At 39.9% G+C, this 60948-nt stretch overlaps 6 protein-coding genes across 6 annotated transcripts in view; all 6 read left to right on the forward strand.

Annotated features, from left to right (window-relative positions):
- The window catches only part of LOC311367585 (myosin heavy chain, fast skeletal muscle-like), a gene marked incomplete at both ends in the record, with an annotated part of 9970 nt that extends 448 nt beyond the window's left edge, over positions 1-9522 (forward strand). Inside the window, 31 exons of the mRNA XM_084486408.1 lie at positions 76-232; positions 330-357; positions 483-591; positions 871-934; positions 1046-1140; positions 1724-1862; positions 1987-2105; positions 2192-2341; positions 2432-2602; positions 2694-2994; positions 3527-3644; positions 3809-3932; positions 4303-4488; positions 4585-4827; positions 4910-5086; positions 5195-5340; positions 5443-5533; positions 5868-6011; positions 6155-6281; positions 6473-6591; positions 6670-6866; positions 6952-7135; positions 7235-7400; positions 7502-7626; positions 7722-7889; positions 8122-8325; positions 8433-8558; positions 8638-8808; positions 8890-8994; positions 9091-9186; positions 9502-9522. Coding sequence (XP_084342534.1) covers positions 76-232; positions 330-357; positions 483-591; positions 871-934; positions 1046-1140; positions 1724-1862; positions 1987-2105; positions 2192-2341; positions 2432-2602; positions 2694-2994; positions 3527-3644; positions 3809-3932; positions 4303-4488; positions 4585-4827; positions 4910-5086; positions 5195-5340; positions 5443-5533; positions 5868-6011; positions 6155-6281; positions 6473-6591; positions 6670-6866; positions 6952-7135; positions 7235-7400; positions 7502-7626; positions 7722-7889; positions 8122-8325; positions 8433-8558; positions 8638-8808; positions 8890-8994; positions 9091-9186; positions 9502-9522 — 4371 coding nt within the window. The remainder of the gene's footprint in view (positions 1-75; positions 233-329; positions 358-482; positions 592-870; positions 935-1045; positions 1141-1723; positions 1863-1986; positions 2106-2191; positions 2342-2431; positions 2603-2693; positions 2995-3526; positions 3645-3808; positions 3933-4302; positions 4489-4584; positions 4828-4909; positions 5087-5194; positions 5341-5442; positions 5534-5867; positions 6012-6154; positions 6282-6472; positions 6592-6669; positions 6867-6951; positions 7136-7234; positions 7401-7501; positions 7627-7721; positions 7890-8121; positions 8326-8432; positions 8559-8637; positions 8809-8889; positions 8995-9090; positions 9187-9501) is intronic.
- Positions 9523-17599: 8077 nt separating this feature from the next.
- LOC311367734 (myosin-1-like) lies at positions 17600-18543 on the forward strand (the record flags this gene model as incomplete). The annotated part of the gene is made up of 5 exons (XM_084486546.1): positions 17600-17636; positions 17730-17948; positions 18029-18172; positions 18263-18419; positions 18512-18543. The coding sequence occupies exons 2-5, from the start codon at positions 17742-17744 to the stop codon at positions 18541-18543; spliced, it is 540 nt and encodes a 179-aa protein (XP_084342672.1). The 5' UTR covers positions 17600-17636; positions 17730-17741.
- A 1474-nt stretch (positions 18544-20017) lies between these two features.
- On the forward strand, positions 20018-28498 carry LOC311367586 (myosin heavy chain, fast skeletal muscle-like; the record flags this gene model as incomplete). Its single annotated transcript, XM_084486409.1, has 30 exons — positions 20018-20117; positions 20242-20360; positions 20447-20596; positions 20687-20857; positions 20949-21249; positions 21390-21460; positions 21594-21681; positions 21784-21901; positions 22024-22147; positions 22225-22361; positions 22446-22701; positions 22811-23053; positions 23136-23312; positions 23403-23548; positions 23651-23741; positions 24386-24775; positions 24876-25002; positions 25166-25284; positions 25392-25588; positions 25674-25857; positions 25953-26118; positions 26220-26344; positions 26440-26748; positions 26840-27043; positions 27149-27274; positions 27415-27528; positions 27612-27716; positions 27813-27908; positions 28044-28124; positions 28478-28498. 30 exons carry the CDS (start codon positions 20018-20020, stop codon positions 28496-28498), a joined length of 4656 nt encoding a protein of 1551 aa, XP_084342535.1.
- Positions 28499-38858: 10360 nt separating this feature from the next.
- LOC311367670 (myosin-1-like) lies at positions 38859-39663 on the forward strand (the record flags this gene model as incomplete). Its single annotated transcript, XM_084486485.1, has 4 exons — positions 38859-39065; positions 39149-39292; positions 39383-39539; positions 39632-39663. The coding sequence occupies 4 exons, from the start codon at positions 38859-38861 to the stop codon at positions 39661-39663; spliced, it is 540 nt and encodes a 179-aa protein (XP_084342611.1).
- A 1474-nt stretch (positions 39664-41137) lies between these two features.
- On the forward strand, positions 41138-51161 carry LOC311367587 (myosin heavy chain, fast skeletal muscle-like; the record flags this gene model as incomplete). The annotated part of the gene is made up of 32 exons (XM_084486410.1): positions 41138-41237; positions 41362-41480; positions 41567-41716; positions 41807-41977; positions 42069-42369; positions 42510-42580; positions 42714-42801; positions 42904-43021; positions 43144-43267; positions 43347-43483; positions 43568-43823; positions 43933-44175; positions 44258-44434; positions 44525-44670; positions 44773-44863; positions 45508-45897; positions 45998-46124; positions 46288-46406; positions 46514-46710; positions 46796-46979; positions 47080-47245; positions 47347-47471; positions 47560-47727; positions 47960-48163; positions 48263-48388; positions 48525-48638; positions 48722-48826; positions 48923-49018; positions 49146-49226; positions 50163-50251; positions 50462-50546; positions 50640-51161. The coding sequence occupies 32 exons, from the start codon at positions 41138-41140 to the stop codon at positions 51159-51161; spliced, it is 5190 nt and encodes a 1729-aa protein (XP_084342536.1).
- Positions 51162-59177: 8016 nt separating this feature from the next.
- On the forward strand, positions 59178-59981 carry LOC311367869 (myosin-4-like; the record flags this gene model as incomplete). The annotated part of the gene is made up of 4 exons (XM_084486716.1): positions 59178-59384; positions 59467-59610; positions 59701-59857; positions 59950-59981. The coding sequence occupies 4 exons, from the start codon at positions 59178-59180 to the stop codon at positions 59979-59981; spliced, it is 540 nt and encodes a 179-aa protein (XP_084342842.1).
- Positions 59982-60948: the final 967 nt, after the last annotated feature.

The following is a 60948-nucleotide window of genomic DNA, read 5'->3' on the forward strand; positions in this document are numbered from 1 at the left end:
AACTAAATAAAATAAAATAATACTTAATGATATACCAGATCATATTAATGATCAACTCTGAATGATTTCCTTCAGACCTACTCTGGGCTGTTCTGTGCCACTGTAAACCCCTACAAGTGGCTCCCAGTGTATGATCAGGAGGTTGTCAACGCCTACAGAGGCAAGAAGCGTATGGAGGCTCCACCCCACATCTTCTCTGTCTCTGACAACGCCATCCAGAACATGCTCACTGGTATATTTAATCAAATCTGGCAAAAATAAATGTAATGATGTATGGTCGAAATGTTGAATGTGAATAAATGTAATACTTTGATTTATTTATTTTGCAGATCGACAGAATCAGTCTGTCTTGATCACGTAAGTTTACCTGTTGATGTTAAGTTGGATGATTTAATATTACAAGTAAAAAATTAGCCCACAAAAATCTCACAAAGAATCAGACAATGTAAAAAAAACTCAAATTACCTTCTTTTCACACCCAGTGGAGAATCCGGTGCGGGAAAGACTGTGAACACCAAGCGTGTCATCCAGTACTTTGCTACCATCTCAGTGGCTACTGACAAGAAGAAGGAAAATGCTTCCAAGATTCAGGTATGCTGAATCTGTAAATTTATCATCATAAATGACATGAAACACACCAGAGATGTATCGATGCCCTGAGAACTGAGGATCAATACTGTAACTTTCATCATAGGGGTCACTGGAGGACCAGATTATTGCAGCCAATCCCCTGCTGGAGGCCTACGGTAATGCCAAGACTGTGCGAAATGACAACTCATCTCGTTTCGTAAGTACAAACTTAGTATGTCGAACAAATGTAATGACATACTTGATCTTTAACAAAAACTGAAATGAGGCTTTTCTAAACAGGGTAAATTCATCAGAATCCATTTCGGTGCAACTGGTAAACTGGCCAGTGCTGACATTGAGACATGTAAGTATCTTGTACCAAAATAACAACAAATTAACTCTCATTATGGGGGGAATAGGTTTTGATCTAGTAATGTCAATCACAACTTTATACTATTATTTTATAACCTTGAAGATCTGCTGGAGAAGTCCCGAGTGACATTCCAGCTTCCCGATGAGAGAGGCTATCACATCTTCTACCAGATGATGACCAACCACAAACCTGAGATTGTTGGTAAGATGGTTTAGTAGTGAGAAATAAATGTTGCAGTAAGATGTATTGTTATTCTATAGGCTTGCCTTTAACTTATCATTCAGGACTTTGAAGTACAAAAATAACAATTTAAGGTTTCAATAGTTGTCACTCAAGTTTAAAATTGAATCATTAAAATGACCATATTATATTTTCTGCAGAAATGACCCTCATCACCACCAACCCCTACGACTTCCCCATGTGCAGTCAGGGTCAGATCACTGTGGCCAGCATTGATGACAAAGAGGAGCTGGATGCTACTGATGTGAGTCAATGTTAACAGCTACCTTAGGAAGCTATTTTAACAGGCAGAAACTAACCAGGACCAAAAAATGTCTATGGACTCTGGGCCGATCAGAAAACTTGGAGGGCTTAAACTCAGTGTTACAGCCTGCGGAATCTACTCAGAATGGTTGCAGCTCGAGCTCAGTGCGCTCTGCTCTGTCTGTGTACAGCAGATTCAAGAAAGCTCTGTATGTTTCTAACCAAGTTAGAGTTAATAGAGACTCTTTGAATATTCTTTTAATTTAATTTAATATTATATACTTTGTTTTCCTACAGGATGCTATTGATATTTTGGGATTCAATAATGAGGAGAAGATGGCCATCTACAAGTTTACTGGTGCTGTGCTTCACCACGGTAACATGAAGTTCAAGCAGAAGCAGCGTGAGGAGCAGGCTGAGCCAGATGGCAATGAGGGTGAGTTAAAAATGTTTTTAAAAAAAAACACTGGACATTTCCAAAGTCCAGCTTTGCTGTAAATTGTTGTATTCACTATCTGTACAAAATTGTCATCATTTTTTCTTTCATATAAAAAATGCAGAGGCCGACAAAATTTCCTACCTGCTTGGTCTCAACTCTGCTGACATGCTCAAGGGTTTGTGCTACCCCAGAGTGAAGGTCGGAAATGAGTTTGTCACTAAGGGACAGACAGTACCTCAGGTATGATAATACCATGGAATAATTATCAAAACATAATTGTAATAGTAGTAATTTGTATGTATATCTAATCTCCCACCCTGCTCTAGGTGTATAACTCAGTGAGTGCCCTGGGCAAGTCTATCTATGAGAGGATGTTCTTGTGGATGGTCATCCGTATCAACCAGATGCTGGACACCAAGCAAGCAAGATCATCCTATATTGGTGTGCTGGATATTGCTGGTTTTGAGATCTTTGATGTAAGATTGCATTTCTTATAAAAACAATTTCCCCGCCTAAAAGCAGTGTCTACGTGGATGAACATTTGCTAAACTAATGTTCTATAACAGTACAACAGCATGGAGCAGCTGTGCATCAACTTCACCAATGAGAAACTGCAACAGTTCTTCAACCACCACATGTTCGTCCTGGAGCAAGAGGAGTACAAGAAGGAGGGTATTATCTGGGAGTTCATTGACTTCGGTATGGACTTGGCTGCCTGCATTGAGCTTATTGAGAAGGTAAACATCATTGTATAACTAAATATCACAATTCTAAGTCTGATTCAAAACCATCTTATCATAATGTTTCCTGATATTTCTTTCTAAATAGCCAATGGGCATCTTCTCCATCCTTGAAGAGGAGTGCATGTTCCCCAAAGCCTCAGACACTTCCTTCAAGAACAAGTTGTATGAACAGCATCTTGGCAAAAACAAAGCATTTGAGAAGCCCAAGCCTGCAAAGGGAAAGGCTGACGCTGACTTCGCCATGGTGCATTATGCTGGTACCGTGGCCTACAACGTCACGGGCTGGCTGGACAAGAACAAGGATCCCCTGAACGATTCTGTGATTCAGCTGTACCAGAAGTCCTCAAACAAACTGCTGCCTGTCCTGTATCCAGCTGTAGTTGAAGGTACATATTCCATGTAACCATAGTTTATAACTGTTCATCCATTATATAATACCCATTTATTTTGAAGCCATTTATTGCCTCTTTTTTATAAACAAAAACATGGAAAATGTTACTAATTACCAATAATTTAAAACAGAGACTGGGGGTGCAAAGAAGGGAGGCAAGAAGAAGGGTGGCTCCATGCAGACTGTGTCTTCACAGTTCAGGGTAAGGGTAAACAAGCAAATTAATGTACAAATATATGTAATTTGATAGCAAATTTCACATGTCTTCACTGAATTAGTTATTTTTCAGTTAATTTGTATATATTTCATATTTTATTCTGTGATGTGTCTTAAGGAGAACTTGGGCAAACTGATGACCAATTTGAGGAGCACCCATCCTCACTTTGTGCGTTGTCTCATTCCCAATGAGTCAAAAGTTCCAGGTAAAAAATTTTCAAATACTTTCTACATTACAGGTTGGCATTGTAGTAGAATATAGCAAAATTAATGTCATATATTTAAAGTCTGAAATCTATAACATTTCACAGGAATGATGGAGAACCACCTGGTTATCCACCAGCTGAGATGTAACGGTGTACTGGAGGGCATCAGAATCTGCAGAAAGGGCTTCCCCAGCAGAATCCTCTATGCTGACTTCAAGCAGAGGTATTACCTCATTGACAGAACAATTATATTGTCACGATTATACAATAACTTTTTGTTATTGTATAACATATTTATTGTATCAACAAGATGTATATATTGTATATACATATTTAAAACTTTCATGTGCACCTTTCTTTTAAACACTTAACATTGCACTCCTACAGATACAAAGTACTGAATGCTAGTGTCATTCCGGAGGGACAGTTCATTGACAACAAGAAGGCTTCTGAGAAGCTGCTTGGGTCCATTGATGTGCCTCACGATGAGTACAAATTTGGACACACCAAGGTCTGTTTATTGTTGTCAATAAGTATATATGTACTTGATTGAAAGTTACTCTCTGACTAGATGTATTTCTTACCTTAAGGTGTTCTTCAAAGCTGGTCTTCTGGGTACTCTTGAGGAGATGCGAGATGAGAAGCTGGCATCTTTGGTCGGAATGATTCAGGCTCTCTGCAGAGGTTATGTCATGAGAAAGGAGTATGTGAAGATGACAGAGAGGAGGTATGTTTTAAACATTGTGCTCAAAACTCATACAGGTTTAAAAATAATGAGTGCAAAATATGACTGTTTTATTTTATTTAATAGGGAAGCAATCTACACTATTCAGTACAACGTTCGCTCATTCATGAATGTCAAACACTGGCCATGGATGAAGGTGTACTACAAGATCAAGCCTCTTCTGAAGAGTGCTGAAACTGAGAAGGAACTTTCTGCGATGAAGGAGAACTATGAGAAGATGAAAACAGACCTGGCTACTGCCCTGGCCAAGAAGAAGGAACTTGAGGAGAAGATGGTTTCTCTACTGCAGGAGAAGAATGATCTTGCACTGCAAGTGGCCTCTGTAAGTAAAACTATTTATTCGTCTCAACATGTACACACAATGAGACACATGTGTTATGACATTCGATATGACTGATATGATGACACAATTAAACAGGAAGGAGATAATCTGAATGATGCTGAAGAGAGGTGTGAGGGACTCATCAAGAGTAAGATCCAGCTGGAGGCCAAACTCAAGGAGACAACTGAGAGACTCGAGGATGAAGAGGAAATGAATGCTGAGCTGACTGCCAAGAAGAGGAAACTGGAGGATGAATGCTCTGAGCTCAAGAAGGACATTGATGACCTGGAGCTTACCTTGGCCAAAGTGGAGAAGGAGAAACATGCCACTGAGAACAAGGTTTGTAAAGATTCTTTGAAAGGAGATATAATAAAATACAATACAAGTAAGCATGTATTACACATCATTTTGTTATGTTTAGGTGAAGAACCTTACAGAGGAGATGGCCTCTCAGGATGAGAGCGTTGCTAAGCTGACAAAGGAGAAGAAAGCCCTCCAAGAGTCACATCAGCAAACTCTTGATGACCTGCAGGCAGAGGAAGACAAAGTCAACACTCTGACCAAGGCCAAGACCAAGCTTGAACAGCAAGTGGATGATGTGAGAAAAGCTCATGGAAACCTTCAATGAATATCAGTAATGGAGTTGAGTGAATATTCAATATTGCATTTTTTTTGTTCTTAATTATTTTCAATTATTGACATCCAGCTTGAAGGTTCTCTGGAGCAAGAGAAGAAGCTCCGTATGGACCTTGAGAGATCCAAGAGAAAGCTTGAGGGTGATCTAAAACTGGCTCAGGAATCCATCATGGATCTTGAGAACGACAAACAGCAGTCTGACGAGAAAATCAAAAAGTAATGTCATCAAACAAGTCATGCTTTGTTTTTAAAGATTCATACGTTCATATGTATATGATTTGTATGGTATTAAGTTGTGTGGTATTGTTTCATCATCAGGAAGGACTTTGAGACTAGTCAGCTTCTAAGCAAGATTGAGGATGAGCAGTCCATGGGTGCTCAGCTTCAGAAGAAGATCAAGGAGCTTCAAGTAAGACAATTTATATGACAATACCACATCAATGTACCATAAATATTAGTACATTTTTACAAAATATGATGTATTCCTTACTTATTAGGCACGCATTGAAGAGCTGGAGGAAGAGATTGAGGCTGAGCGTGCTGCTCGTGCCAAGGTTGAGAAGCAGAGAGCTGATCTCTCCAGGGAACTTGAAGAGATCAGTGAGAGGCTTGAGGAGGCTGGTGGAGCCACTGCTGCTCAGATTGAGATGAACAAGAAGCGTGAGGCTGAGTTCCAGAAGCTGCGTCGTGACCTTGAGGAGTCCACCCTGCAGCATGAAGCCACTGCTGCTGCTCTGCGTAAGAAGCAGGCTGACAGTGTAGCAGAGCTGGGAGAGCAGATTGACAACCTCCAGCGTGTCAAGCAGAAGCTTGAGAAGGAAAAGAGCGAGTTCAAGATGGAGATTGATGACCTCTCCAGCAACATGGAAGCAGTTGCTAAGGCCAAGGTGAAATATGTTTTAAATACAATTAATGTTTTTAATACAAATACAATGAATACAATTTAAATATATTTAATCAAATATAATCATATATCATATAAAAATGATTATGACAAACCACTTTTGCTAAGTACAAATTCAATCACCAGGGAAATCTGGAGAAGATTTGCCGTACCCTTGAGGACCAGCTGAGTGAAATCAAGGCTAAGAGTGATGAGAACAGTCGCCAGATAAATGACATCAGTGCTCAGAGAGCAAGACTACTGACAGAAAATGGTACGTACTTCCTTTAGACTTCCTTTAGCATATACAATAATTCAAAAATAACCCTATATATATGAATAGCTCTCATCATAACCCAATATACCTCCCACACTAACCCCAAATATTGCAAATAAAGCGTATTCAAAGATGTGGTTTATCTGTGTTATTGATATATTTGCATGAATTTGTATGTCATGACATAGGTGAGTTTGGTCGTCAGCTTGAGGAGAAAGAGGGTCTTGTCTCCCAGCTTACCAGAGGCAAGCAGGCCTTTACTCAGCAGATTGAGGAGCTGAAGAGGCTAAATGAGGAGGAAGTCAAGGTATACATTAATTTCATATCATCTTGACTAAATGTTTCAATATTTTGCAGTAGGTTCTAAATTTTTCCCCTTTTGCAGGCAAAGAATGCTCTTGCTCATGGTGTGCAATCAGCCCGCCATGACTGTGACCTTCTGAGGGAGCAGTTTGAGGAGGAGCAGGAGGCCAAGGCTGAGCTGCAGCGTGGAATGTCCAAGGCCAACGGTGAGGTGGCTCAGTGGAGGAGCAAGTATGAAACTGATGCTATCCAGCGCACTGAGGAGCTTGAGGAGTCCAAGTGAGTCAAATATTTAATACTTTAGCTAAAGTAGACATTCTATTTGAGGAATGTCCACAAATTAAACCATGTGATACTTTAACAGGAAAAAGCTTGCCCAGCGCCTTCAGGAGGCTGAGGAACAGATTGAGGCTGTGAACTCAAAGTGTGCCTCTCTTGAGAAAACCAAACAGAGACTCCAGGGTGAGGTGGAGGATCTCATGGTTGATGTGGAGAGGGCCAATGGACTGGCTGCCAACCTTGATAAGAAGCAGAGGAACTTTGACAAGGTGTTTTATCATTCATTGAAATGGCAGTTTAAATTGTATTATCCTATGTTTTTTCTTCATGTGATGAACATGTACCGCCTTATTGACAATATTGTGCAGGTTTTGGCTGATTGGAAGCAGAAATATGAGGAGGGCCAGGCAGAGCTTGAAGGAACTCAGAAAGAGGCTCGTTCTCTCAGCACTGAGCTTTTCAAGATGAAGAACTCCTATGAAGAAGCTCTGGATCAGCTGGAGACCCTGAAGCGTGAAAACAAGAACCTCCAACGTGAGTTAAACTGTTCATTTTGGCATCAATGTTGCCAAGATTACTACATATATAACTTCATTGGAATTGATGACAACAACAGTATGTAACCCTCTCAACAGAGGAGATTTCGGACCTGACTGAACAAATTGGTGAGACTGGAAAGAGCATCCATGAGCTGGAGAAATCCAAGAAGCAAGTGGAGACAGAGAAGAGTGAGATCCAGACAGCCCTAGAGGAAGCTGAGGTGATTGTAATAAAAATACAAATAAATCAAGCGATACCTTTGTTATTATAAACTATATTATGTAATGAATATGCCAACATTGGTTTATAATTTAGGGTACTCTGGAGCATGAAGAGTCCAAGATTCTCCGTGTCCAGCTGGAGCTCAACCAGATTAAGGGTGAGGTTGACAGGAAGCTGGCTGAGAAGGATGAGGAGATGGAGCAGATCAAGAGGAACAGCCTGAGGGTCACTGACTCCATGCAGAGCACACTGGACTCTGAGGTCAGGAGCAGGAATGATGCCTTGAGAATCAAGAAGAAGATGGAGGGAGACCTGAATGAGATGGAGATCCAGCTGAGCCACGCCAACCGCCAGGCTTCTGAGGCTCAGAAGCAGCTGAGGAATGTTCAGGGACAACTGAAGGTATGACACAAACTAATGTCCAGGACATAAAATATAAGGACATTAATATCCCGTTGTGACATCTTCCATGGTGTTTTCATGTTCATTTTAGGATGCCCAACTGCATCTTGATGATGCTGTCAGAGGAGGTGAAGACCTGAAGGAGCAGGCTGCCATGGTGGACCGTAGGAACGGTCTCATGGTGGCTGAAATTGAGGAGCTGAGGGCGGCTCTGGAACAGACAGAGAGAGGCCGCAAAGTGGCTGAGCAAGAGCTCATTGATGCCAGTGAGAGAGTTGGACTTCTGCACTCTCAGGTAAACAAACTAACATATTCTTCCAAGAAATGCTCCAGAATTTCCTAGAATATTTAGCAAGATTATACATGTGTCATAAACATTGCAAACATTGACATTTATTTTAGAATACAAGTCTTCTGAACACAAAGAAGAAGATTGAGACTGACCTGGTCCAAGTCCAGGGTGAGGTGGACGACACTGTCCAGGAAGCCAGGAATGCTGAAGAGAAGGCCAAGAAGGCCATCACTGATGTAGGTTTGCTTTTATTTGTTAATTTATTGAATTGGAAATTGCTTGAACTCTCGATTAATATGCTATATTTTATGTAAGGCTGCCATGATGGCTGAGGAGCTGAAAAAAGAGCAGGATACTAGCTCTCACCTGGAGAGGATGAAGAAGAACCTGGAGGTCACAGTGAAAGACCTGCAGCACCGCCTGGATGAGGCTGAGAACCTGGCCATGAAGGGTGGCAAGAAGCAGCTTCAAAAACTGGAGTCCAGAGTAAGATACTGTCACACATGGATGTATTTACAGTTCCAGCATAGTAAGAGTATATTTATTGAATATATTTGATTTCTTAAGGTGCGTGAGCTGGAAACAGAGGTTGAAGGTGAACAGAGACGTGGAGTAGATGCTGTTAAGGGTGTCCGGAAATATGAGAGGAGAGTGAAGGAACTCACCTACCAGGTATGCCAGATTATATTGAAAATAATATTTAAATCAATGTATATCAGAAAAGATTATAGTCAAGAGTCTGGGGTGTAACCATTTTCATCACTTTAGACTGAGGAGGATAAGAAGAATGGTGCCAGACTCCAAGATCTTGTTGATAAGCTGCAGCTGAAGGTGAAGGCTTACAAGAGACAGGCTGAGGAAGCGGTAAGTAGAAAAAACATAACAAAATCAGGTTATTGCATAAATTTTGGTACTTCTTATTTAAACAAAATATGAATGTTCCTACAGGAGGAGCAGGCCAACTCTTACCTGTCCAAGTGCAGGAAGGTTCAACATGAGCTGGAGGAGGCTGAGGAACGTGCTGACATCGCTGAGACTCAGGTCAACAAGCTGAGGTCTAAGAGCCGTGATAGTGGCAAGGTAAGTTCATCACTCTATTAGCCCATTGACTCAGAAAGAAATTAAATGCAAACAAAAATGTTGGTTGGTTTAATGTTTTTCTTTTGTTCTCTTCCCCAGGGAAAGGAGGCAGCTGAATAAGATGTAATGCATCATTGTACATTTATAAAGGCATGTCATAAAATATGACTTCTTGTTGCAATAAAATATTATTACAAATCATCTTTTTTTGTTGATAGTTTCACATTCCTTTATTATTTTAAGTAACAATGGGCCATTCATCTAGCCTGGCTCCCCCGCCCACCTACTTCCACCCAAATTTCATTTTCCCTTCAGTAGTCAGTCTGGGGCTGGGGCTTGTTAGTGGGATTTTGCCCGAACAAATTTCTGTCTGACCAATCAGCGAACAGAGGAAGTGGCTGAGAACGATGACGTCAAAGTAGCGACGTATTGTCAATGACAAGACCCAGCCTCGACAGTTGACTGCAAACATTATCTCTGTCCTTACTATCGAATATTAATGTAGAATTTGTAATTGTTCCTCCAAAATTAGATGAACAAAACCTGCAGCTATCGTTGACAGACATCTTCACGCTTCATCTTGTTTTGTTTGTGTACACAGCCTGCGCATGCGCGCAACGTAGTTTTCGGCCGGTCCCGGCGTATGACATATGTCACGACCAAACACTATTGCGATTGGTTATGGCAGATCCAGAGTGGCACTGGGCAGATCCAATAGTTTTAAACTTCAACAGACACCCGCCTGCAAGTGAGTGAACATTTGCCAATTACAGCAGTTCCAGACCTTCTGTACAAATGAAATGAAGTACGATGGTCTGGTAGCACCAGGCTACCATTCATCATCATTTCACCAACTTTTGAATTTGAATCTGATCAGTGAATATTAATTCTGTTTTTTAATTAAACAGAATTGTACAAATAAGCACAACTCTGGAATGGCTACTATGAAAAAAATATATATAACAGAAAATGATCACTGAAATATTATATGTACTATTATATATACATTAATTAGTTGTTTAATGATTCAAAGTTGTGCCGTGCAGAACGTTTACATTTAAGAGATGAGATGACAATTCATACTGGGGAACAAACAACCCAAAAATAAAATCTGAAACTCAATAACGTTACATTTGTCTTCCTGATTCAGGCTGGCACAAAAAATGCACCCATGTTAAATGGGGTGGAGATCCTTTAACATGAGAACAACAAGTCCTGTATCCATAAAGGATCTGCCTTTAATATTATGTTAACTTTAATGAGTTAGGGTTTGAATGACGATACAATCATTCACCATTAATTTATATTAGTTAATGCAGAAATAAGCATTCGCCCAGTTAATTAAAAGTTAACGAATGGCTAGTTAATTTACTAATGGTGTTAATGATGAATAAGGAATTTATGTATAGTGTTTTTCTTTGTTGAACAATCAAAAGTCGATTTTGCATACAGTACATGTCATTTAACAGGCCATTGTTTTCATTGGCGATCTTTCAGCCGAACTAGCCTGAAGCTCCAATGACGGCACCAATTGTACTACAATTTTTTTTTTAATTGTCCTCCTATAAACAGTGTCTGGGGTCATACAACTCGCTGTATTTCTCTACCTCAACTATCAACCGCACCTCGTCCATGATCGCAAATTGAAAAGAGCAAGAAGATGCAGAGTAATCAAGAGGTTCATAGTCTGTGGACGGACACAGGGTTCTAGTTTTATGTGGGGCCTATAACTTCAGTTATTTCATTTTATAGGATATGGGGATGTCACATAATCCATATGGTGGGACCATGATGCATCCCCGCTACACCCTGGCCTACGGTGTAGCCAGACTACAATGCAATTGTATGCATGAATGCAACTACTAGTCGATAGTAGTAAGTAGTAAGTAGTCAAATATTTATTAACAAATTTGAAAGGAGGCCATTTTCCCCCCTGCAATATGTAACTGCAACGACTAATCTATAAATGATTAAATTATTGAGATATACACTTGCCTTATTTTTTCGAAAACACACTATTCAAAGAAGCACGCGTCAACATGTGTAAAAATATAAATATATAATATATAATTTCCATTTGATCATTTTCCTGCGCTATGCGTCTGCTGTGTGGCACATCTGGGGCTCAGTATGTTTTCATTGATAAGAGTGAGAGCGTTTTCTTAATTATATGTTATACAATGATAATATTATATTCTGAGGCAAATTATAGATTTTTTCTTATAGTAGCCGTGTAATGAGCAGGCACTAAATAAACCTCTTTAGAGTGATTCAAGCCATCTCCACTTCACATTGGATTAGTGCTTCACTCTGCCAGTTATTTACATTTACATTTACATTTAGGGCAATCAGCAGACGCTTTTATCCAAAGCGACTTACAATAAGCACAGGGGAGTCAGACTGCCCCTCTAGTTCAAATTCACAGCACCCAAAATTTTACCGAAATTAAGATACATTTATCATTTCAATTAAAATTGGTTCCAAATTGTCCTTGACACCGGACCAATGTCTCTATTGGATCTTCATCAATTCATTATTTCTACCGAAAACCGAAAACCTACAGCTGCAAGATTTGGCCAGTCTCACCCATACCCTCTGAATTACTTTCTACTGATGCATGTAATATGTTTGCTTGTAAACATTAGACAAGCCATTAGCAAAAAAGATGATGTAACTAGACCTTTAACAAATACTCAAAAGGCTGATCGCATCACCCTTATACTCAGATTCCAACACTGGCTTCCAATGCACTTCAGAATTTACTTCAAATTATGTCTGCTATTAATCATTTACAAACACTGGGTCAAAGTACATCTCTGAACTGCTCGCTGATGAACAACCCCCTGGACAGCTTAGATCATCAGAGCCTGGCCTTCTAGAACAAGAACACAGAATTGTGCAATACAACATTGTCTAAAGTGAACTGACAGATTAATACAGTGAATGGGGGTGATGGCATGGAAAGCAAGGTGTGGTCTATCTAGTTTTACATGCCCGCCAGATGCATCCCGGACCACATTGGGGCTCCAGGATTGCAGCTCCCTGGACATGGCTTACTGGGGTTGTACAAGAGCTGAGCTCCTTTATCATTCCAGTGTGTACCTCACAATTAGCTGCTGGCCATCCAGGTCAGCAGCTAATCACTTTCCCCCATGGTGATGTAGATGCGTTCTTAAGGACATGAAGTGGGAGCAAGATCTTCCTCTTTGCATGGTTTATGAAATCACTTCCTATTTTTGGATGTGAAGCACACACGACACACACACAACGAAGAGCATGGACTGGTGGAACTGGCACTTCACAGCCTTGACATACTTTGGATTGTTAAAGAGTCATTTAAAAACTGCTCGTATATGTTGGCCATGACATATGGCAAAGTGGACCAAACACCTGGGCTTGAAAGCTTTTAGTTCATTCTCCTCATGGTTACAGAGTAAAGTGAAGAAGCCAGCCTTGATGTGATAGGAAGAGGGTCTGTCACATCTTCACAGCTTTGTGGTTATGCTTCTCTTTGGACTTTACCACTGTGATGGACAAGATAGTGAGGCAATTACATTAAATACTACAGCCACAGGTTGATGGAGCAATCCTAGAGATATTGAAGACCTCCTTCATGTCTCTGTAGTCTGCTGGATTGCAGTCTGGAGATTTATAGATAATTCAACAAAATGGTAATCTCATTTTCAAAAGGTTAAGGTGAGTCATCATTTCTGTGCAAGGGCTGGCTCTTGCTAGCCTACATTAGACTTGCATCAGTATGTGTTTGGAATATCTAAATATACCACATATATACTGTACTGTGTTGTTGTGAATACCGATTATGAAACAGTAAATCTATAATCACCTAAATAAAAATAATCAACAAATAATAAATCTTGGAATTCAATTTTAACACATTGACGAGAGGCATCCTGAAGAAAATATGTTCAAATGTAATGGTACACCATTAGAAATATATCTGGTTCCCACAGCGTGATACATAGCATGGTGTCATAAAACAGTTAAGCACTTGGCATTCCATGAGGGTTGCCAGCTATGGATGTTACGATGTAAGCCTGTTTTATTTATAGACTTTCACTTGCTTTTATGGACGTTCTCAATTTATGTATCTTTAGATGAGGTCTTACATACTATACATACTATCCACTGCAATATGCAGTGGATAAGTCATACTAATGTAGACTTTATAAAGCACTCATTTGGCAAAACATTTGTTGCACATTTTTTTAATATTCGTTCCCTGAGGGCAGAGTAGCACATGTTGTCCAAGAGGTATGGGGCCTGCTCTAACCACATGGGATCATTTAATGTCTGATTGACTGTGGACAAGTCCTACGAGTGGTGAGACCAGTTTCCTGTTTTTGATCTCACTTCAGCTGCTTGTTTAGATCAAATTGTGTTTTCAATGAGTCTCAGTGTTCTGAGCCATGACACTTAATCAAAACCCAATTTAATAAAAAAAAAGTGGGGCAAAAGTTGCTTGAGTTTACTTAGTATTGATAATACATTAATATATTAATAATACCAATAACAATAATTAAACAACACTAGTGGATCCAAAGACTATCTAAGATGTTACCAAGTTTTGATGTAGTATTTTCCAGACTTCATAGCTAAATTAAATGGGAAATTGATCTTGTTGAAAATATTGATGATGAGGAGTGGTCACAGATGTGTTTAAATATACACTCCAGCTCATACAATTTAAGTGATTACAATCACTGAACTAAATCATTACAATTCTAAAACAACAACTAATGGTTAAAAAAAAAAAAAGAAATTCCCCAGGTTAAGGTCTCTGCTGAAGATTCATGAATTTGTATTTGTCACATGCATACAAATGAGTGCAGTGAAATGTAAAAGTGATGCAGAAGCAGTGCAATATAAGACAAAAAGATAAAAGATACATGATTGCAGTATGTATACAGTGTAACAATGAATGGAGAGGTGACTGTATACAATGTCCAATGTCTGTCAGGCACTTGTAGTGTTGGTTGTGATTGACATTCTCAGAGAATGTGTTTGAGTGAATCGAAGGGGGCACTGGTAGGGTGGGCATTGATGTTCCTGATGGCCTGTTGGAAGAAGCTCAGTTTAGCCGCTCTATTCGTGTTGCGTGGCAGCAAAGGAGTCTGCCTGACTGTAGCAGATTGAACAGACCATTTATAGGGTGATGGGGATCCCTCATGATCCTGCAGGCTCTGGTCCTACACCTCCTGGTGTACAGGAGGTATAGCACAATATCCATTTGAATAAGATGGATATTGTGCCTATGAACATATTAAAATACATCAATGTCGTAAACAATATTAAAATGTTATTTTTTCAGTTTGTCATTTATTATTATTATTATTATTATTATTATTATTATTTATTTCAAATTTCAAATTATATTATTTGAATGAAGATGGACTAACCAATTCAAACTACCAAATACTGTACATGAGTGACTAATCTTGTTATAATCCTATGAAATAACTGCTTGCTGCATACTTATTATATATATATACTTGATCACTGGGCCACTTCTCTTTGATATAATTTACATTTATACACCTTAATATACCGTAAAGTACTGGTACTTAGTGACTTTATAATTTACACTTTTTAAATTTACACTATACACTTTATAATTTATATTGTATATACCGTCTGTTTTGTTGGCCCTGTTTGTTCTGTTTGTCTTTACTTTAGCATTTACATTTTTGTTTTCATTAGTACTTTGTATTTTGATTGTTTCATCTTATCCTGTGTTTTCCACTGCTGCTGGGCTGTTGTAACAATCCCCCTCTTGGGGATTAATAAAGTTGTTATCTACTCTCTCCCTGTCTGAGCCTGTCTTATTATGTCGGGGGCAGTGCGCTCTGCTTTCAATCACATGGGGAAATTAAGGAGATATATTGACTATCAATTTAAGCTCAACCGTGCAATGTTTAAATCAGGGTTCTCCCCAAACAATAACTGGCTTAAGTGGCTCTGTGCCACTTTAGCCTCAATTTCTGTCACAATGCAGACATTTAGTTTACGTCGTCCTTTTTTCCCATTTAATTTCTGAGATGGTTAAATTGGTTAAAACAAACATGTTGTATTGTAATAAAGCTTAAAAAACTAAAGTGCTGTGTGTAGGACTTGAGTCTCCTTCGGATCAGCTCTTGGTCCTTTAGTTCTTTGAGTTCTTTAGTAGATAGAGAACGCACATCAGATGATCCCAGTTAAATACAATGGCGGTTGACGGATAAAGGTTTTTACCAGTGCTGGAATTTATGACGCGGTTGTATGGTAGCGAGGTAGTGACATGCAGAATCTTCTTTTTTATATTCTGCAACTAGGTCAATCACTTCCTAAGGTTGACACATAACTTCCAGTTACATCATGTTATGAAACTTTCATAACTAAACATAACCACAGTTAGTTAGTTGCCATACAGATATATATATATATATATACACCCATATTAATATTGTGTTTCATATATAGTCTGGGGTGTAGTAAGCACTAAGCATGCGTTAAGGCTGCCAGTTATGGTTTTTATAATGTAAATCTGTTTTCAAAATGTATTATTCATACATTTTGACTTTATTTTATGTGACATTACTGATTTGCACGAAATCATAGTTAAATAGGCAGCTCAAAGTGAAATGTGAATTAAAAAATATTAAATATTAATTTGTGGAAAACTATTAGTGACATTCTGGATTTTCTTTATCCTGAAAGGTAATAAATCAGTACACATAAAACTGTGCTGTGTGCTATCATTTAAGACAGAATAAGCAATGCATTAGAATTGGTATTCATGTACACATGTCAATAGTAAGTAAGCAGGTAATAAACCCCATATGAAATATAAACCAAAGCTATAAGAGGGTTTACCCCTCATGCCCATATTGAGTGTGGGCTTACCCTGTGGCCAAGTATATAAGAGGACCCAGAGGGATGAACAGCTCTCAGGGCAGTTGAGGAAGTAACAACTAGTGGTAAGTCAGAATGTAGATACAACTCTCATGCATTAAAAACGCTCACAACTCATGAATGCTCTGTTTGACATTAACTTAATATTCTTGTGTAATCTAGAGATTATTATAGTTATGCAAAAATTATGTTATCACCTACGACAGCATTGAGTAGCCAAGAGTCAATTGATGAGGTTATTTGATAGATTCATTAATTGTGTTCAGTTATTAAGTCTGTAAATGTAAAACTATATGTCATTGCGTACAAGTAAAGGTCCTTTTATATTGAATGTGATAGTTCGTTACATCTTTTTCCACGTCAATAAATAATAACAAATCATGGAGCTGAACGGGACTATACCGTCTCCTTTGACGAGATAAATGATCAATACATAAAACTTTGTATTGATCATTTATCTCGATGGCAGTTGGAGCTACAAGCAAATGTTTCCTTGCACTGCGGCACGTGAATATTAGTGATGGATTTCATGATTAGTTTGCTTGAATCAGTTTGCGTCAGACAGTTCGCCAAGAAGAATCGTTCGAATCGTTTGTTTGTTCAGTCACGTTTCCGGTAGCGGTGAATCGGTTCTCAGCTGAGTTGTTCAGACTCAGCTCCTCCCTCGCTCTCATTCAAACGAATCACAAATGCACGTTCTCAGCTGAGTCGGTCAGACTCAGCTCCTCCCTTGTTCTCATTCTCAAACGAATCACAATCGTGCAATGGTGCAAACGATCATCAAGCAACACAACAATACAACATTAACTAAGTTCCTTTCACCACTAACATATTCAGCGATTCAGCGACTAGTGGGCGGGTCTGGGAGTCGAGTCTCGTAGAACGAACGAGACGAACTGAAACAGGGAATCAGGTCAGTTCGTTCTTGCTAAAGAGTCGTTCATTCGAACTGATTCGGTCGCGAACGACCCATCATTAGTGAATATAGGTTGCTTTCGATAACATGATTCTTATTTTAATGGCAGTATACAGTAATTTAAACCTACTCATGAATGTTATAGTCCATTTCTGCCAAGTCCGTTCCCCTAGTTGGCACTATATCCTACACACTGGACCTTTAAACAAATATAATCTATTGACCACATTCATTGAATGACCAATGCATGTCATGCAGTGTGATTGCATTTTAAGAAATATGAACCGGCATTTACAATACACTGCACCTCGTCATGGTGCTACAACTTTCCTCTGTGTGAAATTGTGCAACTAACATGTCTTTCAATTTAAGGGCTGACACAATATTTCTCATTGGGAAGAAGAACAAGGTAAGAGTTATTTCACCCAAGCCATTCTGATCTGTATTAGAACAATTTCAGCATATGAGATGCATCAAAACTTTTATTATCTTTGTCTGACAGTAAGCTGCCACCATGAGTACGGACGCAGAGATGGCCTATTATGGCAAGGCTGCGATTTACCTCCGTAAACCAGAGAAGGAGAGGATTGAGGCCCAGAATGCGCCCTTTGATGCCAAGAGTGCTGCATATGTGGCTGATGCTAAGGAGCTGTACGTCAAGTGTACCATCATTAAGAAGGAGGGTGGCAAAACCACTGTTAAAGTGTTGGCTACAGAAGAGGTAGGCTGCTTTTAATTTATTGCCATGAAGATTTTTTTTTGCAACGTTTTCCAAATGTCAGTTTTTTGTGCCATTTTTAGGAGAGGACAGTCAAGGATGATGATGTCACACCCATGAATCCTCCCAAGTACGACAAAATTGAGGACATGGCCATGATGACCCATCTCAATGAAGCCTCTGTGTTGTATAACCTCAAAGAGCGTTATGCAGCATGGATGATCTACGTAAGATATTTTACCAACTAAATAAAATAAAATAATACTTAATGATATACAAGATCATATTAATGATAATCTCTGAATGATTTCCTTCAGACCTACTCCGGGCTGTTCTGTGCCACTGTAAACCCCTACAAGTGGCTCCCAGTGTACGATCAGGAGGTTGTCAATGCCTACAGAGGCAAGAAGCGTATGGAGGCACCACCCCACATCTTCTCTGTCTCTGACAACGCCATCCAGAACATGCTCACTGGTATGTATAAGCAAATCTGGCCAAAATAAATGTAATGATGTATGGTCGAAATGTTTGAATAAATGTAATACTTTGATTGATTTATTTTGCAGATAGACAGAATCAGTCTGTCTTGATCACGTAAGTTTATATCTGTTGATGTTTAGTTGGATGATTTAACATTACAAGTAAAAAAATACCTCACAAAAATCTCACGAAGAATCAGACAATGAAAAAAAAACTCCAAATTACCTTCTTTTCATACCCAGTGGAGAATCCGGTGCTGGAAAGACTGTGAACACCAAGCGTGTCATCCAGTACTTTGCTACCATCTCAGTGGCTACTGACAAGAAGAAGGAACAAGCTTCCAAGATTCAGGTATGCTTAAGAAAACATAAAATCTGTATACTATATAAGAAATGTATCATCACAAATGACATGAAACACCAGAGATGTAGCGATGCTCTGAGAACTGAGGATCAATACTGTAACTTTTATCATAGGGGTCACTGGAGGACCAGATTATTGCAGCCAATCCCCTGCTGGAGGCCTACGGTAATGCCAAGACCGTGAGAAATGACAACTCATCTCGTTTCGTAAGTACAAACTTAGTATGTCAAATAAATTAAATTAAATACTTGATCTTTGACAAAAACTGAAATGAGGCTTTGTACAGGGTAAATTCATCAGAATCCATTTTGGTGCAACTGGTAAACTGGCCAGTGCTGACATTGAAACTTGTAAGTATCTTCTACCCAAATAACAACAAATAAAGGAAAAGTACAATTCTTTGCACTTGTTTCATGCCCATCGACCTGTACACTGGGATCTGACGGGGCTATAAAGAAACCTAAACTTCTCCCAACTTAAAGTGCAAAAAAACGGACTATCCCTTTAATGCTCATTATGGGGGGAATAGGTTTTGATCTAGTAATGTCAATCAAAACTTTGTACTATTATTTTAAAACCTTGAAGATCTGCTGGAGAAGTCCCGAGTGACATTCCAGCTTCCCGATGAGAGAGGCTATCACATCTTCTACCAGATGATGACCAACCACAAACCTGAGATTGTTGGTAAGATGGTTTAGTAGTGAGAAATAAATGTTGCAGTAAGATGTATTGTTATTCTATAGGCTTGCCTTTAACTTATCATTCAGGACTTTGAAGTACAAAAATAACAATTGAAGGTTTCAATATTTGTCACTCAAGTTTAAAATTGAATCATTAAAATGACCATATTATATTTTCTGCAGAAATGACCCTCATCACCACCAACCCCTACGACTTCCCCATGTGCAGTCAGGGTCAGATCACTGTGGCCAGCATTGATGACAAAGAGGAGCTGGATGCTACTGATGTGAGTCAATGTTAACAGCTACCTTAGGTAGCTATTTTAACAGGCAGGGACTAACCGGGAACAAAAAATATCTATGGACTCTGGGCCGATCAGAAAACTTGGAGGGCTGTATGTACAGCAGATTCACGAAAGCTCTATATGTTTCTATATGCTATATGTTAATAGAGACTCTTTGAATATTCTTTGAATTTCATTTAATATTATATAATTTGTTTTCCTACAGGATGCTATTGATATTTTGGGTTTCAATAATGAGGAGAAGATGGCCATCTACAAGTTTACTGGTGCTGTGCTTCACCACGGTAACATGAAGTTCAAGCAGAAGCAGCGTGAGGAGCAGGCTGAGCCTGATGGCAATGAGGGTGAGTTCAAAATGTTTTCAAAAAAACACTGGACATTTCCAAAGTCCAGCTTTACTGTAAATTGTTGTATTCACTATCTGTACAATCATTGTCATCATTCTTTCTTTCATAAAAAAAAATGCAGAGGCCGACAAAATTGCCTACCTGCTTGGTCTCAACGCTGCTGACATGCTCAAGGGTTTGTGCTACCCCAGAGTGAAGGTCGGAAATGAGTTTGTCACTAAGGGACAGACAGTACCTCAGGTATGTTAATACCATGGAATGATTATCGAAACATCATTGTAATAGTAGTCATTTTCATGTATATCTGTTCTTCCACCCTGCTCTAGGTGTATAACTCAGTGAGTGCTCTGGGCAAGTCTATCTATGAGAGGATGTTCTTGTGGATGGTCATCCGTATCAACCAGATGCTGGACACCAAGCAAGCAAGATCATCCTATATTGGTGTGCTGGATATTGCTGGTTTTGAGATCTTTGATGTAAGATTGCATTTATTATAATAACAATTTCCCCAGCTAAAATAAGCGTCTACGTGGATGAACATTTGCTAAACTAATGTTCTATAACAGTACAACAGCATGGAGCAGCTGTGCATCAACTTCACCAATGAGAAACTGCAACAGTTCTTCAACCACCACATGTTCGTCCTGGAGCAAGAGGAGTACAAGAAGGAGGGTATTATCTGGGAGTTCATTGACTTCGGTATGGACTTGGCTGCCTGCATTGAGCTTATTGAGAAGGTAAACATCATTGTATAACTAAATATCACAGTTCTAAGTCTGATTCAAAACCATCTTATCATAATGTTTCCTGATATTTCTTTCTAAATAGCCAATGGGCATCTTCTCCATCCTTGAAGAGGAGTGCATGTTCCCCAAAGCCTCAGACACTTCCTTCAAGAACAAGCTGTATGAACAGCATCTTGGCAAAAACAAAGCATTTGAGAAGCCAAAGCCTGCAAAGGGAAAGGCTGACGCTGACTTCGCCATGGTGCATTATGCTGGTACCGTGGCCTACAGCGTCACGGGCTGGCTGGACAAGAACAAGGATCCCCTGAATGACTCTGTTATTGGGCTGTACCAGAAGTCCTCAAACAAACTGCTGCCTGTCCTGTATCCAGCTGTAGTTGAAGGTACATATTCATATCATGTAACCATAGTTGATAACTGTTCATCCATGATATAATACACATTTATTTTGAAGCCATTTATTGCCTCTATTTTATAAACAAAAACTTGAAAAATGTTACTAATTACCAATAATTTAAAACAGAGACTGGGGGTGCAAAGAAGGGAGGCAAGAAGAAGGGTGGCTCCATGCAGACTGTGTCTTCACAATTCAGGGTAAGGGTTAACAAGCAAATTAATGTAGAAATATATGTAATTTGATACAATTTCATATGTATTCTATGAATTTGTTTGTTATCAGTTCATTTGTATATATTTTTCTATATTTTATTCTGTGATGTGTCTTTAGGAGAACTTGGGCAAACTGATGACCAACTTGAGGAGCACCCATCCTCACTTTGTGCGTTGTCTCATTCCCAATGAGTCAAAAGTACCAGGTAATATTTCTTCAAATAATATGATGAGAGGTTGGTGTTGTAGTAGGATATGGCTAAATGAATGTCATATTTTATAAGTAAGCAATCTATAACATTTCACAGGAATGATGGAGAACCACCTGGTTATCCACCAGCTGAGATGTAACGGTGTACTGGAGGGCATCAGAATCTGCAGAAAGGGCTTCCCCAGCAGAATCCTCTATGCTGACTTCAAGCAGAGGTATTACCTCATTGACAGAACAATTATATTGTCACGATTATACAATAACTTGATTTACATATTTAAAACTTTAACTTTTATATGCACCTAACATTTAAACACTTAACATTGCACTCCTACAGATACAAAGTACTGAATGCTAGTGTCATTCCGGAGGGACAGTTCATTGACAACAAGAAGGCTTCTGAGAAGCTGCTTGGGTCCATTGATGTGCCTCACGATGAGTACAAATTTGGACACACCAAGGTCTGTTTATTGTTGTCAATAAGTATATATGTACTTGATTGAACGTTACTCTGACTAGATGCATTTCTTACCTTAAGGTGTTCTTCAAAGCTGGTCTTCTGGGTACTCTTGAGGAGTTGCGAGATGAGAAGCTGGCATCTTTGGTCGGAATGATTCAGGCTCTCTGTCGTGCTTACCTCATGAGGAAGGAGTATGTGAAGATGACAGCTACAAGGTATGTTTCAAAAGATACATAGGAAGATATGCTATTTTGTAAAACCAATAATTGTTTAGTAAATGGACTGCCTTTGCGCCACAGGGAAGCTGTTTACACTATTCAGTACAACATCCGCTCATTCATGAATGTTAAAACCTGGCCATGGATGAAGGTGTACTACAAGATCAAACCTCTTCTGAAGAGTGCTGAAACTGAGAAGGAGCTCTCTGCGATGAAGGAGAACTATGAGAAGATGAAAACAGATCTGGCCACTGCCCTGGCCAAGAAGAAGGAACTTGAGGAGAAGATGGTTTCTCTACTGCAGGAGAAGAATGACCTTGCATTGCAAGTGGCCTCTGTAAGTAAAAAAATGTATTTGTCTCAACATGTACACACAATGAGATACATGTGATATGACATTTGATATGACATTTGATATGATTGATATGACAACACAATTTAAACAGGATGGAGATAATCTGAATGATGCTGAAGAGAGGTGTGAGGGACTCATCAAGAGTAAGATCCAGCTGGAGGCCAAACTCAAGGAGACAACTGAGAGACTGGAGGATGAAGAGGAAATGAATGCTGAGCTGACTGCCAAGAAGAGGAAACTGGAGGATGAATGCTCTGAGCTCAAGAAGGACATTGATGACCTGGAGCTTACCTTGGCCAAAGTGGAGAAGGAGAAACATGCCACTGAGAACAAGGTTTGTAAAGATTCTTTGAAAGGAGATAGAATAAAATAAAACACAAATAAGCATGTATTACACATCATTTTGTTTTGTTTAGGTTAAGAACCTGACTGAGGAGATGGCGTCTCAGGATGAGAGTGTTGCTAAGCTGACAAAGGAGAAGAAAGCCCTCCAAGAGTCACATCAGCAGACTCTTGATGACCTGCAGGCAGAGGAAGACAAAGTCAACACTCTGACCAAGGCCAAGACCAAGCTTGAACAGCAAGTTGATGATGTGAGAAAAGCTCAGATCAGTCATGCAGTTGAGTGAATATTCAATATTGCATTTTATTGTTCTTAATTATTTTCAATTATTGACATCCAGCTTGAAGGTTCTCTGGAGCAAGAGAAGAAGCTCCGTATGGACCTTGAGAGATCCAAGAGAAAGCTTGAGGGTGATCTGAAACTGGCACAGGAATCCATCATGGATCTCGAGAACGACAAACAGCAGTCTGATGAGAAAATCAAAAAGTAATGGCATCAAACTAATTATGCTTTGTTTTTAAAGATTCATACATTCATATGTATATGATTTGTATGCTATTAAGTTGTGTGGTATTGTTTCATCATCAGGAAGGACTTTGAGACAAGTCAGCTTCTAAGCAAGATTGAGGATGAGCAGTCCCTGGGCGCTCAGCTTCAGAAGAAGATCAAGGAGCTTCAAGTAAGATAATTTATATGACAATCCCACATCAATGTACCATAAATAATAGTACATTTTTACTAGGGCTGGGCAAGTTAACGTGTTAATAACGCATTAACACAATCATATTTTAATGCGATTTATGACAAATTGCCCACAGAATGTCAACATTCATGTCAGAAATCATTTTTGTTTTTAGTTCCACTTACTCTACATTCAATTACACTTGCAGTAAGTGACTGCCTGATTACAATTGCAGCAAGTGACAGCCCGTTCACAATTCCTGTGATGATCTGTGGTGCTACTTAATTGAATTTAACTATTGTACTATTGTACAATTGTACTAATTAACTGCCTGTTTACAAATCCCAAATCTGTGGTGTTCCGTAAGTTTCATATTCAACCCACACTGAGTAAGTCAATAAAACTCCCTCGAGATCACTTGGTCTAGTTTTTGCTTATTAAGTACATTTGGTATGAATGATAATGTGTCATTCCATTTGATGATCTAATTTAACTTTAATTGGAGTGGATTTAAATAGAATATTAAAAGTGTGATTGATCGCGAGTTAACTGACCAAACTATGCGATTAATCGCGATTAAAACTTTAAATCTTTGCCCAACCCTAATTTTTACAAAACATTATGTATTCCTTACTTATTAGGCACGTATTGAAGAGCTGGAGGAAGAGATTGAGGCTGAGCGTGCTGCTCGTGCCAAGGTTGAGAAGCAGAGAGCTGATCTCTCCAGAGAACTTGAAGAGATCAGTGAGAGGCTTGAGGAGGCTGGTGGAGCCACTGCTGCTCAGATTGAGATGAACAAGAAGCGTGAGGCTGAGTTCCAGAAGCTGCGTCGTGACCTTGAGGAGTCCACCCTGCAGCATGAAGCCACTGCTGCAGCTCTGCGTAAGAAGCAGGCTGACAGTGTAGCAGAGCTGGGAGAACAGATTGACAACCTCCAGCGTGTCAAGCAGAAGCTTGAGAAGGAGAAGAGCGAGTTCAAGATGGAGATTGATGACCTCTCCAGCAACATGGAGGCAGTTGCTAAGTCCAAGGTGAAATATCTTTGAAATAAAATATCCAATATTATAATTAATACTATATAATCTATATAAGAAACCACTTTTGCTAACAACTAAAACATTGTATCACCAGGGAAATCTGGAGAAGATGTGCCGTACTCTGGAGGACCAGCTGAGTGAAATCAAGGCTAAGAGTGATGAGAATGCTCGCCAGATAAATGACATCAGTGCTCAGAGAGCAAGACTGCTGACAGAGAATGGTTAGTATTCACAATTACTTAAAAACAAACCTGCATATTAGAATAGCCCTAACCATAACCTCAACACTAACCTCCAACAAATGCAACCCAACCCTAATCATATATTTAGGGAATACATGTGGTATTGCTATATTTTATAGTGAAAATTGATGTCATCACCTAGGTGAGTTTGGTCGTCAGCTCGAGGAGAAAGAGGGTCTCGTCTCCCAGCTTACCAGAGGCAAGCAGGCCTTTACTCAGCAGATTGAGGAGCTGAAGAGGCTAAATGAGGAAGAAGTCAAGGTAAACCATCTTTACAATTTTTTAATAATCCTTTCATGCTAATTCATGCTACTTTTTTCATGCTATGTTTAAATGTGTTAATTAAATAAGTCAATCACCTTTTGCAGGCCAAGAATGCTCTTGCTCATGGTGTGCAATCAGCCCGCCATGACTGTGACCTTCTGAGGGAGCAGTTTGAGGAGGAGCAGGAGGCCAAGGCTGAGCTGCAGCGTGGAATGTCCAAGGCCAACGGTGAGGTGGCTCAGTGGAGGACCAAGTATGAAACTGATGCTATCCAGCGCACGGAGGAGCTTGAGGAGTCCAAGTGAGTCAAATACTTAATACTTTGGCTAAAGTAGACATTATATTTGATGAATGTCCACAAATTAAACCATGTGATACTTTAACAGGAAAAAGCTTGCCCAGCGCCTTCAGGAGGCTGAGGAACAGATTGAGGCTGTGAACTCAAAGTGTGCCTCTCTGGAGAAGACCAAACAGAGACTCCAGGGTGAGGTGGAGGATCTCATGATTGATGTGGAGAGGGCCAACGGACTGGCTGCCAACCTTGATAAGAAGCAGAGGAACTTTGACAAGGTGTTTTATCATTCATTGAGATGGCAGTTTATATTATCCTATGTTTTTTTCTTCAAATGATTAACGTGTACCGCCTTATTGACAATATTGTGCAGGTTTTGGCTGATTGGAAGCAGAAATATGAGGAAGGCCAGGCAGAGCTTGAAGGAACTCAGAAAGAGGCTCGTTCTCTCAGCACTGAGCTTTTCAAGATGAAGAACTCCTATGAAGAAGCTCTGGATCAGCTGGAGACCCTGAAGCGTGAAAACAAGAACCTCCAACGTGAGTTAAACTGTTCATTTTGGCATCAATGTTGCCAAGATTACTACATATATAACTTCATTGGAATTGATGACAACAACAGTATGTAACCCTCCTAACAGAGGAGATTTCGGACCTGACTGAACAAATTGGTGAGACTGGAAAGAGCATCCATGAGCTGGAGAAATCCAAGAAGCAAGTGGAGACAGAGAAGAGTGAGATCCAAACAGCCCTAGAGGAAGCTGAGGTGCTTGTAATAAAAATACAAATAAATCAAGCGATACCTTTGTTATTATGAAATAGAATATGTAATGAATATGCTAACATTGGTTTATAATTTAGGGTACTCTGGAGCATGAAGAGTCCAAGATTCTACGTGTCCAGCTGGAGCTCAACCAGATTAAGGGTGAGGTTGACAGGAAGCTGGCTGAGAAGGATGAGGAGATGGAGCAGATCAAGAGGAACAGCCTGAGGGTCACTGACTCCATGCAGAGCACACTGGACTCTGAGGTCAGGAGCAGGAATGATGCCCTGAGAATCAAGAAGAAGATGGAGGGAGACCTGAATGAGATGGAGATCCAGCTGAGTCACGCCAACCGCCAGGCTGCTGAGGCCCAGAAGCAGCTGAGGAATGTTCAGGGACAACTGAAGGTATGACACAAACTAATGTCCAGGACTTAAAATATAAGGACATTAATATCCTGTTGTGACATCTTCCATGGTGTTTTCATGTTCATTTTAGGATGCCCAACTGCATCTTGATGATGCTGTCAGAGGAGGTGAAGACCTGAAGGAGCAGGCTGCCATGGTGGACCGTAGGAACGGTCTCATGGTGGCTGAAATTGAGGAGCTGAGGGCAGCTCTGGAACAGACAGAGAGAGGCCGCAAAGTGGCTGAGCAAGAGCTCATTGATGCCAGTGAGCGAGTTGGACTTCTGCACTCTCAGGTAATCAAACAAACATATTCTTCCAAGAAATGCTCCTGAGTTTCCTAATATTTAGCGAGATTATACATGTGTCATAAACATTGCAAACATTGACATTTATTTTAGAATACAAGTCTTCTGAACACAAAGAAGAAGATTGAGACTGACCTGGTCCAAGTCCAGGGTGAGGTGGACGACACCGTCCAGGAAGCCAGGAATGCTGAAGAGAAGGCCAAGAAGGCCATCACTGATGTAGGTTTGCTTTTATTTGTTAATTCATTGAATTGGAAATTGCTGAATTGAACTCTCGATTAATATGATATATTTTATGTAAGGCTGCCATGATGGCTGAGGAGCTGAAGAAAGAGCAGGATACTAGCTCTCACCTGGAGAGGATGAAGAAGAATCTGGAGGTCACAGTGAAAGACCTGCAGCACCGCCTGGATGAGGCTGAGAACCTGGCCATGAAGGGTGGCAAGAAGCAGCTTCAGAAACTGGAGTCCAGAGTAAGATACTGTCACACATGGATGTATTTACAGTTCCAGCATAATAAAAGAGTATATTTATTGAAAATATTTGATTTCTTAAGGTGCGTGAGCTGGAAACAGAGGTTGAAGGTGAACAGAGACGTGGAGTAGATGCTGTTAAGGGTGTCCGGAAATATGAGAGGAGAGTGAAGGAACTCACCTACCAGGTATGCCAGATTGTATTGAAAATAATATGTAAATCAATGTATATCCGAAAAGATTACAGTCAAGAGTCTGGGGCGTAACCATTTTCATCACTTTAGACTGAGGAGGATAAGAAGAATGGTGCCAGACTCCAGGATCTTGTTGATAAGCTGCAGCTGAAGGTGAAGGCTTACAAGAGACAGGCTGAGGAAGCGGTAAGTAGAAACGATGTAACAAAATCAGGTTATTGCATCAATTTTGGTGCTTCTCATTTAAACAAAATATGTATGTTCCTACAGGAGGAGCAGGCCAACTCTTACCTGTCCAAGTGCAGGAAGGTTCAACATGAGCTGGAGGAGGCTGAGGAACGTGCTGACATCGCTGAGACTCAGGTCAACAAGCTGAGGTCTAAGAGCCGTGATGGTGGCAAGGTAAGTTCATCACTGTATAATGATGTGTTCGAGATGCATCGTACACCACCTGCACAAGTTGCTCTTGTGACGTAAATTCCTGGCTTGTAGCACTTACAGCGCAGCCATCTTTGTTTGTGGAGTCATACGATCCACCTCACTGAACTCGGTGGACTCTAAGAATCCCAAGATATTATGACCAAAAGGGGGAGTGCCTCAGTTAAATTACGCAAGAAAGCTGGGAGATTTCCCACTTTGTAATGTGCAGGTGGTGTACGAGGCATCTCGAACACACCATAAGCCCACTCAAAAAGAAATGAAATGCAATAAAAATGTTGGTTGGTGTAATGTCTTTCTTTTTTTCTCTTCCCCAGGGAAAGGAGGCGGCTGAATAAGATGTAATGCATCATTCATTGTACATTTGGAAAGGCATGTCATAAAATATGGCTTCTTGTAAATTATGAGCTGCAATAAAATATCATTACAAAGCATCTTTTGTTGATAGTTTCACTAATTAGTTTATTATTTTGAGTAACAATGGGCCATTCATCACCATTTCACCAACTTTTGAATTAGAATCTGTCAACATTAATAAAACTCATGTAAAAGTAGTTTCTGTAGAGGCATCCACCACCACCTGACAGAGTTTCGTTGTATGTTAACTCTTGAAGTTTATTTATTCGTTTATTTATTTATTCCAGGTATACAACATCTCTTCTAGGGCTGCTCACCACTCAATCAACACTCGGCTTCCGACCTCAGCCCTGCGTGAGGGTCTATCCCTCGTTTGTCCCTTTCCCGCTGCTCTTCTCCCGTTTCTCCCGTTACCTTTTCAAAATAATAGTCCTCGCACCTTTTCAGTGCTACATAATACTCCCACACCCCAAAAGAAATGTCCTAATTTCAAAGACAATAATAAAAAAAATCAATACCAGAGAGAATAGCACCGCCTGTGTAGTAAAGGCAAACATCAATCTATAACATGAGCCATCCAAACTTTTGTGTGATCCATAGAATAACAACATTGTAGGTGAGCAGCCAAAATAAATAAAAATAAAATATCTTTAACCATTACCAATACAGAGCATGAAGATAGGGATGTAATGGTATGAAAATTTTACCTTACGGTTATTGTGACCAAAATTATCCTGGTTTTCGGTATTATCGCGGTATTTTTTAAAGTGTGTTCAATATGTTCAGAAAGCACTGATAGGCCTACGCAAACTGAAATAGTTAAAAAAGTGTTTATTATATTTATTTATATATTATATTATCAAAAGTGCAACTTTTAACATCAAGGGAACAAGGGTTCAGCATGTAAACAGCTTGTTTATCAGGAACATTTACAGTAGTGCAGGTTTAATCCAAACATTCAAGACATAAAGAACAATATGTAAACAATTACTCGCTCTCCGTCTCCCGCCGACACTTCCTCCGCAGATCGCCGTGACAGCGACCTCCTCCTCTCCCCCGCCTTCCCCCGCTCAGCGCCCGGCTACAACCGATAACGGGAGTTGTTTTGTACTTTGACACTTGTGTATAAATACTACTACGACGACGGTGACTACTACTACTTAAGACAGAGAGATCTGAGATCTGGTTAATTTCCCCGCACATCAGGCTTGAGGGAAGCCCAGGCTGATTGTCCGCTGAACTCCTATATAACGGAGTTAGTAACTGAATTACTCTATAATAAAAGTAACTAGTTACCAGAGAAAGTAATTATTTGCGTTACTGTAAAAAAAAAAAAAAAGTAGCTTTGTAGATGCGTGTGTCATTGTGGGATGCTTCATTGAATTAGAGTTTCTTACAACGGATGTCGACAAAGTCTTTGCTCCTGGACATAATGTTCACTTTACATGCACATTCTTGCCTTTGACCTCAATGAATTTGAAGTAGGGCTTATATCTCCACCTTGAAAATGCCAACTTTTCATCGGATTGCTCCGGACTCGCCATTTCTACTGCTTCATCGAATCTGTTTGGTGTTTGTGTGTGCGTGTGCGTGTGGCACTCGCATCCTGGCTTGTGTGTAAAAACACTGGCTCCGATTGGCTACCATGAAACACGACTCTGCCTTAGCCAATCATAATCGCTTATCTCGTTGTTAACCCACCCGGTCTCCGTCCTCACTAGCAGTTTGTGTGTGCAGCCAGGGGTGCGTTCGGATTACGCAGTTTCTTCAATCAATTCATAGTAACGCACCGCATTCAACTGTCAGTAACGGTAAAGGCGTTGTAACGACGGAAAAATTAATTAGTTAGATTACCCGTTACTGAAAAAATAACGGCATTACCTAACACTGTTATTTTAAACGGCGTTATTCCAAACACTGCTCGGATGAAGCGCTGGTTTCCACACCACGGGTGCGGTTATCCACCGCAATAATAATTTTATTTGAAATGAAAACGGTAATTGTTATTGACAACATTTTTATCGCGGTTTACCGTTATACCGGTAACCGTTACATCCCTACATGAAGATAACAAAAACAACAACAATAACAATGCGTCCACATGAAGCCTTGGCTATAATGTCCATTATAACTCAAAGTCCTGTTGAGGGGACGGTACTGTGGATGTATGTATGTGAGGTTGTTGGGAAAATGATGGCGTGGCTGGCAAATTGGGATATGCTAGAAACCCTGAAAGAGACATACAATACAGGACTAGTCACAAGAACAGAAAGTAAAGAACAAAAAAACAAAAAACAACATACCCTCTGAATTATCTATACTGATTTAGCAGCAGGACAGACTGATGTACAAAATAGTTCTTTAGTCTGTTTTTCTTAAATTTGGGGACTCTAAACCGCCTCATGGAGGGCATCAGTTCATATTCTCCATTTAAAACATGTAAGGGGTCAGAGGAGATACTTTTCGCCAGTCTAAGCATGCTCTTGGTCTGGGCATCTTTAAAGGAGTGTAACACGGTCTCAACAGGCCTACCAGTAATTTTAGCGCAGATCTTAATTTGGCTATAAAGTTTCTTTTTATAGGCTATAGATAGGCTGTTAAACCAGGCCGTGCTACAGTACAATATCACAGTTTGAACAACAGACGTATAAAAGAGAGACAAAATCTGTCTCTGACTGCTAGCACCAAACGATCTAAGTCTGTGTAGGGAATAGATACGCTGCTGTACCCTCTTACAAATATGAGGGGACCATGATAAGGTTGCATCTATCATCACCCCCAGATATTTGTAAGATGGAACTTGTTCAATATCAATACCATGGATGGCCACAGGCGGTGTCGTACCACCAGGAGCAAGACCAAAAATGATTTCCTTTGTCTTCTTAGTGTTGATAATCAGATCAGATAATCAGGTTTTTGTCACACCAATCCACTAGCCGGTCAACACTACACTGGTACTGTCTTGGGTCATCACTGTCAGTCATCAGCGATATTAAGGTAGAATCATCTGAATATTTCAGAAGAAACTGGTTTGACTCGCAGGTGTTACAGTCTGCCGTGTAAAGAGTAAATAAAACGGGTGAACTAATGCATCCCTGGGGTGCCCCAACTCTGGTCTTGATGGGGGAGGACAGTGTCTTATTAACCTTTACATGCTGAGTCCTGTCAGTGAGAAACATATGATAAAACTGAATAACAAAAGGGTTAATGTGTAACTGAGCAATTTTAGTGAGAAGCAAGTCCAGCTGTATTGTATTGAATGCGGATGAAAAATCTAGGAAAAGTCCTCTCACATAGGATTTTGGTTTGTCGAGATGTTTGGAGATTAGGTGTACCAGTGTAACGACTGCATCCTCTGTACTGCGGCCTTGCTTGTATGCAAATTGAAATGGATCCTGCAAATTAAGTATGGCATTGTTGAGATGATGGACCATCATTTTTTCCAGTGCTTTCATGATAACGGATGTAAGTGCTATAGGCCTGTAATCATGGTGTTCTTTAGGATTTGGCTTTTTTGCAAGAGGTTTAATGTAAGCAGTTAACCACGCTTGTGGGATGGTGTGGGGATTATCCACAATATGTTGAAAGATAGGCTGCCACACAGGTGCCAATTCTGTGGCAAAATCTTTCAAGATGAGGGGGATAATTTGGTCAGGGCCAGGAGCTTTCTTTGAGTTGAGATGCTGGAAGGTGCGCCTAATTTCATCCTCACTGATAGTGATTCTGTCCTCCCTAGTAGGCTTAATCAAATCAAGTAGTTCTACACATTTATCTATTTCACCATTTTCAGACTCAAAGCGAGAGAAAAAGCTGTTTAAATCATTAGCAAACACCAGTTCATTATCCATCACAATAGGCTTATTGGATGGAGACATGCCGGTCATATTTTTCATAGTGTCCCTGAGTCTTTTAGGGTTGTTTGCATGAAATGACTCCTCTAGACGCTTTCCGTGAGCCTGTTTCGCTTCCCTTAGTTTTTTCTTCAAGTTATTTTTCTCCAAATTCCTAAGTTTGGCTAAGTCCTTGTTCTTAAACACAGCTTTCCTGTCGTTAATGTCGTTTTTGATGTCTCTGGTCATGTACAGTTTATTATTAGGATAGATCTTGATTTTCTTCGTAGGGATAGCCATCTGCACACAGAAGTTAATATAGTCACTGGTTACAGTGGTGGTTTCATCTACGGAGCTGCTGTGGAATTGGAATTGTACAGACTGGGACACCCCAGTCTGTACAATCAAAGCAGGCTCCCAGCCTCTCTCTGCTTTCAGGTGACCGTTTCCTTATTTCCCTCTCCTCTGGTTTACTACACTTTAGTTTTGTTTTATAGGTAGGGATCAAATACACCACGTTGTGGTCAGAGTTAGCTATGGGGGGTCGAATTCTAGATTCATATGCCATTTTAAGGTTCACATAGCATTTGTCAAGGATCTTATCTTTCCTGGTCGGACTTTTAACAAACTGGTTAAAACCAGGCAGAAAGCTATTCAAATAACAGTGATTCAGATCCCCCATCACAATAGCAGGGGCGCCTGGATATCTCTGTTGTAGGTTGTGAACACAGTCCGCGATAGTAGCGGCCGCTTGCGCCGCTTTACCACTTGGCGGCACATACACCACACACAGCAGGATACTTCCAAATTCCTGAGGTAGATAAAAGGGTCTTAAACATATGCACAGTAACTCCACATTCGCATTGCAAATTGTTTCTCTTACAGTGAACTGACGACACCAGAGGTAATTTATATACGTGATGATTCCTGCTCCTTTGGACTTTCCAGAATTAGTGTCTCTGTTAGCTCGCACAAGAGTAAATCCACTGATCTCAAACAGGGAGTCGGGCGCATCAGGTTGGACCAGCTCTCCGTGAAGCATAGTAAAGATGCTTCACAGAATTCGTAGCAATGTGATGGATCACTAATGAATGGTTTGGTACGGTTATAATGGATAACTTTGGGTTTGGCAGCAGGGCGGGAAAGGTCACGCACTAAAAAGGTGACAGGCGGGGAGTTATCAGAAGGGGCTAGTGGTTGAATGACTTCATGTGGGGCAATCCAACGCGGAGCTAATTTGTTGCGCTGGTGGGCTGGATCATCCACTAAAATCAGGTCCCCTGCCTTGTATGGAGTGAACTTCAGGTGACAGTAATAGTACTGACATTGTCGCAGCAGGAGTTCCACTAGTGGCTGTAGTGTGACCTGGTTCCTGTGTAAACAGACTATCAAGGGCAATTCGTGTTTCACGGCCATGGGCAAAAAAGAAAGGTGTGAACCGGGTGCTTGTGTGTGTAACTGTGTTATAAGCAAGTGCAATCTGGGGGAAATGGTCATCCCATTCTTTCCCCACCTCCAGGAGGTATTTGGCAAGCTCTTATAGTGTGCGGTTATAACGCTCTACCGCCCCATCATATTGGCCGTGGTAAGGCAAAGTGCGCAGTTTACGAATGGACAAGAGACTGCAAAGCTGTTTCACCAGATCTGATTCAAACTGCCTGCCTTGATCAGAGTGCAGTGCTTCTGGGACTCCATGCTGTGGTATGTACTGTTCAAAGATGCAGTGTGCGACCGAGACAGCTGTCTGATCCTTTAAAGGGTAAAGGTTGACAAACTTTGTGTACAAATCCATCATTACTAAAACACATCAGTGGGCTTTGGTTGACATGGGCAATTCGGTTATGTCAGCAGCAACAATTTAGAAGGGATGGTCAGGGGAGATGGAGACCAAAGGCGCCTGGGGCCGGGGCACAGGGGAACGTCTTGACTGGCAAGCTAGACGGCTAAAATTTTAGCCCCAGACAGTCTGTCCAATGTGTCATCAACCCACAGAAGCGGATGTGAATCTTTAATTGTGACCGAATTTAGGCGCCAGAAGTCCACACAAAAACGGTGGGTACCGTCTTTCTTCCTTACAAGCACCACCAGTGCTGACCATGGACTACAAGAATCCTCAATCACCCCATGTTCTAAAAGTTTTGACATTTCCTGTTGCAAGACCCCCTGCGTTGCAGGGGATGTTCTGTAAGGGCGTAGTTTAATGGGTGGAGCGTCACCAGTATAAATTTTGTGCGTGGTTAATGATGTCCGGCCATAGTCACGAGAATGAGCGCTAAATATATTAGCGAACTCTGTCAACATTTGCTGCAGTTTGGACCGTTCTTCTAGAGATACACATGCATCATCCAAAGACACTTGGGGAGTTGGGCAAGCTAGCCTGTTGCTAACTTCGATCAAAGACACCACTGTATATTCGTCATATGGCCGACCCACGACTGCAAAAACCTGGCCTAACGGGCATCCACCACCCAGTCAACAATCTTGTCTGCCTGCGATTGCGCATAACCCCCCCCACCCCGTCAACAATCTCGTCTGCCCGTGATCGCGCACCCCCCCCCCCCCCCCCGTCAACAATCTCATCTGCCCGCGATCGCGCATAACCCCCCCCCCAAATGTAATGGTACACCATTTTAAATATATCTGGTTCCCACAGTGTGATACATAGCATGGTGTCATAAAACTTAGTTGAGCACTTGGCATTCCATGAGGGTTGCCAGCTATGGATGTTACGATGTAAGCCTGTTTTATTTATAGACTTTCACTTGCTTTTATGGACGTTCTCAATTTATGTATCTTTAGATGAGGTCTTACATACTATACATACTATCCACTGCAATATGCAGTGGATAAGTCTATACTAATGTAGACTTTATAAAGCACTCATTTGGCAAAACATTTGTTGCACATTTTTTTAATATTCGTTCCCTGAGGGCAGAGTAGCACATGTTGTCCAAGAGGTATGGGGCCTGCTCTAACCACATGGGATCATTTAATGTCTGATTGACTGTGGACAAGTCCTACGAGTGGTGAGACCAGTTTCCTGTTTTTGATCTCACTTCAGCTGCTTGTTTAGATCAAATTGTGTTTTCAATTAGTCTCAGTGTTCTGAGCCATGACACTTAATCAAAACCCAATTTAATAAAAAAAAAGTGGGGCAAAAGTTGCTTGAGTTTACTTAGTATTGATAATACATTAATATATTAATAATACCAATAACAATAATCAAACAACACTAGTGGATCCAAAGACTATCTAAGATGTTACCAAGTTTTGATGTAGTATTTTCCAAACTTCATAGCTAAATTAAATTGGAAATTGATCTTGTTGAAAATATTGATGATGAGGAGTGGTCACAGATGTGTTTAAATATACACTCCAGCTCATACAATTTAAGTGATTACAATTCAAACTAATGCACAGAACATAATAGTCCCATGTGAAACTGGGACTGCACTGTTTTAATATAACAACTAATGGTTAAAAAAAATAAAAAAATCCCCAGGTTAAGGTCTCTGCTGAAGATTCATGAATTTGTATTTGTCACATGCATATAAGTGAGTGCAGTGAAATGTAAAAGTGACACAGAAGCAGTGCAATGAATGGAGAGGTGACTGTATACAATGTCCAATATCTGTCAGGCACTTGTAGTGTTGTTTGTGATTGACATTGTCAGAGAATGTGTTTGAGTGAATCAAAGGGGGCACTGGTGGGGTGGGCATTGATGTTCCTGATGGCCTGTTGGAAGAAGCTCCGTTTAGCCGCTCTATTCGTGTATCGTGGCAGCAAAGGAGTCTGCCTGACTGTAGCAGATTGAACAGACCATTTATAGGGTGATGGGGATCCCTCATGATCCTGCAGGCTCTGGTCCTACACCTCCTGGTGTACAGGAGGTATAGCACAATATCCATTTGAATAAGATGGATATTGTGCCTATGAACATATTAAAATACATCAATGTCGTAAACAATATTAAAATGTTATTTTTTTCAGTTTTTCATTTATTTCAAATTTCAAATTATTTATATCATTTGAATGAAGATTGACTAACCAATTCAAACGACCAAATACTGTACGTGACTGATTAATCTTGTTATCATCCTATGAAATAACTGCTTGCTGCATACTTATTATATATATATACTTGATCACTGGGCCACTTCTCTTTGATATAATTTACATTTATATACCTTAATATACCGTGAAGTACTGGTACTTAGTCACTTTATAATTTACACTTTTTAAATTTACACTATACACTATAATTCATATTGTATATACCGTCTGTTTTGTTGGCCCTGTTTGTTCTGTTTGTCTTTACTTTAGCATTTACATTTTTGTTTTCATTAGTACTTTATATTTTGATTGTTTCATCTTATCCTGTGTTTTCCACTGCTGCTGGGCTGTTGTAACAATCCCCCTCTTGGGGATTAATAAAGTTGTTATCTACTCTCTCCCTGTCTGAGTCTTATTATGTCGGGGGCAGTGCGCTCTGCTTTCTATCACATGGAGAAATTAAGGAAATATATTGACTATCAATTTAGGATCAACCGTGCAATATTTACATCAGGGTTCTCCCCAAACAATAAGTGGCTTAAGTGGCTCTGTGCCACTTTAGCCTAAATTAGCCTAAATTAGCCTAAATTTCTTTCTTCAGAATATTTTTTATATTCTGCAACTAGGTCAATCACTTCCTAAGGTTGACACATAACTTCCAGTTACATAATTTTATGAAACTTTCATAACTAAACATAAAACCACAGTTAGTTATTTGCACAAAATTTGCACGAAATCATAGTTAAATAGGCAGCTCAAAGTGAAATGTGAATTAAAAAGTATTAAATATTAATTTGTGGAAAACTATTAGTGACATTCTGGATTTGCTTTATCCTGAAAGGTAATAAATCAGTACACATAAAACTGTGCTGTGTGCTATCATTTAAGACAGAATAAGCAATGCATTAGAATTGGTATTCATGTACACATGTCAATAGTAAGTAAGTAGGTAATAAACCCCATATGAAATATAAACCAAAGCTATAAGAGGGTTTACCCCTCATGCCCATATTGAGTGTGGGCTTACCCTGTGGCCAAGTATATAAGAGGACCCAGAGGGATGAACAGCTCTCAGGGCAGTTGAGGAAGTAACAACTAGTGGTAAGTCAGAATGTAGATACAACTCTCGTGCATTAAAAACTTGAATGCTCTGTTTGACATTAACTTAATATTCTTGTGTAATCTAGAGATTATTATAGTTATGCAAAAATTATGTTATCACCTACGACAGCATTGAGTAGCCAAGAGTCAATTGATGAGGTTATTTGATAGATTAATTAATTGTGTTCAGTTATTTAGTCTGTAAATGTAAAACTATATGTCATGGCGTACAAGTAAAGGTCCTTTTATATTGAATGTGATAGTTCGTTACATCTTTTTCCACATCAATAAATAATAACAAATCATGGAACTGAACGGGACTATACCGTCTCCTTTGAGGAAAAGGGACTTTAAATGTACGAGCACCAGGATCATATATTCTCCGCCATATCCAACTGCCATCGAGATAAATGATCAATACATAAAACTTTGTATTGATCATCTATCTCGATGGCAGTTGGAGCTACAAGCAAATGTTTCCTTGCACTGCGGCACGTGAATATTAGTGATGGATTTCATTTGCATTTGCTTGAATCAGTTTGCGTCGGACATTTCGCCAAGAAGAATCGTTCGAATCGTTTGTTCGTTCAGTCACGTTTCCGGTAGCGGTGAATCAGTTCTCAGCTGAGTTGTTCAGACTCAGCTCCTCCCTCGCTCTCATTCAAACGAATCACAATCGTGCAATGGTGCAAACGATCATCAATCAACACAACAATACAACATTAACTAAGTTCCTTTCACCACTAACACATTCAGCGATTCAGCGACTAGTGGGCGGGTCTGGGAGTCGAGTCTCGTAGAACGAATGAGACGAACTGAAACAGGGAATCAGGTCAGTTCGTTCTTGTTAAAGAGTCGTTCATTCAAACTGATTCGGTCGCGAACGACCCATCATTAGTGAATATAGGTTGCTTTCGATAACATGATTCTTATTTTAATGGCAGTATACAGTAATTTAAACCTACTCATGAATGTTATAGTCCATTTCTGCCAAGTCCGTTCCCCTAGTTGGCACTATATCCTACACACTGGACCTTTAAACAAATATAATCTATTGACCACATGCATTGAATGACCAATGCATGTCATGCAGTGTGATTGCAAGAAATATTTCAAGAAATATGAACCAGCATTTACAATACACTGCACCTCGTCATGGTGCTACAACTTTCCTCTGTGTTAAATTGTGCAACTAACATGTCTTTCAATTTAAGGGCTGACACAATATTTCTCATTGGGAAGAAGAACAAGGTAAGAGTTATTTCACCCAAGCCATTCTGATCTGTATTAGAACAATTTCAGCATATGAGATGCATCAAAACATCTGATTATCTTTGTCTGACAGTAAGCTGCCACCATGAGTACGGACGCAGAGATGGCCTATTATGGCAAGGCTGCGATTTACCTCCGTAAGCCAGAGAAGGAGAGGATTGAGGCCCAGAATGCGCCCTTTGATGCCAAGAGTGCTGCATATGTGGCTGATGCTAAGGAGCTGTACGTCAAGTGTACCATCATTAAGAAGGAGGGTGGCAAAACCACTGTTAAAGTGTTGGCTACAGAAGAGGTAGGCTGCTTTTAATTTATTGCCATAAAGATTTTTTTTTGCAATGTTTTCCAAATGTCACCGTTTTTTTGTGCCATTTTTAGGAGAGGACAGTCAAGGATGATGATGTCACACCCATGAATCCTCCCAAGTACGACAAAATTGAGGACATGGCCATGATGACCCATCTCAATGAAGCCTCTGTGTTGTATAACCTCAAAGAGCGTTATGCAGCATGGATGATCTACGTAAGATATTTTACCAACTAAATAAAATAAAATAATACTTAATGATATACAAGATCATATTAATGATAATCTCTGAATGATTTCCTTCAGACCTACTCCGGGCTGTTCTGCGCCACTGTAAACCCCTACAAGTGGCTCCCAGTGTACGATCAGGAGGTTGTCAATGCCTACAGAGGCAAGAAGCGTATGGAGGCACCACCCCACATCTTCTCTGTCTCTGACAACGCCATCCAGAACATGCTCACTGGTATGTATAAGCAAATCTGGCCAAAATAAATGTAATGATGTATGGTCGAAATGTTTGAATAAATGTAATACTTTGATTGATTTATTTTGCAGATAGACAGAATCAGTCTGTCTTGATCACGTAAGTTTATATCTGTTGATGTTTAGTTGGATGATTTAACATTACAAGTAAAAAAATACCTCACAAAAATCTCACGAAGAATCAGACAATGAAAAAAAAACTCCAAATTACCTTCTTTTCATACCCAGTGGAGAATCCGGTGCTGGAAAGACTGTGAACACCAAGCGTGTCATCCAGTACTTTGCTACCATCTCAGTGGCTACTGACAAGAAGAAGGAACAAGCTTCCAAGATTCAGGTATGCTTAAGAAAACATAAAATCTGTATACTATATAAGAAATGTATCATCACAAATGACATGAAACACCAGAGATGTAGCGATGCTCTGAGAACTGAGGATCAATACTGTAACTTTTATCATAGGGGTCACTGGAGGACCAGATTATTGCAGCCAATCCCCTGCTGGAGGCCTACGGTAATGCCAAGACCGTGAGAAATGACAACTCATCTCGTTTCGTAAGTACAAACTTAGTATGTCAAATAAATTAAATTAAATACTTGATCTTTGACAAAAACTGAAATGAGGCTTTGTACAGGGTAAATTCATCAGAATCCATTTTGGTGCAACTGGTAAACTGGCCAGTGCTGACATTGAAACTTGTAAGTATCTTCTACCCAAATAACAACAAATAAAGGAAAAGTACAATTCTTTGCACTTGTTTCATGCCCATCGACCTGTACACTGGGATCTGACGGGGCTATAAAGAAACCTAAACTTCTCCCAACTTAAAGTGCAAAAAAACGGACTATCCCTTTAATGCTCATTATGGGGGGAATAGGTTTTGATCTAGTAATGTCAATCAAAACTTTGTACTATTATTTTAAAACCTTGAAGATCTGCTGGAGAAGTCCCGAGTGACATTCCAGCTTCCCGATGAGAGAGGCTATCACATCTTCTACCAGATGATGACCAACCACAAACCTGAGATTGTTGGTAAGATGGTTTAGTAGTGAGAAATAAATGTTGCAGTAAGATGTATTGTTATTCTATAGGCTTGCCTTTAACTTATCATTCAGGACTTTGAAGTACAAAAATAACAATTGAAGGTTTCAATATTTGTCACTCAAGTTTAAAATTGAATCATTAAAATGACCATATTATATTTTCTGCAGAAATGACCCTCATCACCACCAACCCCTACGACTTCCCCATGTGCAGTCAGGGTCAGATCACTGTGGCCAGCATTGATGACAAAGAGGAGCTGGATGCTACTGATGTGAGTCAATGTTAACAGCTACCTTAGGTAGCTATTTTAACAGGCAGGGACTAACCGGGACCAAAAAATATCTATGGACTCTGGGCCGATCAGAAAACTTGGAGGGCTGTATGTACAGCAGATTCACGAAAGCTCTATATGTTTCTATATGCTATATGTTAATAGAGACTCTTTGAATATTCTTGGAATTTCATTTAATATTATATAATTTGTTTTCCTACAGGATGCTATTGATATTTTGGGTTTCAATAATGAGGAGAAGATGGCCATCTACAAGTTTACTGGTGCTGTGCTTCACCACGGTAACATGAAGTTCAAGCAGAAGCAGCGTGAGGAGCAGGCTGAGCCTGATGGCAATGAGGGTGAGTTCAAAATGTTTTCAAAAAAACACTGGACATTTCCAAAGTCCAGCTTTACTGTAAATTGTTGTATTCACTATCTGTACAATCATTGTCATCATTCTTTCTTTCATAAAAAAAAATGCAGAGGCCGACAAAATTGCCTACCTGCTTGGTCTCAACGCTGCTGACATGCTCAAGGGTTTGTGCTACCCCAGAGTGAAGGTCGGAAATGAGTTTGTCACTAAGGGACAGACAGTACCTCAGGTATGTTAATACCATGGAATGATTATCGAAACATCATTGTAATAGTAGTCATTTTCATGTATATCTGTTCTTCCACCCTGCTCTAGGTGTATAACTCAGTGAGTGCCCTGGGCAAGTCTATCTATGAGAGGATGTTCTTGTGGATGGTCATCCGTATCAACCAGATGCTGGACACCAAGCAAGCAAGATCATCCTATATTGGTGTGCTGGATATTGCTGGTTTTGAGATCTTTGATGTAAGATTGCATTTATTATAATAACAATTTCCCCAGCTAAAATAAGTGTCTACGTGGATGAACATTTGCTAAACTAATGTTCTATAACAGTACAACAGCATGGAGCAGCTGTGCATCAACTTCACCAATGAGAAACTGCAACAGTTCTTCAACCACCACATGTTCGTCCTGGAGCAAGAGGAGTACAAGAAGGAGGGTATTATCTGGGAGTTCATTGACTTCGGTATGGACTTGGCTGCCTGCATTGAGCTTATTGAGAAGGTAAACATCATTGTATAACTAAATATCACAGTTCTAAGTCTGATTCAAAACCATCTTATCATAATGTTTCCTGATATTTCTTTCTAAATAGCCAATGGGCATCTTCTCCATCCTTGAAGAGGAGTGCATGTTCCCCAAAGCCTCAGACACTTCCTTCAAGAACAAGCTGTATGAACAGCATCTTGGCAAAAACAAAGCATTTGAGAAGCCAAAGCCTGCAAAGGGAAAGGCTGACGCTGACTTCGCCATGGTGCATTATGCTGGTACCGTGGCCTACAGCGTCACGGGCTGGCTGGACAAGAACAAGGATCCCCTGAATGACTCTGTTATTGGACTGTACCAGAAGTCCTCAAACAAACTGCTGCCTGTCCTGTATCCAGCTGTAGTTGAAGGTACATATTCATATCATGTAACCATAGTTGATAACTGTTCATCCATGATATAATACACATTTATTTTGAAGCCATTTATTGCCTCTATTTTATAAACAAAAACTTGAAAAATGTTACTAATTACCAATAATTTAAAACAGAGACTGGGGGTGCAAAGAAGGGAGGCAAGAAGAAGGGTGGCTCCATGCAGACTGTGTCTTCACAATTCAGGGTAAGGGTTAACAAGCAAATTAATGTAGAAATATATGTAATTTGATACAATTTCATATGTATTCTATGAATTTGTTTGTTATCAGTTCATTTGTATATATTTTTCTATATTTTATTCTGTGATGTGTCTTTAGGAGAACTTGGGCAAACTGATGACCAACTTGAGGAGCACCCATCCTCACTTTGTGCGTTGTCTCATTCCCAATGAGTCAAAAGTACCAGGTAATATTTCTTCAAATAATATGATGAGAGGTTGGTGTTGTAGTAGGATATGGCTAAATGAATGTCATATTTTATAAGTAAGCAATCTATAACATTTCACAGGAATGATGGAGAACCACCTGGTTATCCACCAGCTGAGATGTAACGGTGTACTGGAGGGCATCAGAATCTGCAGAAAGGGCTTCCCCAGCAGAATCCTCTATGCTGACTTCAAGCAGAGGTATTACCTCATTGACAGAACAATTATATTGTCACGATTATACAATAAATTGATTTACATATTTAAAACTTTAACTTTTATATGCACCTAACATTTAAACACTTAACATTGCACTCCTACAGATACAAAGTACTGAATGCTAGTGTCATTCCGGAGGGACAGTTCATTGACAACAAGAAGGCTTCTGAGAAGCTGCTTGGGTCCATTGATGTGCCTCACGATGAGTACAAATTTGGACACACCAAGGTCTGTTTATTGTTGTCAATAAGTATATATGTACTTGATTGAACGTTACTCTCTGACTAGATGCATTTCTTACCTTAAGGTGTTCTTCAAAGCTGGTCTTCTGGGTACTCTTGAGGAGTTGCGAGATGAGAAGCTGGCATCTTTGGTCGGAATGATTCAGGCTCTCTGTCGTGCTTACCTCATGAGGAAGGAGTATGTGAAGATGACAGCTACAAGGTATGTTTCAAAAGATACATAGGAAGATATGCTATTTTGTAAAACCAATAATTGTTTAGTAAATGGACTGCCTTTGCGCCACAGGGAAGCTGTTTACACTATTCAGTACAACATCCGCTCATTCATGAATGTCAAAACCTGGCCATGGATGAAGGTGTACTACAAGATCAAACCTCTTCTGAAGAGTGCTGAAACTGAGAAGGAGCTCTCTGCGATGAAGGAGAACTATGAGAAGATGAAGACAGATCTGGCCACTGCCCTGGCCAAGAAGAAGGAACTTGAGGAGAAGATGGTTTCTCTACTGCAGGAGAAGAATGACCTTGCATTGCAATTGGCCTCTGTAAGTAAAAAAATGTATTTGTCTCAACATGTACACACAATGAGATACATGTGATATGACATTTGATATGACATTTGATATGACTGATATGACGACACAATTTAAACAGGATGGAGATAATCTGAATGATGCTGAAGAGAGGTGTGAGGGACTCATCAAGAGTAAGATCCAGCTGGAGGCCAAACTCAAGGAGACAACTGAGAGACTGGAGGATGAAGAGGAAATGAATGCTGAGCTGACTGCCAAGAAGAGGAAACTGGAGGATGAATGCTCTGAGCTCAAGAAGGACATTGATGACCTGGAGCTTACCTTGGCCAAAGTGGAGAAGGAGAAACATGCCACTGAGAACAAGGTTTGTAAAGATTCTTTGAAAGGAGATAGAATAAAATAAAACACAAATAAGCATGTATTACACATCATTTTGTTTTGTTTAGGTTAAGAACCTGACTGAGGAGATGGCGTCTCAGGATGAGAGTGTTGCTAAGCTGACAAAGGAGAAGAAAGCCCTCCAAGAGTCACATCAGCAGACTCTTGATGACCTGCAGGCAGAGGAAGACAAAGTCAACACTCTGACCAAGGCCAAGACCAAGCTTGAACAGCAAGTTGATGATGTGAGAAAAGCTCAGATCAGTCATGCAGTTGAGTGAATATTCAATATTGCATTTTATTGTTCTTAATTATTTTCAATTATTGACATCCAGCTTGAAGGTTCTCTGGAGCAAGAGAAGAAGCTCCGTATGGACCTTGAGAGATCCAAGAGAAAGCTTGAGGGTGATCTGAAACTGGCACAGGAATCCATCATGGATCTCGAGAACGACAAACAGCAGTCTGATGAGAAAATCAAAAAGTAATGGCATCAAACTAATTATGCTTTGTTTTTAAAGATTCATACATTCATATGTATATGATTTGTATGCTATTAAGTTGTGTGGTATTGTTTCATCATCAGGAAGGACTTTGAGACAAGTCAGCTTCTAAGCAAGATTGAGGATGAGCAGTCCATGGGTGCTCAGCTTCAGAAGAAGATCAAGGAGCTTCAAGTAAGACAATTTATATGACAATCCCACATCAATGTACCATAAATAATAGTACATTTTTACTAGGGCTGGGCAAGTTAACGTGTTAATAACGCATTAACACAATCATATTTTAATGCGATTTATGACAAATTGCCCACAGAATGTCAACATTCATGTCAGAAATCATTTTTGTTTTTAGTTCCACTTACTCTACATTCAATTACACTTGCAGTAAGTGACTGCCTGATTACAATTGCAGCAAGTGACAGCCCGTTCACAATTCCTGTGATGATCTGTGGTGCTACTTAATTGAATTTAACTATTGTACTATTGTACAATTGTACTAATTAACTGCCTGTTTACAAATCCCAAATCTGTGGTGTTCCGTAAGTTTCATATTCAACCCACACTGAGTAAGTCAATAAAACTCCCTCGAGATCACTTGGTCTAGTTTTTGCTTATTAAGTACATTTGGTATGAATGATAATGTGTCATTCCATTTGATGATCTAATTTAACTTTAATTGGAGTGGATTTAAATAGAATATTAAAAGTGTGATTGATCGCGAGTTAACTGACCAAACTATGCGATTAATCGCGATTAAAACTTTAAATCTTTGCCCAACCCTAATTTTTACAAAACATTATGTATTCCTTACTTATTAGGCACGTATTGAAGAGCTGGAGGAAGAGATTGAGGCTGAGCGTGCTGCTCGTGCCAAGGTTGAGAAGCAGAGAGCTGATCTCTCCAGAGAACTTGAAGAGATCAGTGAGAGGCTTGAGGAGGCTGGTGGAGCCACTGCTGCTCAGATTGAGATGAACAAGAAGCGTGAGGCTGAGTTCCAGAAGCTGCGTCGTGACCTTGAGGAGTCCACCCTGCAGCATGAAGCCACTGCTGCAGCTCTGCGTAAGAAGCAGGCTGACAGTGTAGCAGAGCTGGGAGAGCAGATTGACAACCTCCAGCGTGTCAAGCAGAAGCTTGAGAAGGAGAAGAGCGAGTTCAAGATGGAGATTGATGACCTCTCCAGCAACATGGAGGCAGTTGCTAAGTCCAAGGTGAAATATCTTTGAAATAAAATATCCAATATTATAATTAATACTATATAATCTATATAAGAAACCACTTTTGCTAACAACTAAAACATTGTATCACCAGGGAAATCTGGAGAAGATGTGCCGTACTCTGGAGGACCAGCTGAGTGAAATCAAGGCTAAGAGTGATGAGAATGCTCGCCAGATAAATGACATCAGTGCTCAGAGAGCAAGACTGCTGACAGAGAATGGTTAGTATTCACAATTACTTAAAAACAAACCTGCATATTAGAATAGCCCTAACCATAACCTCAACACTAACCTCCAACAAATGCAACCCAACCCTAATCATATATTTAGGGAATACATGTGGTATTGCTATATTTTATAGTGAAAATTTATGTCATCACCTAGGTGAGTTTGGTCGTCAGCTCGAGGAGAAAGAGGGTCTCGTCTCCCAGCTTACCAGAGGCAAGCAGGCCTTTACTCAGCAGATTGAGGAGCTGAAGAGGCTAAATGAGGAAGAAGTCAAGGTAAACCATCTTTACAATTTTTTAATAATCCTTTCATGCTAATTCATGCTACTTTTTTCATGCTATGTTTAAATGTGTTAATTAAATAAGTCAATCACCTTTTGCAGGCCAAGAATGCTCTTGCTCATGGTGTGCAATCAGCCCGCCATGACTGTGACCTTCTGAGGGAGCAGTTTGAGGAGGAGCAGGAGGCCAAGGCTGAGCTGCAGCGTGGAATGTCCAAGGCCAACGGTGAGGTGGCTCAGTGGAGGACCAAGTATGAAACTGATGCTATCCAGCGCACGGAGGAGCTTGAGGAGTCCAAGTGAGTCAAATACTTAATACTTTGGCTAAAGTAGACATTATATTTGATGAATGTCCACAAATTAAACCATGTGATACTTTAACAGGAAAAAGCTTGCCCAGCGCCTTCAGGAGGCTGAGGAACAGATTGAGGCTGTGAACTCAAAGTGTGCCTCTCTGGAGAAGACCAAACAGAGACTCCAGGGTGAGGTGGAGGATCTCATGATTGATGTGGAGAGGGCCAACGGACTGGCTGCCAACCTTGATAAGAAGCAGAGGAACTTTGACAAGGTGTTTTATCATTCATTGAGATGGCAGTTTAAATTGTATTATCCTATGTTTTTTTCTTCAAATGATTAACGTGTACCGCCTTATTGACAATATTGTGCAGGTTTTGGCTGATTGGAAGCAGAAATATGAGGAAGGCCAGGCAGAGCTTGAAGGAACTCAGAAAGAGGCTCGTTCTCTCAGCACTGAGCTTTTCAAGATGAAGAACTCCTATGAAGAAGCTCTGGATCAGCTGGAGACCCTGAAGCGTGAAAACAAGAACCTCCAACGTGAGTTAAACTGTTCATTTTGGCATCAATGTTGCCAAGATTACTACATATATAACTTCATTGGAATTGATGACAACAACAGTATGTAACCCTCCTAACAGAGGAAATTTCGGACCTGACTGAACAAATTGGTGAGACTGGAAAGAGCATCCATGAGCTGGAGAAATCCAAGAAGCAAGTGGAGACAGAGAAGAGTGAGATCCAGACAGCCCTAGAGGAAGCTGAGGTGCTTGTAATAAAAATACAAATAAATCAAGCGATACCTTTGTTATTATGAAATAGAATGAATATGCCAACACTGGTTTATAATTTAGGGTACTCTGGAGCATGAAGAGTCCAAGATCCTGCGTGTCCAGCTGGAGCTCAACCAGATTAAGGGTGAGGTCGACAGGAAGCTGGCTGAGAAGGATGAGGAGATGGAGCAGATCAAGAGGAACAGCCTGAGGGTCACTGACTCCATGCAGAGCACACTGGACTCTGAGGTCAGGAGCAGGAATGATGCCCTGAGAATCAAGAAGAAGATGGAGGGAGACCTGAATGAGATGGAGATCCAGCTGAGTCACGCCAACCGCCAGGCTGCTGAGGCCCAGAAGCAGCTGAGGAATGTTCAGGGACAACTGAAGGTATGACACAAACTAATGTCCAGGACTTAAAATATAAGGACATTAATATCCCGTTGTGACATCTTCCATGGTTGTTTCATTTTCATTTTAGGATGCCCAACTGCATCTTGATGATGCTGTCAGAGGAGGTGAAGACCTGAAGGAGCAGGCTGCCATGGTGGACCGTAGGAACGGTCTCATGGTGGCTGAAATTGAGGAGCTGAGGGCAGCTCTGGAACAGACAGAGAGAGGCCGCAAAGTAGCTGAGCAAGAGCTCATTGATGCCAGTGAGCGCGTTGGACTTCTGCACTCTCAGGTAATCAAACAAACATATTCTTCCAAGAAATGAGTTTCCTAATATTTAGTGAGATTATACATGTGTCATAAACATTGCAAACGTTGACATTTATTTCAGAATACAAGTCTTCTGAACACAAAGAAGAAGATTGAGACTGACCTGGTCCAAGTCCAGGGTGAGGTGGACGACACCGTCCAGGAAGCCAGGAATGCTGAAGAGAAGGCCAAGAAGGCCATCACTGATGTAGGTTTGCTATTATTTGTTAATTCATTGAATTGGAAATTGCTTGAACTCTCAATTAATATGATATATTTTATGTAAGGCTGCCATGATGGCTGAGGAGCTGAAGAAAGAGCAGGATACTAGCTCTCACCTGGAGAGGATGAAGAAGAACCTGGAGGTCACAGTGAAAGACCTGCAGCATCGCCTGGATGAGGCTGAGAACCTGGCCATGAAGGGTGGCAAGAAGCAGCTTCAGAAACTGGAGTCCAGAGTAAGATACTGTCACACATGGATGTATTTACAGTTCCAGCATAATAAAAGAGTATATTTATTGAAAATATTTGATTTCTTAAGGTGCGTGAGCTGGAAACAGAGGTTGAAGGTGAACAGAGACGTGGAGTAGATGCTGTTAAGGGTGTCCGGAAATATGAGAGGAGAGTGAAGGAACTCACCTATCAGGTATGCCAGCTTATATTGAAAATAATATTTAAATCAATGTATATCAGAAAAGATTACAGTCAAGAGTCTGGGGCACAACCATTTTCATCACTTTAGACTGAGGAGGATAAGAAGAATGGTGCCAGACTCCAGGATCTTGTTGATAAGCTGCAGCTGAAGGTGAAGGCTTACAAGAGACAGGCTGAGGAAGCGGTAAGTAGAAACGACATCCGGTTGTTGCATCAATTTTGGTACTTCTTATTTAAACAAAATATGTATGTTCCTACAGGAGGAGCAGGCCAACTCTTACCTGTCCAAGTGCAGGAAGGTTCAACATGAGCTGGAGGAGGCTGAGGAACGTGCTGACATCGCTGAGACTCAAGTCAACAAGCTGAGGTCTAAGAGCCGTGATGGTGGCAAGGTAAGTTCATCACTCTATTAGCCCATTGACTGAGAAAGAAATGAAATGCAAACAAAAATGTTGGTTTAATGTCTATCTTTTGTTCTCTTCCCCAGGGAAAGGAGGCAGCTGAATAAGATGTAATGCATCATTGTACATTTATAAAGGCATGTCATAAAATATGACTTCTTGTTTATAATAGATTATGAGCTGCAATAAAATATTATTACAAAGCATCTTTTTTTGTTGATAGTTTCACTAATTACTTTATTATTTTGAGTAACAATGTGCTTCATCACCATTTCACCAACTTTTAAATTTGAATCTGATCAGTCAATATGAATTAAACTCATATACAGAATTGTACAAATAAGCACAACTCTGGAATGGCTACTATGAAAAAATATACAGACAGAAACAGAAAATTATCACTGAAATATTTTATGTACATTCATTAGTTGTTTAATGATTCAAAGTTGTGCCGTGCAGAAGGTTTACATTTAAGAGATCAGATAACAATTCATACTTGGGAACAAACAATCAAAAAAAAAAATCTGGAACTCAATAACGTTACTTTTGTCTTCCTGATTCACGCTGGCATAAAGAATGTACCCACACACACAGAGCACCCCCCCCACACACACACACACACACGCACACTGAGCACCCCCCCAACACACACAGCACACTTACACACTAACCCTACTCTAAAAATGGTGCCGCAGATGGCTGCCGTGTCTCAAGCTCCTCCTCAACTTCTTTTATTACTTTATTTTTATATTTACACCTAACTCTTAGTAGCAGGCGAATGACCAAAGCGAGCCCTACCATACTATATGATATAAAACAACTTCTGCGCATCAAAACTACGGTGAAAAACACTTTTTCACCACCACCGACAAACAATGGCAATCTACCTTGGCTACCTGCTGCTTCACCGGACATTCCCGAAATCAGAAGCCCTGGGTTAAAGGAGAAGTCAGAGCCAAACTTAAGGCACGGACCGCCTCCTACAACTCAGGTGATTTGGAGGACAGCAAGTCCAGGTATGCGCTCCGGAGAGCTATTAACAGTGCTAAGAGACAATACAGGGACAGAGTTGAGTCTAACTTTCAGGGCTTCAACTCAAGACACATGTGGACCGGTATAAGGACAATAACAGACTGTAAAAGGACAACAAGGGGCTGAGCTTCCTGATTGGGAGACCCCAGGCAGTGTGGTTAGGAAACCGCCCATGACTGCGTGGCCACACACAGCTCCAACAACATCATCAAGTTTGCCGACGACACAACCGTCAGCAGCCTGATCACCGACGAAGATGAGAGGGCATACAGAGAGGAGGTCAGAACCCTGACATCTTGGTGCCAGGACAACAACCTCCATCTCAACCTCAGCGAAACCAAGAAGCTGATTGTGGACTACAAAATGTGACAGGGAATAGGACATGCCCCCATCACCATCAACGGGACGACAGTAGAGAGGGTCAGCAGTTTCAAGTTCCTCGGGGTCCACATCAGCGAGGAGCTGACCTGGACTCACCACACCAACACCATCACAAAGACGGCAATACAGCGGCTCTTTTTCCTCCGCAGGCTGCGGAGGTTCAACATGGACACCAGGATACTCTGCAACTTCTACAGGTGCATCATAGAGACTATCCTGACAGGGTGCATCACCGCCTGGTACGGCAGTTGCTCCACCCTCAACCATAAGCCCTTACAGAGGGTGGTGAAAACTGCCCAGCACATTACCAGGACAGAGTTGCCATCCATGGAGGACCTCTTCACTCAGCGGTGCAGGAAGAAGACCAACCGGATTATAAAAGACCCACATCACCCCAGCAACAAACTGTTCCAGCTGCTGCCATCTTGTAGACGCTACCGCAGCATCCGGTCTCGCACCACCAGACTCAGGGACAGTTTCATACCACAGGCCATAAGACTGCTGAACTCCTGAGCTACCTAGCTCACCATTATGTAACTTTATAACAGTCGACATCTGGATGAAAATGTCTGTTTACATTCACAATTCACTCTATGCTGCATCCATTTATACCTTAGTTATTATTATACATTACAGTTATGTTGAAGGAGCCTGAGACTTAAGAATTTTATTGCGAGCGACTGCACCTGTAATTGTTGTGCATATGACAAATATAACATCTTGAATCTTGAATCATGTTAAATGGGGCGGTGATCCTTCAACCTGAGAACAACAAGTCCTGTATCCATAAAGGATCTGCTTTATTATGTTAACCATTAAAGAGTTTGACACTTTAGAATGACGGTACAATCATTCACCATTAATTAATATTAGTAAATGCAGAAATAAGCCTTCACCCACAGTTAATTAAAAGTTAACTAATGGCTAGTTCATTTACTAATGGTGTTGAATTAGGAATTTATGTAGTGTTTTTCATTGTTGTGAACAACCAAATGTAGATTTTGCATACATTGGCGATATTCCAGCCAAACTAGCCTGAAGCTCCAATGACGGCACCAATTGTTCTACAAATGTTGTATTTTTTTTCTTTCAATTGTCCTCCTATAAACAGTTTCTGGGGTCATACAACTCGCTGTATTTCTCTACCTCAACTATCAACTGCACCTCGTCCTTGATGGCAAATTGAAAAGAGCAAGAAGATGCAGAGTACTCAAGAGGTTCATAGTCTGTGGACGCCAGACACAGGGTTCTAGTTTTATGTGGGGCCTATAACTTCAGTTATTTCATTTTATAGGATATGGGGATGTCACATAATCCATACGGTGGGACCATGATGCACCCCCGCTACACCCTGGCCTACGGTGTAGCCAGACTACAATGCAACTGTATGCATAAATGCAACTACTTGTTGATAGTAGTGAATAGTAAAATATATATTAACAATTTTGAAAGGAGGCCATTTCCTACCCTGAAATATGTAACTGCAACTACTAATCTATAAATTATTAAATTAATTGAGATATACACTTACAGAAATTTTGACATGTGTAAAAATATAAATATATAATATATAATTTCTATTTTATCATTTTCCTGCGCTATGCGTCTGCTGTGTAGCGTGTCTGGGGCTCAGTATAGTAGTTCTCATTGATAAGAGTTTTCTCAATTATATGTTATACAATGATAATATTATATTCTGAGGCAAATTATATATATTTTCTCATAGTAGCTGTGCAATAAGCAGGTATTCTGCCAATTTCTGCTACCCATCAGATTTAGCTTCCTAGTGGTTCTGCACATGCGCATGACGACCCTATTGAGTATTTGTGTACACATACACATACTGTACCCCTGAAATCTCCAATACGTTATAATACAGTATCAAAATATGCTCCCCATATTCTTATAGTGTACATGGAGTGAGTAGTAGTGTAAAATAACATGTTTCTGTAGTGGGAGCATCATTTGATAGAGGCAGTTGGTCAACAGATTAAATACGCTACCAAACACTTAAGGTAGCACTTTTTGATAGGGTAGCATGATTCGATAGACTCTGATACTGTATAAAAACGTCTTTATTGGAGATTTCAGGGGTACAGTATGTGTATTTTACACCAATACTGCACCGTGGATCAATAGAGCAGAACCACTAGGTAGCAAAATCTGACAAGGGAGCAGAAATTGGCATAACACAGGCACTAAATAAACCTCTTTAGAGTGATTCAAGACCCCACCACTTCACATTGGGATAGTGCTTCACTCTGCCAGGGTTTATTTCAGGATAATGACCGGCTCGCTGTACATTATACCTTACTAAGTGAATTGGCAGGGGAAGACGGTGACTAAAAACAAACATGTTAGGGAGTCCAACTGCCCCTCTAGTCCATGTTCACGGCACCCAAAATCTTGCAGAAATTACACACATTTATCAATTCAATTCAAATTGGTTCCAAATGGGCCTTGACGCCGGACCAATGTCTCTATTGGATCTTCATCAATTCATTATTTCTCCAGAACGTACAGATGGCTAGTCAGATGCTGGTGAATTGGCATTATTTCCAAGAAACATTTCAAACACCTACAGCCGCAAGATTTGGTCAGTCTCACCCATACCCTCTGAATTACTTTCCACTGATGCATATAATATGTTTGCTTGTAAACATTAGACAAGCCATTAGCAAAAAAGATGATGCAACTAGACCTTTAACAAATACTTAAAAGGCTGATCACATCACCCTTATATTCAGATTCCAACACTGGCTTCCAATGCACTTCAGAATTTACCTCAAATGATGTCTGCTATTAATCATTTCCAAACAATGGGCCAAAGTACATCTCTGAACTGCTCGCTGATGAAGAACCCCCTGGACAGCTTAGGTCATCAGAGCCTGGCCTTCTAGAACAAGAACACAGAATTGTGCAATACAACATTGTCTAAAGTGAACAGACAGATTTATACAGTGAATGGGGATGAAGGCATGGAATGAAAGCCAGGTGTGGGCTATCTGGTTTTACATGCCCGCCAGATGCATCCTGGACCACATTGGGGCTCCAGGATTGCAGCTCCCTGGACATGGCTTACTGGGGTTGTACAAGAGCTGAGCTCCTTCAGCATTCTAGTGTGTACCTCACACACTGAAATTGGCTGCTGGCCATCCAGGTCAGCAGCAAATCACTTTCCCACATGGTGATGTAGGTGTGTTCTTAAGGACATGAAGTGGGAGCAAGATCTTCCTCTTTGCATGGTTTATGCATTCACTTCCTATTTTTGGATGTGAAGCACACACAACACACAACGAAGAGCATGGACTGGTGGAACTGGCACTTCACAGCCTTGACATACTTTGGATTGTTAGTCGTTTAAAAACTGCTTGCATATGCTGGCCATGACATATGGCCAAGTGGACCAATGTATACAAACAACTGGGCTTGAAACCTTTTAATTCATCCCCCTCATGGTTACAGAATAAAGTGAAGAACCCAGCCTTGATGTGATAGGATGAGGGTCTGTCACATCTTCACAGCTTTGTGGTTATGCTTCTCTTTGGACTTTATCACTGTGATGGACAAGATATAGAGGCAATTACATGGAATACAACAGCCACAGGTTGATGGAGCAATCCCAGGGACATTGAAGACCTCCTTCAAGTCCCTCTAGTCCGCTGGATTGCAGTCTGGAGATCTATAGATAATTCAACAAAATGGTAATCTCATTTTCAAAAGGTTAAGCTGCAGCATAATTTCTCTGCGAGGGCTGGCTCTTGCTAGCCTACATTAGACTTGCATCAGTATGTGTTTGGAATATCTAAATATACCACATATATACTGTACTGTGTTGTTGTTAATACTGATTACAAAACAGTAAATCTATAATCACTTGAATAAAAAGAATCAACAAATAATAAATCTTGGAATTCAATTTTAACACAGTGATGAGAGGCAACCATGAAGAAAATCTTTTCAAATGTAATGGTACACCATTAGAAATATATCAGGTTCCCACATGGAGATGCATAGCCTGGCATGGTGTCATAAACTTAGTTGAGCACTTGGCATTCCATGAGGGTTGCCAGCTATGGATGTTACGATGTAAGCCTGTTTTATTTATAGACTTTCACTTGCTTTTATGGACATTCTCAATTTATGTATCTTTAGATAAGGTCATACTATACATACTTACATACTATACAGGTCTCAACCTTGTTACAACCACTGCAATATGCAGGGGTTAAGTCTATAGTAATGCAGACTTTATAAAGCCCTCATTTAGCAAAACATTTGTTGCACATCTTTTTAATATTCATTCCCTGAGGGCAGAGTAGCACATGTTGTCCAAGAGGCATGGGGCCTCTAACCACATGGGATCATTTAGATAGATAGATAGATAGATAGATAGATAGATAGATAGATAGATAGATAGATAGATAGATAGATAGATCTTTATTAATCCCCCTTAGGAGAAATTCACAAGCAATACAGTGGGAAAATGTCTAATTTAATATCTGATTGACTGTGGAGTCAATCAGAAACACAATGTTCAACATTTCATCTGTGGTGTTTCTTTGGTAAAATACAGTACACAGAAAAGCCTATGTGTGGAACAAGGTTGAGGTACAAAAATTTGATATTTTAAACATCACATCAAATTTCTGTACCTTGAACTTGTTCCACCCATTTACTGTTCTACAAAGTTTCACTGGTATTAGTAGATGGTTAACAAACTATTAACTACTGATCTGTAAAGTGTGAGTTAATATATTAGTTAAGTATCAGTTAATAGCTTATGTATGTTATTGGGACGTTATTCTAAAGTTGCAACTATTCCTCATTTACTAACAGTTAATAAATGAGGAATAGTTGCAACTTTAGAATAACGTCCCAATAACATATATAAACTATTAAATGATACTTAACAAGTCATTAGTAAGTAATTTACTAATAGCTTGTTCATGATCTATTACTAATTTATAATGTATAGTTATAAATCATTAACATACAGTTAACAAGTCATTTATAACTCATTAACTAACAGTTTATTAATGATCTATTAACTATCTACAAAGCATCATTATAAATCCTTAACAAACACTGTTAACAAACACTTAACAAGTCATTAATAACTCATTAATTAACAGTTTACTTATGATCTATTAACTAGTTATAACGGATAGTTATTATAAAGTGTTACCGCTCAGGGTAGCATATTAGTCTATTCGTGTTGCGTGGCAGCAAAGGAGTCTGCCTGACTGTAGCAGATGGAACAGACCTCCTGGTGTACAGGAGGTATAGCACAATACCCATTTCAATAAGATAGATAGTGTGCTATTGAACATATTAAAATACATTAATGTTGTAAACAATATATATTAAAATGTTTTTTTTTTACCACAACACACACACACAATAATATTATATGCAAACACAATTATTCAGTATGGGAAAAGTAACAGAATAAGATCATTGCGCTAGTTGCTAACTCTTGGCTCTGATTCTATACGGCATTTCAGAATGTTAGTAAACAATAGCCGTAACGACACTTCCGGGTGGCAGAACGAGCGGCTACCACTGACCTGAAGCCATCCAGCCGGCTGTAAACACAAATAATAATAATAAATAATAAAAAAATAAATAACAATAAAGACTATGTCACACAGTCAACAAAACATTGTTGTTGATCTGAAGTTGAAACGATGACGAAAACTATATTAATATAATATTATATATATATATATGTATATATATATATATATATATGAGACGTCCCGTAGCACCCCGCAAGAAGAAAATCATTAATTCAAGCCATTTACTCTGTTTTCTCGATCATGGAAGGGTTTGTTTACTAGTGGTGCCAACGGAGAACGCATCGGCTTTTGCCACCCGGAAGAACATAGTGTGACGTCATGGTGAATTGCCGTATATAATAATAATAATCTTTATTATGGACTCGAAAAAGTGGTCCACTCTCATACACATACACACTTAACATACAAGACAAAACCAAGTAGACAAACAGCCAAACAATTAATATAAAATACAGTAATTTGTCACTGTTAGTTTAAAAGAAACGGTGCAAATTATTGTGCCAGTGCTTGCGAAGCCTGGATGTGAGCCGATATCCCATCATGGGGCATGTTAAGGCCTTGATAACATAGTGTGACGTCATGGTGAATTGCCGTATAGTGGGAAGGACACTTGTCTGAAGGTAAGTGACGGGTGCAATGGTGATGCAATTAGATTGAAACAGGAAAAATGAAAATGTATAAATGTTTAGATTTTTCCTTTTTTTAGCAACTGAAGAATCCGTTAATCGAAAGACTGAACGTCTGAATGTCATCCAGTTATTTGTTTCCATCTCAGTGAGTTAAAGACCAAGGTGATGGAAGGTATAAAGTTAGATCACGATATAAATATAATTAATTGTGTAAAGCAAATCTCCGTCTGATAATTGAGAAGTAAGACATAGTGATGGGTGTTAATGCTTAGAAATTAAAAATACATGCAACTGTACACCCATAGAGAGATCTGGTTGCTCCATTGAAGCATGGTGTGTGTGTGTGTGTGTATGTGTAATTACTTTAAGGCTGCCAGTTATGGCTCTATTTACATGTATTATTCATACATTTTGACTTTATTTTATGGGACATTCCTGATTTGCAGCCTCGAAATGATAGTTAAATAGTCAGCTCAAAGTGTATTGTGAATTTAAAAATATTAAATAATAATTTGTGGAAAACTATTAGTGTCATTCTGGATTTGAAAGGTAATGAATCTGTACACATAAAACGGTGTGCTGTGCTATAATTTAAGACAGAATAAGCAATGTATTAGAATTCATACTCATGTATGCATGTAAATAGTAAGTAAGTAGGTAATGAACCCCATATGAAATATAAACCAAAGCTATAAGAGGGTTTACCCCTCATGCCCATATTGAGTGTGGGCTTACCCTGTGGCCAAGTATATAAGAGGACCCAGAGGGATGAACAGCTCTCAGGGCAGTTGAGGAAGTAACAACTAGCGGTAAGTCAGAATGTAGATACAACTCTCATGGAGTAAAAACGTTGATGCTCGTTTGACATTCACTTAATATTCTTGTGTAATTTATTGATTATTATATCACAAATACTCTATTAATAACAAATGCTATCCTCCATGTTTTTGATTTGTAATAAGAACACAAACCTGCATTTACAATGGAATACACAGTCCCTACTGATAAAAGTGGGAATTGGTATTGGAATAAGTTATTTTTTTAGTGCTACCATAGCTGTATTCAAGTATTTCTAGCTTTTCAGCTAGCTACAGCCTTTTGTGCCAATTCACAGTTGGTTCAACATGGTTCAACAGTTGTTGAACCATTTAGGGCTAATGGTTAATGAAGGATGTAACAGATGTCACAAATTCTTATTCTCACTTGGACAAGGTCCAGTGTGTAATATTGAGGTTGCTACTGGCGCTGAAGTTGCAGATTGCAACCAACTGAAACCTCCCCCCACACCTCCCTTTCCAATGACTACCGTTGCCTGTTCTGGCCTGTATTGTGTAAGGTGCCTCTAGTTGTGCCAAAATGATGTTACCACCTACGACAGCATAAGCCAAGAGTCAATTGATGAGGTTCTTTGATGGATTAATTCATTGTATTCAATTATTTAATCTGTAAATGTAAATGTAAAATTATATGTCATGAAGTCCTTTTATATTGAATGTGATGGTTTGTTACGTCTTTTCCCACATAAATAAATAATAACAAATCATGGAGCTGAATGGGACTATACTGTCTCCCTTGAGGAAAAGGGGCTTTAAATGTACGAGCACCAGGATCACATTTTCATTCTATAAATCAGCTTAACCAATCACACTCGGATATCTTTGCCATAGTCACCATGGACACTGTACATGTTGTAGGATATGGCGGAGGTAGAAGCTTTAAAAAATTTTTTACACAAAGTCATTATTGCATCCATATTGGTAAACTGCATTCATAAACCTATAATTATAGCTATCTGTTTTATGCATCAATCATTTATGTCGATACCAATCTGCGCTACAAGCAAATGTTTCCTTGCACTGCGGCACGTGAATATAGGTTGCTTTCGATAACATGATTCTTATTTTAATGGGAGTATACAGTGATTAAAACATACTCATGAATGTTATAGACCATTTCTGCCAAGTCTGTTCCCCTAGTTGCCACTAAATTCTACACACTGGACCTTTAAACAAATATAATCTACTGACCACATGCATTGCATGACCAATGCATGTTATGCAGTGTGATTGTATTTTAAGAAATATGAACCAGCATTTAAAATACACTGCACCTCGTCATAGTAGTATCTGCACATGGTAAGTAAGCTGCAAATAACATGTCTTTCCATTTAGGGGCTGACACTTGAAGATTTCTCATTGGGAAGAAGAACAAGGTAAGAGTTATTTTACCAAAGACATACCGATCTGTATTAGAACAATTTGAGCATATGAGAAGCATCAAAACATTTCATCATCTTTGTCTGACAGTAAGCTGCCACCATGAGTACGGACGCGGAGATGGCCTATTATGGCAAGGCTGCGATTTACCTCCGTAAGCCAGAGAAGGAGAGGATTGAGGCCCAGAATGCGCCCTTTGATGCCAAGAGTGCTGCATATGTGGCTGATGCTAAGGAGCTGTACGTCAAGTGTACCATCATTAAGAAGGAGGGTGGTAAAACCACTGTTAAAGTGTTGGCTACAGAAGAGGTAGACTGCTTTTAATTTATTGCCATGAAGATTTTTTTTTGCAACGTTTTCCAAATGTCACCATTTTTTGTGACATTTTTAGGAGAGGACAGTCAAGGAGGATGATGTCACACCCATGAATCCTCCCAAGTACGACAAAATTGAGGACATGGCCATGATGACCCATCTCAATGAAGCCTCTGTGTTATATAACCTCAAAGAGCGTTATGCAGCATGGATGATCTACGTAAGATATTTTACCAACTAAATAAAATAAAATAATACTTAATGATATACCAGATCATATTAATGATAATCTCTGAATGATTTCCTTCAGACCTACTCCGGGCTGTTCTGTGCCACTGTAAACCCCTACAAGTGGCTCCCAGTGTACGATCAGGAGGTTGTCAATGCCTACAGAGGCAAGAAGCGTATGGAGGCACCACCCCACATCTTCTCTGTCTCTGACAACGCCATCCAAAACATGCTCACTGGTATGTATAAGCAAATCTGGCCAAAATAAATGTAATGATGTACGGTCGAAATGTTTGAATAAATGTAATACTTTGATTGATTTATTTTGCAGATCGACAGAATCAGTCTGTCTTGATCACGTAAGTTTATATCTGTTGATGTTTGGTTGGATGATTTAACATTACAAGTAAAAAAATACCTCACAAAAATCTCACGAAGAATCAGACAATTTAAAAAAAACTCAAAATTACCTTCTTTTCACACCCAGTGGAGAATCCGGTGCTGGAAAGACTGTGAACACCAAGCGTGTCATCCAGTACTTTGCTACCATCTCAGTGGCTACTGACAAGAAGAAGGAAAATGCTTCCAAGATTCAGGTATGCTTAATAAAACATAAAATCAGTATACTATATAAGAAATGTATCATCACAAATGACATGAAACACCAGAGATGTAGCGATGCCCTGAGAACTGAGGATCAATACTGTAACTTTTATCATAGGGGTCACTGGAGGACCAGATTATTGCAGCCAATCCCCTGCTGGAGGCCTACGGTAATGCCAAGACTGTGAGAAATGACAACTCATCTCGTTTCGTAAGTACAAACTTAGTGTGTCAAACTAATGAAATTACATACTTGATCTTTGACAAAAACTGAAATGAGGCTTTTGTACAGGGTAAATTCATCAGAATCCATTTCGGTGCAACTGGTAAACTGGCCAGTGCTGACATTGAAACGTGTAAGTATCTTCTACCCAAATAACAACAAATAAAGGAAAAGTACATTTCTTTGCACTTGTTTCATGCCCATCGACCTGTACACTGGGATCTGACGGGGCTAGAAAGAAACCTAAACTTCTCCCAACTTAAAGTGCAGAAAAACTGACTATCCCTTTAATGCTCATTATGGGGGGAATAGGTTTTGATCTAGTAATGTCAATCAAAACTTTGTACTATTATTTTAAAACCTTGAAGATCTGCTGGAGAAGTCCCGAGTGACATTCCAGCTTCCCGATGAGAGAGGCTATCACATCTTCTACCAGATGATGACCAACCACAAACCTGAGATTGTTGGTAAGATGGTTTAGTAGTGAGAAATAAATGTTGCAGT

The sequence above is a fragment of the Micromesistius poutassou genome (assembly GCF_964030765.1).
Source record: "Micromesistius poutassou genome assembly, chromosome: 22".
Taxonomy (NCBI): domain Eukaryota; kingdom Metazoa; phylum Chordata; class Actinopteri; order Gadiformes; family Gadidae; genus Micromesistius; species Micromesistius poutassou.